This window comes from Nyctibius grandis, chromosome 11 (assembly GCF_013368605.1).
Source record: "Nyctibius grandis isolate bNycGra1 chromosome 11, bNycGra1.pri, whole genome shotgun sequence".
Classification (NCBI taxonomy): domain Eukaryota; kingdom Metazoa; phylum Chordata; class Aves; order Nyctibiiformes; family Nyctibiidae; genus Nyctibius; species Nyctibius grandis.
In genome coordinates this window covers 3866664-3922057 of record NC_090668.1, presented here as the reverse complement: position 1 = coordinate 3922057, position 55394 = coordinate 3866664, and the positions used below count along the sequence as shown (strand labels likewise).

Genomic DNA, 55394 nt, shown 5'->3' with positions numbered 1-55394 from the left:
GCTACTATGACACTACCTTGAGCCTCTGTTTTAACAGGCCTAAGAAGCCCAGGTCTCTCAGCCTTTCCATACATGGCCCCCAACCCCATCTTGGCAGATGTCCTCTGGACCATCTCCAATTCCTCCCCACTCCTCCTGAATGAGGAGCCCCACACCAGGACACACTACTTTGGACGTAGCCACACTACTGCTGAGTCAAGGGGAATTATAACTCCCCTTGTCTGGGTGGCCACACTCCTCCCAGTGCAGCCCAATAGGCACGTGGCCATATTCACATTTAGCAGCACTGACTCGTATGGCATCCCTCGTAATGCTCATTGAAGCATGGTCCTTGAGGTTGCTCCTCATCCAGTGAGGTCTGAGTCTGCCTTGATATATGGGGTTGTTCTGCACCCTAGTGCAGAACATCAGAAAATCCTTTCTCCTTGGAAAACATCTAGAGGTTTCTATTAACCAAATAAATTTCTCAAGGTCTGCTTGGACTGAAGTGCCATTGCATCAGTTGTTAACATGTAGGTGAAGATGGAGATGCTAGTTAAATGAAATTGCTGGCCAAGGTAGTAGGTATTACCATGGTGACCATCCCAGAAACACCAAACGAAGGTACAATGCAAGCAAAACCAGGGTCAATGAGGAAAGGATAAGCAGAGGTGTGCTGATTGTACAGGAGGGCACGAGGATGAGCAAAGGGAAGAACTTGGGAGGGGCAAAACACGAAAATACAAGGTGAAGCCAAGGATATGATCAAGGCTGTTCTGGAGTACCTGCCAAGCAGCCCTTCACCAGAGAAAGACTGACTGGAGTGGGACAAGAAAGCTGCACTTGATCTGAGCATACTTACACCTGGCTTACTTCCATGGTCAAGAAGACTCTGAGTGCTTTGCATACCAGCATCAAGGGAAGATCCATAGTGGATGGAAGCACAGAGTTGTTTGGGCTGGAAGTGATCTCAGGAGGTCTCTAGTCCAACCTCCTGCTCACAGCAGGGTCAGTTATCAGGTCACAGCAGTTTTCATAGGACTTTATTAATTTTGGGCCTGAAAACCTCCAAAGACAGACATGGCACCAACTCTGGGAAACCTTCTCACTGCACATTGGCCCTCGTCCCCCAGTCATGTACAGCAGTGAAGAGCATAACTCTTCCTGGTCACCTCCTGGTAGGTGTGGGAAGGCTGTTATATGGCCTCCCCAAAGTTTTCTTTTCTCCTAAATGAAAAAACTTAGCATTTTCAGCCTCCCATAGTAAGAAAGTCAACCTTACAAATGCATGCCTGAGGTGTTTAAGGCTCTTCCAGTCCTGCTGTATTCTCTCGGATGTGCAAAGGATTCTAGGGTTGTTAGAATATCATCACCCTCCTGCTATGGTGTTCTGCAAGCGTCACTTTCAGTTGTCAACATGATGTAATGCATATGTGTTATAGGCTACAAGGAGGGCAGAATCTGAACAAGCAGTCATTCAGAATTAAACTTTGTCCTTAAAATATTTAAGGCCCAAGAGGCAATATCACATCACTAGGAGAGGACTGCTCAGGGGGATTCCATCCTTGGTGCTAACCCACATGCAGAAGAGGAATTCATGACTCCAAGAATTGCAGTAGCTGTCACTAGAGGTGGCAGCATCACTGAAACATTCAGGTCAGAAGGGACCTTGGGATGTCTCCAGTCCAACCTCCCACTCATATCAGGTTGAACCCCGAATTACTACCAAGTTACTCAGAGCTTTGTCCAATAGTGTCCTGAAAATGTTTTCTGGGAACTTTGTCTAAGATCATTTGTGGACTCTTGGGAATCCTCCCAGGAAGCTGAGCGTGTCTTTTGCTGCCAGGTAAGGCCAGCCACAGGATTCCTTGACTCCCAGCAAGATGCTAGCAACCTCTAGCAGCTCCTAATGAACTCTGTTCACTGTCCTTGATCAAAAGGTGCATTGTTGAGAGGCTGCTGAAGCTTTTCAGGCCCTTGGACTCTTTGCTGCTTTTCCATGTAGGCATCAATGATACAGCCAAACCAGGAAAGTATAGAGTATAACTAAATGACTCTGGAGGTGATGGTCAAGGGTGTGGAGACCTAGGTGGTGGTGTTCTTGATCTTGCTGCTGAGGAGGTTTGTGCACTGGACAGCTCCTGTGGGTGAACAATGGATTGAGCAGCTGGTATAAGCAACAGAATTTTAGTTTCTATGACCATAAGAACCTCTTTGAGGATCAGGGACTGCTTCGAAGAGATGGGGTAAAATTACCCCCAATAAAGTGGGTAAAATTATCTTTGCTAACAGACTGGCAAACCAGTTAAGAGCTTTAAAGAGGAACTTTGGAGGAATGAGGAAGTGATGGCTGGGGTAGGCAAGCAAAGGTTTATATAAACAAAAGAAGTATAACAAGCAACGAAACAGGGCTGAAGTGGAATCACCCCAAGTGTATGCACGTAAATAAGGAAGTGCCTAAGGGACAGCATTCCGGTGAAAGCTCTCATACTTCATCATGGCTGAGCACCTCTCTGAAGTGCCAGTACACTAAATGCATGCAGCCTGGGGGAAGAAATAGGAGGAATTAGAAGTCTCTGAGCAGTTACAGAGCTATGATCCTTTTCCTTCCCTCATCATTCCCTGCAACTGAAGGGAGAGAGAAGAACACTACTTGTGCTCCTGATCCTTTAACCAGTCGACCCAAGGCCCTGAAGTCTCCTTTAATTGCCCTCTGACTTCTTGTAGTGACACCTCTGAGCTAGCCAAACCATCATCCTCATTACTGTTCTGGTCCCCTTGCAAAGCCTCATACCTATCATGCAAGGGCACCTGGGAAGGTGGGACAGTCATGGAGGAGATGCGCCTGCTGCACCAGGCAGGAACCTGTTGCCATTGCCCCTTATCACTTAAGTCACTGTGTTCAGTCAGACAGAGAGAAGACAGGGAATCCCCTTTGTTATGTGCCCTGTCTGCCTGTCAGGCCTGTCCCAGGGAAGGTAGGGTGCGATTCCCATATTCTCTCTCTCTCTCTCTCTCTCTCACTCCTTGATATTCCTCAACCTGCTCACCTCCTCCCAGAGCTCTGTCACCAAGCAGAGGAGTTCCCCTACCTGGGCACACCTCCCACAGGTGTGCTCACTGCTGCCATCTGGTGCTGGTGCAAAAGCAGGGCAGACCCTGCAGCCGGACACCTGGGTGGCAGCGTGCTCCTGCTGGAGCTCTGTCTAGGAAGCTGCATCAGTTGTGGCGGGTGCAGAGCTTAGAGAGGCCATGGCTCTCTGCTGGGTGGATATCACTTCTCCCTGGTCGAGCTGGCAGAGCTTCAGTGCCCTTCCTGCACACCCTCCCTGCGTCAACTGCTGTGCAAACTGCTGCGCCACTCCCTGGCTGATGCACCACACCCTGTTTGCCTGGCCTGTTCCCGGTAGTCCCTAAGGGCTTCTTTTATGAAGGGGGGGGGGATTCGGCTGTCATTACTCCTGGCCCCGCCCAGGTCTTGTCAGCCACTGTGGTGCGAGCTGTGGACTCCTGGTGGCTCATTGCCGGCTCATGTTGATCTTCTCATCAATGATCACCCCCAAGTCCTCCTCAATGCTGCTCTCAATCCATTCCCCACACAGCCTGTATTTGTGCTTGGGATTGCCCCCACCCACATGCAGGACATTGCACTTGGCCTTGTTGAACGTCATGCGGTTCACACAGGCCCAGCTCTCCAGACTGTCAAGGTCCCTCTGGATGGCATCCCTTCCCTCCAGTGTGTCGACCACACGGCACAGCTTGGTGTCATCTGCAAACCTGCTGAGGGTGCACTCAATCCCACTGTCCATGTAGCCAACAAAGATGTTAAACTGCACTGGTCCCAATACTGACCCCTGAGGAACGCCACTCGTCACTGGTCTCCACCCGGACATTGAAGCATTGACTGCAACTCTTTGAGTGCGACCATGCAGCCAATTCTTTATCCACCGTGTGGTCCATCCGTCAAGTCCCTGTCTCTCCAATTCAGAGACAAGGACGTCATGTGGGACACTGCCAAATGCTTTCACAAGTCCAGGTAGATGACATTGCTCGCTCTTCCCCTATCCACCAACTCTGTAACCCCGTCATAGAAGGCACAATATGCCCTTAGTGAAGCCATGCTGGCTGTCACCAGTCACCTCCTTATTTTCCATGTGCCTTAGCATAGTTTCCAGGAGGATCTGCTCCATGATCTTGTCAGGCACAGAGGTGAGACTGACTGGCCTGCAGTTCCCCAGGTCTTCCTTTTTTTTCCTTTTTAAAAATGAGGGTTACTTCACCAGACTGCCACGACTTCTCAAAAATGATGGATAGCGGCTTAGCAACCTCATCCGCCAGTTCCCTCAGGACCTGTGGATGCACCTCCTCAGGTCCCATGGACTTGTGCACCTCCAGGTTCCTTAGATGGTCTCAAACCTGATCTTCTCCTACAGTGGACAGTTCTTCATCCTCCCAGTCCCTGCCTTTGCCTTCTGTGACTTGGGTGGTAAGGCTTGAGCACTTGCCAGTGAAGACTGAGGCAAAAAAGTCATTGAGTACCTCAGCCTTCTCCATATCCCAGGTAACCAGTTCTCTCATTTCCTTCCAGAGCTGACCCACATTTTCCCTAGTCTTCCTTTTATCACTGACATACCTATAGAAGCTTTTCTTGTTGCCCTTGACATCCCTGGCCATATTTAATTCTATCATGGATTTAGCTTTCCTAACTTGGTCCCTGGCTTCTCGGACAATTTCCCTGTATTCCTCCCAGGGTACCTGCCCTTGCTTCCACCCTCTGTAGGATTCTTTCTTGTGCCTGAGTTTATCCAGGAGCTCCTTGCTCATCCATGCAGGCCTCTTGGCATTTTTGCCTGCCTTCCTCTTTATTGGGATGCATTGCTCCTTAGCTGTGCAGAGGTGATCCTTGAATACTAACCAGCTTTCTTGGGCACTTCTTCCCTCCAGGGCTTTATTCCAGGGTACTCTACCAAGTAGGTCCCTGAAGAGGCCAAAGGCTGCTCTCCTGAAGTCCAAGGTAGCGAGCTTGCTGTGTGGCCTCCTTACTGCCCTGTGGATCTTGACCTCCACCATTTCATGGTCACTGCAGCCAAGGCTGCCCTTGATCTTCACGTTCCCCAGCAGCCCCTCCTTGTTGGTGAGAACAAGGTCCAGCATGGCACCTTTCCTCATCAGCTCCTCTGTCACTGGTAAGAGGGGCCCTGGGGAGGCAAGAGAGGTCCCTGTGTTTCCTGTGCAGGCTGAGTAGTACAAAAAAGGGAATGTGGTTTCCTGTCCCCACCCAGGCCAGCAGTAACGAATGTATCCAACTCCCCACTGTATGAAGTACCTGTAACTGCAAAGGGGTTGTTCACAAAAGGCTGCAAATCTGCCTGGAGTTGCAAGGAAGTCAGAGCTTTCAGCGCTGGAAGGACAGGGCATTTCTCTGCTGACTCAAAGAGAGGAAGGTCTGAGCCCTTCTCAGCCCCACAATTTTACTTTCCTACTTCACAGTACACCATCAGGATTCCTCTGGAGAAGCCTGCAATGCTCCTCTGGATGCTGGTCATCACCTTTGCTGCAGTCCTTAAAGGTGAGAGCCCCCCCTTTCCTGGGAAGAGGACATGGACATGGGTTTTTGTGTTTTCTTCTGCTTGGGACTCGTATTGTTCCCAAAATACTTTGCCTTTTCCTGCCCTCCCATAGGATGTGTGGACGTTGGAGGACCAATAGGATGGAGATCTGACATAGCCCTGCAGAACCCCACTGACAGGCATAGAAGAAATGTTCACCAGCCCCAAGGCTGGAAGGGATGGGACCCCAAGCTGCCTTTTCCTGACCTAGGCAGATCTGAGCTCTCTCCTCCCATGGTGTCTTGACCCTTCTCTCCAGATCCCTAGAGCATTGCTCAGCCCTTCACTGTCCTGCTGTGGGTGGGAATGGGGAGAGCCAGGCTGGTTCTGGGCTTAGCTCTGGCTGGAGAAGAAGAAGCAGGGGCAGGATGGTCCTGACGGTGTCATGTCTCCTCTTGGCAGCAACTGCAGGAGGTAAGGCAGGTCCCAAGAGGGGTCCCAGGAACACAGGGCCATTTCTGTGCCCGGGTATTTCGGTGCCTTGCTGTAATGCCTATCCCATGCATTCCTGCTCTGTCACGTCTCATTCATCCACATATTGGGGTATCTAGTAAATGGATAGAGAAGGGTTGTGTGGGAAAATGAGGACAGCTTTGGAGCTTTAACTTCCCTCTCTAAAAGGGAGAGGAGTAGGTTGTAGCCCCCCAGTATTCTGTTCCCCCCCACCAAACACCATGCCCCAGCTGAATGGACAGGGGCACAACAGGTGAAAGTTATAGGGGGCCTTTGGGCACCCTGCACCTATCCTCTTGTTGCTGTGGCCATGTGTCTTGGCAGATGTGAGCCCTCAGGTGTGACTGGTGGCAGGTGGAGAGAGGCTGACAGCAGCCAGGGGCTCAATGCATCTCTCCTGACAGGCCTCTGACCTTTGGGTTTCACTTGTACCAACAGATGCCTAGTGTGGGGGTACCAAGTTTGCCTCCTACATCATCCACTTCCACATTGCAATATGGGGCTACTGTGGACAGGCAAGCCACCACTTCTAGGAGCAGCTCCCAGTGCATATCTCTGGTCTTGCACATCCTGCATCCTCAGGACCCTATCAGCTACGTCTGCATGTGGTGACTGAACACAGCCAGACAGGGACCAGGCAAAATTTTCCCTGGGTCTCTGCTCACTCTGGGACTACCAGGTCCAGTGAGCTCCTGCCTGCCCTCTACCTCCAGCCCCTCCAGTTTCCACTCCAGGGCACTGATCTTGCCTACACAAGGGCCAGTGTGAAGCACCACAGAAAAGAGGATGGAAAGAGACCTAGACACTCCTGTGGATGCAAGAGAAGGAAAAGGAGGTGTACTACTGGGGAAGAGGGAGTGGAGCAGGGGTTGCCTCTCTTTTTGCTGAGCCAGGGCTGGAAGAGCCTAGCAGGGCCCAGGAGGGTACATTTGGATCATGGTCCCACAAAGAGTGCAGGTGAGCACCAAAGATGAGCCCAGCACGCTCAGTCCACCTCTGCCCATGCAGTGTCTGGGACTGGTTTGTCCCCTAGGCTGGTGTTCTCAATGCTGCTGGTGGGTGTGTGATGGGCCCAGCAGGGTCACAGGCTCCATCTGCCCAAACCAGGTCTTGTCTCTCCCTTCTGAGAGTCAAGAGTTGGGCTCTGCTCCTCTCTGTATCCCTTTGGGGTTTAGTTTCTCTTCTCCCTGCCCCAAAACAGAGGGACATCATCCCATAGAGGATGGGTCCTTGGCTTCTGACCTTGTCCTGCACAGCACTGCTGGGAGGAGAGATCCATGAGGGAAGGGGAGAGAGACCGGGACTGAATAGGCTTAGGCTGTCCCTTCACGCTTTGGCCTGCTACTGCCCAACTCTAAATGCCACTACATAAGATGAACCCTTGCATGGAAATCATCTTCCCTTTTCAGGTAGGGTGGGATGCTGGTGCAGTGCAGACAAGGGTAGTTTTCAGAGATTTTTCTGAGCATGGAGTAAGGGGAAGATATTCCTAGACAAAGCCAATAACTGCCTCAAGGCGCTGTGCAGAGTCTCACTCTGACCAGCCTTGGGATTTTCTAGGTGCAGGCCATTTCCTGGGGAGGTTTAAGAGACCCATGCTTTTTTTTCCCTCTGAGGCTCATGTGCAACTGACAACCCAATTCCCCATGTGTCCATGCCCAGCCTGTTCTGTGCACTCTCTGTGCACAGGGGTATGGGTCCAGGCATAGCTGGTGAAGGGAGCAGGAGGACTGGGATGGGCTGAGGACTCCATGCTCTCCTTCTGCCAAGCTTCTGGATTAATATTTAAAGATATGGCAAGTTTATCAGCAGTTACACAGGTTCTCATGGGTCTCCTGCCTTTGGGCAGTACGAAGTATGGGTCTGGGCAAGCCAGTGCCTCCAGGATAACTCCTGGAACTAAAAGCCAAAATTCTGGTTTTGTGTACCCTACAACCCCAGGATGGACTACTGAACCCATGAGTTTTCTCATAGACACTCACATCTGCCATGTGTCTTTCCAGCTACCCTTTCGCCCATAAAGATGGAGGCATCTGGTCCCAAGGAGGGGAACGTCTCCGGATCACTCCCACTCACCTGTACTGTAACGGGAGCACCTCTGGATAGCCCTCATTACGACTGGAATTGTGTCCGTCAGACCCCAGGAGGGGAGCTGCAATTTGTAGGCTGGATCTATCCTTTTGGGAATAACACAGGCTATGCCCCACCCTTCCAAGGCCGAGTCACCATCTCTGCAGATAAAGACAAAAACAAGGTCTCCCTGCAGCTGCGTGCCCTTACAGCCTCAGACACAGCTACCTATTTCTGTGCCAGGCAGCACACAGTGACACCAATGGAGGGAGAGGCAGCATAAAAAGTGGGAGGACTGCTGTGGTGACAGGACCCTTTCTCAAAATGACAGTTACCTGTACTTGCTCTGGAAAATAGCAATGAGGCTTGGGATTAGTAAATGTTGGACGTCCCAATCTAGCCATGGGCAACTGAATTTGCAGTAAAATTTGACATTTATAGTGGAAGTTAGAAATAAAATTTCACGTGTGAATAAGTCCCATGGGTAGGTCAATCCCCAAACCCCTCACACAGCACAGACTTTTCACCTCCATTCACAGGCTTCCCCACAAGCTACCATCACTGTCTCTTCGTCACAGCTACCTTGGTGCTCCTTCAGTCCCAGAAGAATGGGGACAGAGGGACCACCTCCGGGCACCTCTCTGGGCAGGGATGCTGTGGAGCCAGTGTAGGGGCCACACGAGGGCACATGGCTCCTTCTCTGTGCATCTCAAGTCTGCCCCAAGCTGCCTATCCAACCCCCCTCCTGTAAAGAAGGGGGTTGTATCCTTGGAGGGTAGGTACCCTCACAGCTCTGGGCACAGGGAGGTGGATGGATGTTTTGTCACATGCTGGATGGCCTGTAGCTAGCGGCGTTCCCCAGGGGTCAGTACTGGGTCCAGTCTTGTTCAACTTATTCATCAATGACCTGAATGAAAGGAAAGAGTGTACAGTCAGCAAGTTTGCTGATGACACAAAACTGGGAGGAGTGGTTGATACACCAGAAGGCTGTGCTGCCGTTCAGCGAGACCTGGACACGCTGGAGAGTTGGGCAGAGAGGAACCTAGTGAAGTTCAACAAAGGAAAGCGTAGGGTCCTTCACCTAGGGAGGAATAACCCCATGCACCAGTACAGGCTGGGGGCTGACCTGCTGGGAAGCAGCTCTGCAGAGAAGGACCTGGGAGTTCTGGTGGACTACAAGTTCCCCATGAGCCAGCAATGTGCCCTTGTGGCCAAGAAGGCCAATGGTGTCCTAGGGTGCATGAGGAAGAGTGTGGCCAGCAGGTCGAGGGAGGTTCTCCTCCCCCTCTACACTGCCCTAGTGAGGTCACACCTGGAGTACTGTGCCCAGTTCTGGGACCCCAGTTCAGGAAAGACAAGGAACTACTGGAGAGAGACCAGTGGAGGGCTACAAAGATGATCAGAGGACTGGAGCATCTCTCTTACGAGGAGAGGCTGAGGGAGCTGGGTCTGTTTAGCCTGGAGAAGAGCAGACTGAGGGGGGATCTTATCAACACTTACAAATACCTTAGGGGTGGGTGTCAAGAGGATGGGGCCAGACTCTTCTGAGTGGTGCCCAATGACAGGACAAGGGGCAATGGGTACAATTTGAAACATGGGAAGATCCATCTGAATATGAGGAAAAATTTATTTACTTTGAGGGTGACAGAGCACTGGAACAGGCTGCCCAAAGAGGTTGTGGAGTCTCCTTCTCTGGAAATATTCAAAACCCACCTGGATGCAACCTGTGCAACATGTTCTAGGTGAACCTGCTTTGGCAGGGGGTTGGACTAGATGATCTCCAGAGGTCCCTTCCAACCCCAATCATTCTGTGCTTCTGTGCTTCTGTGGTTTCCTCTAATCTTCCCATCTTTGCTCGGCGCCCGTGTTCACAGTGATTAGATGTTAAATAGATAACCTAACACTGGTCATGTAGAGAGAGTTACTAACTGTGCTGTTGGCACTGGCTCTGTCTGCTGCTTTCCAGGCTTTGGTGCCTAGCTGGGAGTGGAATGCAAGAGTGTGCAAGTGATTTCTGGCATTTGGGAATGTGTGTTCTGTGTAAGTATTTCCAGACCGTTCCTTTTCAAAGTAAGACTGGAGCTACAATGTCCTTGGCTTCATCACCTACCTGAACTGCCCGAGGGAAGGGACTGAACTCTTTGTCTCCAACCTTCATGTCTGCCTTTGTCTTTCCAGGTACATTTTACCAGATACAGATGATGGTGTCTGCCCCCGAAAAGAAGTTCATCAGATCTCTCAGTCAATCACATCAAATCTGTTTTGCCCATAGTGACATCTGTGTTTGGCACTGGGTCCATCAGGTTCTTGAGGCACACTCAGAACTGTAGGTGGATGTGTACAAATAATTTTATAAACTCTGCCCTGTCACCCAGGCCAAGTCACCGTCTCTTCTGGCAAATCAAGAACAAGACCTTCCCGTGGATGCAATGGTGTAACAGCTTGCAGACACTTCTGTGCCACTCACACTGACATAGGGAGGATTGTATCAAATAAATAATGTTATACATTGGACTGGTTTGTTTCATTTGGAAAAGTGAGATGAAAGGGTGCATTTTAGTAAGACACTGTATTCTTCTTCAGCCAGGATGACTGGAAGGAAATAAGGTACTGGTATGTGTTGGATTTATGGACCTCTGAAAGGGAAGAATAAAGCAAGATACTGAAGAAAAAAATTAGACAGCAGTAAACAACATACGTGAGTGTCTCACCCAGCTGTGCTTTGAAAACATGGCTGTGCTATGGTCTGGTGTGAGTCTATCCATTTATCTCCTGCACTGCACTGAGACTTGGCCATGTCACATCCTTCCCAAATGAAACTGCTATCCCTGAAGAAAAATGTAGAACCCAGTCTTGTTTGTTGCTGGCATCTGCTGATGCCACCTCCTAAACCATCCTTTGCACACATTCAGTAAGTCCTAGGGCAGAAAAAGAAAAAAAGAGATGGCAAGGTTGAATTCAGTCTTATCATCACTTTCTTGAAGCTGTCACAAATCAGAAGCTGGGAAGCTCTTACAGTAAAGTGCAGAATAGGGAGATACAGTTTGAAAAGTGAGAATTTGTGACACCGATTGAAGATGTTGTTGGAAATTCAGAGGCTGTGTAGTGAAATGCATACTGTGTGCCTCTCCAGCATGACCCAACTTCTGATTGCTGTAGCTCTCCTCCCATATGAGTGAGCATCTGAGGATCCCTGCTTCCTTGTGATTTTCTGTCATGTGTGTCTCTCTTAATTTCCACAGTATAAACGTGTATTTATGAAAGTTGTGTGTTTACAAAGAAACAGACATTATTAGCTTTTTACTTTTAGTTTGTCCCAGGCGTTCATAAGTGCTTCAGTGTACAAACATTTGTTCTCTGAAGAGTTTGGGGCTTTTCTGATGTTTTTAGGGCTTTTCTATTGTTTTTTGATTTGCCCTCCTCCTCATTCTCAGATGCCTATTCCCTGTCAACTTTGTAGCATTTGTCCATGAGTGGGGGAAAGTTTCAGTCTCTCAACCCGAAGAGTGCTGTTGTTACTTCCTAAGTACAACCCTCCCTTTGTAGACTGGATACTTGCGACGCCCAGAATATGGTTTGTTTTCCCTGCTGCTAGGGCACACTGATGACTCATGTTCAGGATCTTTTCCATCAGAGCTGCTCTTAGCCAGCCAGCCCCCAGCCTCTGCTACTGCTCAGGATTATCCTGTTGCAGGTGTAGGGCTTCCTTTTCTACCTCATATGCTAGCTTTTTGTTACCAGGTGTCCTTTTCCAGCCTCAGACAAGAGCCTCTTCAGATGGAGAAAGACTCCAGATTTCCTTCCTGTCTGTATCTCTCACGGGAAGACTATCTCCAGAAATAACCATGAATGGCAACAGAACTCTCAGGCTTCAGAGAAGCAAAGAGGAAAGGCAGAGAATCTGCTGATACAACAGGAGTATTACTTTCCATACTTCAGTAACCACAAGTCTACACACTGGTGTTTGCTGAAACCTTGGAGCATATGCATGGACCTGTCTTGGCCTACTTGGGGCTGGATGCAACACGCTGCTGGGAAATACCTAAAACCTGGCTTTACTATAGCCTTTCTTTAGAGTCCAATGCAGCACTTCATCCTTTCAAAGACAAGTCATCAGCTCCGCAGATACTTCTTCTGGGAAGAACAGGGAAAAAAAAAGGGTGAGGAGGGTGAAATGTTATCAGAGTTTTCAATAGTAACATACAGAACCAGTTTCTACCCAGTCTTCCCAAGGCAAGTTTGGCTTTCCGTGAAATGGGTGAAGGGTAGCTTCATGTTCTTTAGGGAATCACACAAATAGCATAGACAGCCACAGTAAGTTGACCCCTGCTTGTTATCTCTGCTTATACCATTTAAGACAGTGAGACCATATTAGAAGCTGAACTGGAAAACAGTTTTTGCTTTGCAAAATGACTGAAAATGTCTTATCTATATTATTAGCTCTGTCTCCATATTACTATGCATGTCTGTTTACTCTAGGGGGGGTGTGTCAGCATACATTTCTATGTTTGGAAGGCCTTTTGCATGTGGGCTTTGGGCTCTGCCCACACAAAAACATAATACACACCCACTTCTTCGAGGGATATGTCATCTTCGGTTCAGATGGTGTTAACTGTTCTTACAAATGAAAACTGTGGACAAATCCAATTATTGTGGTATGAAAGGAATGGATGTGCAATGATCTAGGCTCAGGGTAGACTGCTACAGAAATATAAGTGTGGGTTAAAGTAAGAGTAGAGACTGCCTGGGGACCAAGTTCTATACTAGGGTTTTTTCCTGGAAAGAGGCAGCTGAGCCTTTCTAGTGTGGGCTCATGGTGATCAAGCAATCACGCCCAAAGAAGCCATCTACGATGTCTCCTCCAAGTCCACACTTATCCTCCTGGGATGCCATCCTGGAGGCAAAATTCCTTCATCTCCTTTTCACTTCCCTGCCCTTACTTCCCCTCCTCTCCCCTCTTCTTCCCTACCTCAGGATTGAGTTTCAGGATTCAATGTTTCCTGCAGTTCCCTTTCATCATTAACTAAAGTTATTAACTAAATTTGTAAAACTCAAATGAAAAGCAAGCTAGTTACTTTAGCAAGAGATATTCCCCAGACACACAGAGAAAATGAAGAGCAGGCATAAATAAATAAACAATCTAAAACATAGCTAGCCAGGTGGTTAAATAGTAAGGCAAACTAGATTAAAGAGAGTAAGAAAGCCATCATGAAAAGGGCTAATGACTGAAAAAAAAATCATAAAAAGAAAAGAGAAAAAACACAACAGTGGCAGTAACCGATATTAAAATCAAGGGGCATCCTTGCTGCAGTGACCATGGGATGGTGTAGTTCAGGCTTCCGAGAGGAGAGAACAAAGTAAATAGCAGGATCGCAACGCTGGACTGCTTTGGCTTGTTCAGGGTCCTTCTTGGAAGAATTCTATGTGTGACAGACAAAACAGTCCTATCTTGAAGAATTTCACTTCCTTTCATTTATTGCCCAGTAACATAAGTTTCTAATTCTGATTTAGATAGTGAGGAACAAAGAAGACATATACTATTAAGCAAATGCTTAGGGAAACACCCTTCCCCAGCTTCAAATTGATTCCAACACCTCTCCTCCCACCTTGTCATCTCAGTGTCTTTTGTTTCAGCAAGGGGCAGCTCGGGAGCTTGAGATCATGTTCCTCATAGTTTCTTTCTGCTGTGCCTTGCTTCTCGTTCATTTTCTCTACTGCTCCTCGCTTCTTACCTCTTCTGCTCTGGCATGAGTTTCTCCACAGGCCAAAGTCCTTTCAGGAGTTTTACTTGCTCTTGCATGGGAAAGTGGCTCCTCCACGGGCCACTTTCCTTTTGGGAGGGTTCCTGGTCCAGTATGTGTTCCTCCATGGGATGCACTCACTTCAAGGGTTGTACTTGCTCCAGTCATCTCCCCAACGATGTCCCCTTCCACACGTCTTTTTTTTTTTTGTCTCCACTCATGTCTTTCCTTTCCTGTCTTTTGTGTGTCCTCATGTGTGTACTCACATGTCTCTTCCTGTGTCTCCTCTCAGGTCTCTGTTGCAGGTGTATTATTAAGAGAAGTCATAATTCTGTGGTTAACTAAAGCAATTTTATTAATGATTATTTGATGATCAAATGGTAATTAAACGATGATTGAATGAAAATTAAATGGTAATCAAATGGTGATTAGACAATAATTGAATGGTAATTAAACAGTGATTTGACAATGATCATTTAAATGATAATTTAGACGGTCATTAGATGGCAGTCAAAAACTCTGCTACTTACTACACTTCTAAGAATTAACCTATAGCTGGATATATAAATGTTGCTAGGATGCAATATACTTTTAGGCCTAATGTAAAATGTTACTTACCTCGTTATAGATAGCAGATGATGGGTAAAGGTCTCTCAGCCTCGAGGAGTAACCTGGAGAGGTGTTGCTGCTCAAAGGGCAGATCACCGTCATGCATCCTGGTGCCGTACAGGAGAGCTCAATGGGCTTGGGGACTTTTTATTTATTTACAGCATAAAGTGATTGACTTGTAGTCAAGCTGTCCTTTGGTGTATGTGCAGGAGTGCAGCTGTAGCAGTTATAGTTTTGTCTAATCCCAGCTCAGGCTGATACTGTTAGCTCGTGATAAGACATGGTTTAGATGCCTTAGTTCCTGAGAAGATATGGCCTAGCACAGTTCTCACGGTTTGCACAGCAGGGTTGATTTCAGTCTGCTCTACTTGTTGGTGATGCCTGAACCAAAGTACCATTCATTCAGTCACATGAGGGCATCCACCACAGTCTCCTTTTTATGTCCTCTACCCCTAGAAGCTAGCGACTTCTCTTAAATATATTTGAGCAGAGATGCCATATGTTCTTCTGATTGGCTGAGGTTTTGACATTTGGTGGGTTGGTTTTATCTGTTTCAGTGCCACCTGGAACCAGTTGTGACAGGCACAGAGCAGTACATGGCCTCTTTCTGCAAAGGACACCCCTGCAGCAGCTTGCTAGTGAAACCCTGAAATTTATGCCGAATAAACCATGAGAGACTGTCCTGAAGAGAAGAGAGGTCCAGGAGAAGTGATTGATTTTCAAGAATCATCTCCAAGCTCAAGAACCCATGTACAGGGTTCATCCCAATGTACAGGAAGCCAAGCAAAGGTGGCAAAAGGCCTACATGAAAGAACAAGATGCTTCTGACAAAACTCAGACATAAAAAGGAAATATACAGGTACTGGAAGCAGGGCTGGGTGACCTGAACAGAACATAGAGACTCTATCAAAGCATGCAGGCATGGAGACAGGAAAGCCAAAGCCCACCTAGAGATGAATCTGGCACGGGATCAGAAAGGTAACAAGAAAATCTTCTACAGGTATGTCAGCACCAAAGGGAAGACATGGGGAAATGGTCCTGCTGCTGAATGGGAATGAGACTTGATGATGATGGGCTCAAAAAAGGTTGAAATACTTAATGCCACCTTTGTTGCATTCTTTATTAATAAGAATTACCTTCAGAAATTCCAGGCCCCTGAGGTCAGTGGGAAAGGCCAGAGCAAGGAAGACCAAGGTCTTCCTCAGCTGATGAGGATCAGGTTGAAAGAACATTTAAACAAACTAGACACACACAGGTCTTTCTGATCTGACAGGATGCACCCACAAGTGCTGAGGGAGCTGAGCAATGTCATGAGAGGCCACTCTTGATTATCATTGCAAGGTGATGGGGATCCGTGCAGATTCATGAGAACTGGAAAAAGTAAATGTCACTCTTATCTTCAAGAAGGGCAAGGAGGATATGGGGAATGACAGGCTGGTCAGCCTCACCTCAGTCCCTGAGAAGATGATGGAAAAAAGGATCCAGGGAAACATTTCAGGTGTGTGAAGGGCAAGATGATTGGGAGTAGTCAGCATGGATATAAGAAGGAGAAATTGTGTTTAACCAATATGATAGCCTTCTGCAATGAGATGACTGGCTTGGTGGAGGAGGGGAAAGCAGTGGATGTTTTTTATCTTGGTCTTAGGAAAGTTTCAATGCTGCCTCCCATGATATTCTCATAGACAAACTGATAACATATGGGCTAGATGAATGCACAATGAGTTGGACTAAAAACTGGCTGAACTGCTGGTCTCAAAGAGTTGTGGTCAGCAGCATAAAGTCCAGCTGGAGGCTATTACTACCTCAGGGATCAAGAATGGGTCTGAGGCAGTTCCACATCTTCATGAATAACCTTGATGATGGGACAGAGTGCACCCTCAGTGATCTTGCAGGTGATACAAAACTGGGAGGAGTTGGGCTATCACTCAGGAGAATCTCAACAGGTTGGAGAACTAGTCAGACAGGAACCTTATGAAGTTCAGTGAAGGGAAATGCGAAGTCCTGCACGTAGAGAGGAATAAGCCCAGGCACAATACATGCTGGGGACCAACTGACTGGAAAGCAACTTGGCAGAAGGACCTGGAGGTCCCAAGGGACAATGAGGTGAACATGAGTCAGCAGAGTGCCCATGTAGCAAAGAAGGACAAAAGCTTCCTGGACTGCATTAGAAGGAGTATTTCCGGCAGGCTGAGGGAGGTGATCTTTTTCCCCTCTGCTCAACATTGGTGAGGCCACAACTGGAGTGCTGTGTCCAGTTCTAGGCTCCCCAGTACAAGAGAGACAGGAACATACTGGAGAGAGTCCAGGGAAGGGCCACAAAGATCATTAAGGAATTGCAGCATCTGTCACAGGAAGAGAGGCTAAGACAACCAAACTGTTCAGCCTGGAGGAAAGGTGGCTCAGTGGGATCTTATCTTTATAAATACCTGATGGAGGGGAGTAAAGAGGATTAAGCCAGACTCTTTTGAGTGGTTCCCAGGGACGGGACAAGAGGAAATGGGCATAAACTGAAATATAGGAATTTCCACTTAAACATAAAAAAAGGTTTTTCACTGGAAGAGTGACTGAGCACTGGGACAGGTTGCCCGGAGAGGTTGTGGAGTCTCCATATTCAAAACTCAACTAGAAATGGTCCTTAGGGACCCACCTGAGCAGGGGGTTGGGATTTGACATTCTTCTAACATGCCGTCCATCCTCGCCCATTTTGTGATCCTGTGTTTCTGGGGCAAACATCACCACCCTCCCCTCCACCCCCCAAATTTTAGCAGATCCACACAGAAAAAGAGGTAATGATATCAAGCAAAATTAACCTCTGAGGAATTCATGCATCACAGACTCATTTTGCTAGAGCATGAAAATATTAGAGATAGATATAAATAATTTTAGGTTCAGAATAGTCCTGATATGTAAGAAAAAATTAAACTGACAGTTAAAGTGTTTGGGACGACTGCTTCTTGACATTTTTAAGAACATATCCTACCTCAAATCTCTAGAAGTTTATCAAAAATATACCTGGAATCAAGTAATTTCACTTAAAAGGGCTCCTACAATACAAATTGATCCATATTCAGTGTCGCCAAATACGGGCAATATTTCAGTAGAAGAGTTGTGTTATTACCTTAATTTACCATAAAAGTGATGCTGGCACTGCTATTTTTAATTTATGGCAATTACTGTGTGGTTTCATTATCCAGCAGTAAAAGAGCAGAGGAAGACAAAATGCAGCATTCAAAAGACATCAAAGAAGGAGTGTCACCTAACACAAAAGTTTTTGTATAAGTGTTCATCACTGTGTGGACTAGGTATCACAGTGGTTGAAGGAGACTGAACCACCCAACAGAAACTGACTTCCTGAAAAGCCTGAAGGTGCAACTTCCTCACAACGTTGTCTTCCCACAAACAACTGCATCCTGAAGAACATATTTGATGCTGATCGTGATTGAAGCTATGGGACAATCACTATATACCATGCCACTTTTTCTTGTACTTGAATATGGATGTTGGGTTCAAGACCATTTGATTTTGAACATATAATTATCAACACCAGTTCAACAGATCAGTTTTTACCTGCCACAGTTCAGAATTTTCCATCTAAGTAAGTTATTCATTGTGTCCCCTTTGTATCCATTACAGAGAAACAAGTGGTTCTAAGAGGAAATTCATCACTTCCCAAGGTATTTTAAACAGGCAAAATAGCTCAGTCAATTGCACTTGGGGCATGACTCTCTCTCCATAACATTCAGATGTCTACCTCAAATGCAGCCCCTGGAAGCTAGGTGAGAAGACTCTAACACCATGTGGCTGGAAGACAGCTCCTGTTTTCCCTGACCAGCCACACAGGTCATGACCCTACACTCTACTGAGCATCATCATGGAAATGGGCCCCTCTATCTTCATCTCAACAATGCCCCACTATCCACCACCTCAATCTAGTATTACAGTTCTCCCCCGCTTCACCGCTTTTCCACATCTGTTTCTTCTTCCGCTCAATGATTTAAAAGATCATGCATTAATTCCCTCTTGAACTGCATGATTAACATTTTTCTCCACAGCCCAGATCATGATCTCCTTGTCTTTGCCCATAACAACTGCAGTTTCTTCTCATTCATTTTCTCTTCAAGGACCACTGCAAGGAATATTTTCTGAGTTTCTGGCAATACCAACTTACCTCACTGTCATAGGAAATCTAAATTAATCCATTCATTCTTATACACCTTCATGGGCTACAGATTGCTGTGGGAGATGGGACCTCCAGTCTCCATTGCTGCTAAATTCTAAGGAGGCCTTACAGCTTGCCTGAAATCACCCAGGCAACTAATAGCTTCAGGGAAGAGAGCAGGGCCCATCCACTCTTGGGCCATTTCCAGCTGTGGCCTTTTTATGCCATGGTCAGCAGCTAGAGTTCCCTCTCTCACCCCTTTTTTTTTTGTGTATGTTTGTTAACCCTCACTGCTAACTTTCAATACCACTTTGGTAGATCATCAGACTCATGGTTTTGCACCCTTCCCCCTTGCTGTCCCTTTCACTTGGGTAGATCAATCCTATACTACCTCACAATTGCCTTATCGTCTTCCTGCACATGTAATTTTTTTCTTTTTTTTCAGGATGTTAATAAATTTCCCTTCCTTCCTGCACTCTTCCAGCTTGATGGCAGTCAGAGAGCAGTATTAAACTATATTTCCTTGGTACACTGCCTGCTCCCATCTGTACCCAGGTCTTCTTTTTTTCCCTATAAAGCTGTTAGCATGAGGTTAGCTTTGAATCCCTACTTCAGGTTAAGAGAACCACGGCATGTCCGTTTTCAAGGATTGTTCTGCTTAAACACTGTCTGTGGAGGGACAAGTACTCATACACTTACCCTAGTGGACATACAAAGTGAATAATGTTTCAATTAAAGGTAATTTGCTTGTATCGTGTGGCTGTGTTTATATCCTTGCATTACAAGGTTGTCTTTTACAGCATCTTCAATAACAGACGATATCTAGCCACCACAGCTCTGCTTCCTTAGTGATCACTGAAGAGGCAGCTGCTTTGCTGTGCAGCCTACAGATGAAGAATGCATTCAAACAAAATTTATCTTCACCTGCATATTATGCTTCACACAAGTCTTTAGGTGCAGGTGGCACTAAGGATGTGGAACTTGTCCATCATGCAGGATTTGATCAATCTGCTTTGCACCATCCAGAGCAAAATCCTTATTAAATAACTCCTCCCATGGAACAATATATCTTTACCTAATAAATAACAATAATTTCTTTTTTACTTTTAAAGGTACCAAAAGCATGATAAAGACTTCCTGAGGCACCAAATTACCCTCAGCACTTGCCCATTCAGAAAGATAACAACTCTAAAACCCCAGATTGAGTGTATTCCTCTTCTTCCTGGGCAACAAAAAATAGCTCAAAGTGAAAAAGAATTTCTGCAACTCTGAAGAGTTTCACTAATTGCTGTAGAATAATACTCAAATAACTTTTGCTTTTTCATTAGACTAAAATCTGAGCCTTCCCAGAGCACTATTATAATCCTTCATTATAATCCTACAGGTCCCAAGCAGTTCCAATCCCCTCTTTTGGCCCAGCTTCAGGACCTTATTTTAAAGTCTATGTGATTTCTTCATGTGGTATATAGGGTATATGACTACCTGTCCCATATGAAATACTGTACAGTAAAAGGGAAGGAAGAGGCAGGCACTTTTTGTAACTAAGTATATCACTGTGTTGAGAACTTGGAGTAGCACAGTGACACAAACACTGTAAGGTCTCATACAAAAACCCGAGACTGCAAAAGGAACAATACATTTTGAGGAAGAAAAGAAAAAGGAAATGTGTTGAAGAAGAGAACTGCAGAATTCCTATGAGCATTTATTCTGGAAGTATATTGCTTACTGAGCTAACAGAAGAGAAAAGGGTTTTAAAAGCTTTGGCCTCGATCAAGTTGTTTGAAATCACTCTACTATGAAATTATTGTTTTCTCCTCTCATGATTTTGGAAACAATGGTGACTTTGGAGCACTTTCATGGCAGTCCATGTATGTATCCTTTGGACAAACCACTGGCATTTTATTCCCTGATTTTATACACCTTTAGACTGTGGTGAGGAAAGCAGGGTTATTTGACTATGTGCAAACAGTGTGCTACAGACAAGCTCGTATTTGGAACTGGGATCACTTTTTCAGTTGAGCCAAGTAAGTTCCACTTGTTTTACTGATAATGTATTTCTTAAGTTTCTGGTGGGGTGGACAAAGGGATTGTGTGATGTGACAGCATAATGAGAAATTCCTGCTGCCTTGGATCTTGAAAATGCATTCTCCAAACAAGTGTTTGAGTCCTCAGCTCATATTTAGTTAACAAAGCTTTTCAGGAACAACAAAGATAGTTTCCTAGCTATGTGCATCAGCATTACTCCACAGATCTCCCATAGCTGCACAGCTGAATTTAAGACTATTGTTTATACCTAGTGGGGATGGTGTCTTAGCCCAGCTTCAGTATGAGATGAATGTAGTTACTTGCTTTCTTTTGTGTAACAACAAGGTGCATGGAAAAGGAGACGTAAAGAATTTCAGGAGAAAGTAGTTCCCATGGAAAGACAGGGCATATTATTTTTTGCAGCAACTGCTTGAAATGTGAGCAAGCCTTTTCTATTTAGAAATATCACTCTTCTGAATGTGGTCTTTATAAGGATGGACATCTACCCCAGCTTTTGTGTGACAATGTGAAAGTTGGGGCAATGGGTGAGTTTGTTGGGTTGATTTTTATTTTCCTAAAACATTCACTTGCATACCACCCCCTGAACACACACACTCCTCAGACAGGCATGGGACTCTCTTAGGTGCTAGCTCACATCTGCAAGCCCCATACAGCTATACAGCTGCCTTTAAATCTTTAGGGCATCTTACATGTCTATTTGGGGTAGATGAATTCAGCTCCAGTTCCTGTGGGAGCAGGGAATCCAAAGATACTATTTTGAAAACATCATTTGCAAAAGTAGGACAGCAAGATACTGCCAACTTCCATCAGCCCAACCTCAATCTATGCTAATATAAACACGCCAGTTATCAGTACAAAAGATATTCTACCATGAACAATCATCCAACAAAAGGTGTTGGTGGGTGAAAGTCTAAGTAATGATTTTGCCTTTTCAGATAAACACAGCAGCCCTAATATGGGGTTCAGCTTCTACACAGAAAGTATCTTGCATGCTTTTTAAAGCAAACTGGATTTCAGACCTATTATATCAGTAACTGCTGTGTCATGACTCCTGTTCTTTAGGAAAGAGGGAAAGAAAGTCTTGCCCCAAACAGTGGGCTTTAGAAACTATTGGTTCCTCCAAAGACAAGAATAGATTTTCCAGGTCTCTAGAATGCTGGTATCCTGACTCTTTTTAGTGCCTTTTTTTTTTTTTCCCCCATGGAAGATATTCAATAGGGCTTAAAACAGCTAAAACCACTGCATGTACTGGGCCTCCTGAGAATTTCCAAGCACAAAAGACATAGAAAACATCCTTTAATCACTACACAATTTTTGAGACATCTCCTCCTGAGAACTCACTAAGAGAATAGCTAAGGAATTACTTGGTTCATTCCTTGTATACTTCTCACTGGAGGAAGACAAGATCCACAAGAGGATGTAATATATAGCCAATTCTGTGATTTTGTAAGATTAAGAGGAAAAAGAAGTACAATTGTTTGCATAAGTTTATTAACTGCTTTTTGTGTGCAATACAAATACAACTGCTCCCCCCACATACCTCTCCAGTATAAAGATGCCCTAAGGATCTACAAGAGATCTGTTTTCTTTTGGAAGGGACAGTCAGAGATAAAACAGAATAAATGGTGTATTTGGGATGTCACTAAGCTCCTCTGTTAGACACCCCAGTGTTGTTCTTTAGGATGGCTCAGCATTATGCAGTGAGATGGTCTCATGACTTGGAAACCTCTCCAGAGCTCACATAACACTATTCACTTGTTAAGAGAGATTTATATGCCTAAGTCAAGTTCCATATAGAAATATTACAGAAATTTTCAAAGAACGGAACTTGGAAAGAAAACCTCCTTGGAACTGAACATTTGTTAATGAATGATTTAACCTCATGTTCCATTTTAGCAACATTATTTTGTATCTGCAAATAATCTCACTCATTGGAACAGCATTGTAGAGTGGAGTAACAAACTGTCTTCTCTCCCTGTGTGCTATGGTTAAGCCTTTTAGCCTCATCAGGTATAGGATTTTCAGGTAAAAAAAAAGGATCTTTTAATATGTATTATGTTACAAGCATATAAGGCTAGCCTTGAAGTAAACATTCTTCTTAGTATCTAAATTGTTATGAATTCAAAATTAATATGATCATTTGTGTTTTATTTTTAAATGTTCCCTTCCTCATTTCAAGGTCCCTCACTTAAAGGAATTCACTCATACATATATATATATATCTATATATATCTATCTTTCTTTCTGTGTTCTGGTAAAAGCAAGCTTAGGAGCCCTAGGGATTAGAAGCTCCAATGAAAATCCCACCCTTATACTCCGTTTCTGTCTTCGATCTGCTCTTTGGGAAACAGGAGGAAGAAATGAACACAGAAAGACACTAAGCTATTGGGGGCAGATGTGGCTGGACTGTATCTGAACTATAGATTATTTAGCTCTCAGAAAAGCATTCATAAAATAAAGTCATCCCAAAATGATGCTTCTTTTTCAGAAACTCAAGAAGAATCTGCCCCAGAAGTCATTGTGCTTAAATCAAAGAAACCTAAACAATACAACAACAAACTGAACGTGGCTTGTTTGGCAAGGACTTTCTACCCTAAGAACATCAGCCTTGATGTGCCCAAGAGCGACACTGTATATGATCTGAAGGCACCTCTTGTGACATCTGAGGGGATGTATAGTACCATGAAGGTAGTTGGAGTGGAACCAGATGCAAAGGTGACCTGCAAGGCTCTGCACAAGGGGAATGAGACTACAGTCAGCACAAATCTGTCAGGTACAGTGTTGTGGTCCAGATGCAAGGTGATTCTGGGAGATACGTCTTCCAAGATTTTTTTCTTTCCTTTGAGAATCTAGCAGGAACAAGTAAGTACAGTCAGAAAGATATTTAGGCATTTAGTTAGGTGAAGACAAGATATTCAAAACCACCTAGCATACAAGACCTTAATTCAACTGTTTAAGTACCTGGAGTTTTCTTCCCCAAAAAAGAAACAAACAAACAAAAAACCTAACACCACCCCCCGCACCCCCCCCCCCCCCCCCCTCCAAAACCCTAATATTTGTGAGTCTACCTTTATGTAAGGCAAAGTAGTTCAAGGGACATGAGAATAAATGCCTGTTAGAAGAAATGTTGAAATAACTTTTAAGAAAACACAAAATAAAAAAGGACGTGATTTTTTTTTTCCCCGAATCTTTTGGTTATTTTTTGATCACTTCTTAAATTGTTCTTTTGCTATGGTAAAGTTCATTTCAAAAGGGAGAGAAAACAAAACTCAACAATCATGGAGTTTTTTTCTGCAATCACATGTAGAAAGCTAATTTTTCTCTTCAAATTAATCTCAGAATTAATGACCTGCCATCTCATTCTCCAATACTGCTTACCTACTGCTGGGAAAACAGCTACAGGCATGTTTTGTGTAATTTTTGTTTTATATAGTTTGGATAGAATTTATAATGTCTCTTAATCGTTCAACAGAAGAGAAGACTGAAGAATTTGAAACAGTTCATGCTTGCAGCATTACAGATACCACTACAAAAGGTTAGTTGCCTAAAGGAACAATGGTTACTATATTGAGGATTCAATGGTTACTACATAAACAAGTATGGTTACTATATTGAGTATTCAATAACAATGCATGAAAATCCATTCTTTGGTACAGAAATGTCTGAATTGTAGATATTTATTAAGTAATTTAGTGGACTTTATACCAAAACATGAAAAAAAGCTTTCTCTGGTGCAGATATGTCAGAACTGGAAATACTTATTGAGAAATAACCTGCTGTTCCAGCTTAACAGACTAAATAGCTGACAAATTACTGTGGGATAAAACATCAAGGATGGGAAGCAAATTCCTCACTGGGAAGACATCTCCTATCTTCCCTGCACTTGATACATTCATCTGTCTTCTTTTCCTTTGTTCCTGCTTCCCTCATCCACCTATGACGTGGATTTTCCTTCTTTTTGGGGGGGAGTAGAGTGGGGATAATATCAAGACCACACTCTCTTCCCTCCTCTCCTTTTTAAAGCAGATGTCAAAATGGAGAAAGTGAATATGCTGTTCATGGCTGTTTTGGGTTTGAGAGTCCTGCTGGCAAAAAGCATCGCCTTCAATGTAGTCATAAGTATCAAGCTGTTTCTCTTCTGAGGTAAGAAACACATCATTCAGTCCCTGGGAACACAGGAGGCAAGTGCAAGGAGTGACCAGTTGGCTTTGCATCCTTCTGTAACCCCACAGGGAGTGACATCAGTTCAGCTGTTCCTGTTTCTGCTGGATAAGTTAATGTAACCCCCAAATTGCCTCTGCATCAGGCTAGTCCAGAGCATCTCAGGTTCTATCAGAAATCTTCTGCTGGTTGTTTCAAATGGCAGAGCACAGGTCTGGATAAGTGTCCAGATCAGCAAGAACTATAAAGGGAGAATCCCAAAAGCCAATAAACGCGAAAAGGGGGATGGAAAAAGAAGGAGGGAGAATTCTGAAGATCAGGTAGCCAACATGACAAAAAAAAAAAATTGTCCGTTCCATTCCAGATTAACAGAAACTCAGCACCACTTCATTAAATGTGAATAAGAATTTAAAACATTGTTTGCTCTTTCAGGTGCTGAGTAAGTGAGCCAGTAATGGGCTGAAGAAGAGCAGGAAATAACACACATCAGGATAATTTAAACACCACGGGTCAGCTTTGCTACCAATAAACAGCTAAAGAATCAATAAACCCCCAAGTTCCTGTAGAACTGAGTTCCTTTACTTCATCAAGGTGCTCTTCAGTTAACACCATCTGGAAGCCTTCTTAGACAGCTAATCCTGATGAACTCTTGCCTAGCTTAGTTTCATTAATTGTTAGAACAATTTTTGTTATTTCTTATTTCCATAAGAAGTTTCCCTCATCCCTCTGCTAAGCAGGAATAGGTAGCTCTCCTGCTCCTGTATCCATTGCACTGAAGCATCTAAATTGCTTAGTTTCAAAAACTTTAAATTGACCTTTATACTTACTATGCTTTAAAAATACTGTCTGTGGTTGTATTACATTATTGTCTACAGAAGTAATGTTTTTCTGCTTAGGGATCCCAGGCACAGAGGGAGCATTGTATAGTTTTAATTTTCAGAAGTTTTTACTAGTGGCAATTTTCTAGTGCAGGTAGCTAAGTCTCCACCGGACCTAAAGGAATTCTCTTCAGACTGTTATACAGTAGTATTTTCATTTCCTTCTCTCCTTTAGAACATTTTTCTCTTTTGTTAAGTATATAGTATCTGCATTTTAGGTTTCCTTAATATATACCAAAATAAAGTTTTATTATGCTTGGTTTGCATGGTGCCCTTCCTTCTGAAAGCTGGGTGGAAATTGTTGAAATTCCACTGTCCTATCCAGTGACCACTGAGAACTTGAACACCACCTATTAGAGCCTAAATTTCCTCTTTATTAAAATAGTCTTTCTTGGGCTTTCTACAGGGAAAGAGAAAGACTCCTTGGGACATTTAAGAGACTTCAAGAGGGCCATGAATTCTGCCCCTATTGGGTTTAAAGGAATTTTAATTATTCATGCCTCTTTCAAATTACTCAGGCTCAGAATTGTGGATCATAACAAAAAGATGAGTCTAAAGAGAAAACAGTTAAGGCAAGGGGCAATATGAGCATTAATGTACAGAACTCAGAAGGTGAGAGAACAGGCTGCTGATTTTCCACTCACCAATACTAGGAAGGGGCCAACAGGAAACACTGTGGGGTGTTTTGATAGATAACCTACCCAGCAGTCAAAAAAACCCAACACTGACTTTTGTCTCACAAGCTGCAAGCTGCTGCCTGCTTGAAGCAGGATACTGTGGTTAAAACACATGACTAAATCGTGCTGTGCAAGACAAATTCCCCCTTGCTTTTACAAACATGCTAACCACTTCCTGGGGAGCAGGGCCCCCATTTTTCAGATGCTGACTGAACTACTGCTGGTTCTAAAATGCTCCCCAGAAGGGTGCATGGCAAAATCTATTTAACTAACCTTGACAAGTTTAGTTGTTCAAACCCTCACTCCTGTCCAGAAGACAGTGAAACCACTGTCTCTAGGTCCTGCAGCTCTGTGGTCAGGTCCCAGGAGCACACACTTACTGTGGAAAACCATGGTGGTCATGTTTTTGTTTCCTAGGCATCTCAAGGGCCAGACAGACATGTGGAGCCAGATAGCCTATAAATGTCCCTTTAAACAGCCTCCTTCCTGTCCCAGCTAAGCAGGCCATACTCCACATGTGCAGTCTTAGTGACTCAGCCACAGAGCCAGACCAGGCTAGACTGCTCTCACAGCATCCAGCTTCTACTGTATTGCTTCCTTTCCACTCTGGCTGCTGACCCTGAGTTAATTTCCCAGTAGGTAGTGGCCAGCACTCTGGTCTTCTTCCATCCCCAAGCATGGTGCTGTCCCCAGCAGCTCTTTAACATCTTCCTGCAAGTGCAGTAGCCCCAGACCAAGCTGGTCCATGTGACATAGAGCCTGCAGAAGCAGAAAGCTGCCCTGCAGCACCCCTGGGTTGTCACTAGAACCTCAGGAACTCTACAGCAGGGTCTTTGCATGCCTCACCCCATAGGCAGCTTCTCCTCATGACCCTTTCTTACAAGGGCAAACACTGATCCTTTTTGCTTCTGTGGGGCAGGCACACACTCAGAAGGTTGTGGGCTGAAAGATGAAGCTGAAAGCATCTGCCCACAGGAGCTGCCTTTGAGCGGTAGGCAGTATTGCCAGAGGGGCACTTCCTTCCAAGCTTCTCTGTGTTGGCATTGATTTGCTTTAATAGAAAACCTTGCCTTCGGAATATGGAAGGAAGTACATGAGGTTTCAACACATCACATATACCCTCTCCTCCTGTTAGTCCAACAGGAGAACAGTCTATAGGTGCAATATGAGGAAACATAATCAGTGAGTAGCAAAATTTATACAGAGTAATACTAGCCTTTGTTCCACCCCAAAAAGATGCCTAGGCTGGAAATTCAGCTTGACCTTGACACTTACCTCCTTGCAAGACCTTCAGAAACTGGTGCATACTATAGGTACAAAACATCAAAGCTCTATGACAGCTGCCAACTTGTTTGCTTTCCTCTCAGCCTCCATGGACCAGACATTTCTCAAGAGAATGGAGGAACAGTCGAGCAGCTTCTGGGATGGGCCTGGGACTCTGGGACTAACCTGTGCCTATGGAGTGACCCTTGAGACCTGGGAGAAAAGAATGAGGTGAAGGCACTTCACAGAGGAAAAAAATGTAAACAGAGATGTAAGAGGACAGGGCTCCAATAGTACTTTGATGAAGACAGGAGTAGTTGGGCTGGGAGAAAAGGATTTGGACATATGTTGGTAGTGAGTTCTCTCTCAGGAGGGGTTACATCTATTCAATTGCTATGTGATAACATAGCCTCAGCATCTCCTGTGTTCCGGAGAGGAGGCTAGATGGGTTTCTCAGTTTGCTTGTGCATTTCCACCCAGGACTGGCAGGAAAGAACAGACTAAGCTCCAGCTAACTCCAGCTTGGAACAAGTAGCAGGAGCTGCAGGTGATCCTCCCTGCCCCAGGGGAAAACATGAGCCATCAGCAGCAAATGGCAAAGGCATACCAGGAGAGAGAACTCTAGACTTCAGGTGAGTAAAGGACTTTTTGTCGTTCCTACTGCAGCTGGAAAGGGCAGGGGGACAGTAGCGTTTATGCTGCTGTGGACACAAACTATGGCATCTGTGGGCCTGAGACCTGCTATCAGAGCAGTGTTTCTTCTTCAGCACAGAGCACATTTCTCCTGGTGTCATCCATGTGTATTGTCTGGGAAATTTTCATTCACTAAGCATTTCTGTTTTGGCCAATTCACCTTCTCTTCCAAAGACAATTCCCAGGGATGGAGAAGTGAATCCCTTCAAACTCATCCCTCACAGACAACATGCTTGCCTTATCTAGCTCTGGGTACAGCTGGACCCCTGCCCAGCCGCTCTGAGATGTCTGGCCCTGCAGGCGAGGGGAAGGTGGAGCCCATTGGGGAAGGAAAGAGGGAGGGCAGACGCAGAGTTTCCTGTCGAAAGGGAAACTCCACTTGGACACAGGTCAGAGAATTTCTGCAGCTCCCTGACCCTGCTGCTCTTTTGGAACAGACCCTTGGATCCCCATCTCCGGCTGGACCTGTTCTGTAGCACTACACGGTGAGCACCTCATGGCCAGGCACTTCAGGGCTTTGCCTACTGCCCTGTAGTGCTCTGGCTAGGGACAGTTCTGGTGGTGGTGGAAGCCCTGGGTTCATATGCTACTCCACTCCATGCTTGTGCCTTGAGGGTGTAAGCTGGGCAAGGGGGCATGGCTCTTTCCTGGCTCTCCAAGGTGCAGTAGGCTGGGGGCAGGCACTAGCAGTGTGAGATGGCCACCCTGGCCCCAGAGCTCAGCCCCAGTCCCACCGTCAGCAAGAGAGGAGCACTCCTTAGCCTGTGGGGCCAGGATATGCTGGGGGTCCTGGGCCCAGCTGGGCTCTTCCTGCATTGCACGATGTCTGAGAGTCTGCCCATCCCCTGTCCCTCTTTGTCAGAGGGGTGATTCTGAGGAGTGTCTACAGCAGCATCTCCTGTTTCACGGGACAGGTCAACCAGCGCCTCAGAAACAGCCCCTCTGAGAGATGATTGCAGGTCTTGCCTGACATGAGATGAGGCCTCAGCATGGTGATCTCTGTAGAAGAGGGTTGGGAGTCCTTCACCCAGCTCTCTGATCATGAGCACTTGGCTTCTGTTGTGTTCCTGGCTCTGTATTTCTGGCTTTCCTGCCCAGCCAGAGGGGTTAAGGAGACGCTCTTATTGTGAACACATGTTTTGGAGGAATTGAGACTGCCCTGGAGCAGGGCTGCTTGAGGGATCTATAATGTTGAGCTCAGGATGACAAGTGAGTGCTCAATCCCCTGCAAAGCTGCTCAAACTGACCGTGGTGCTTATATTTGGCTGCCATGTGGAGTAGGGGTGTGAGATTTGTTGCTGTCTGGCTGAGTCAGGATGAAAGGTTTCACTTCCAGAGACATATCTCTCTGCAGAATCAGTCACTATACATTGGTCCCAGAGTATTTTCCTGCCCATTTCTTATCTGGTTTTAGCTCTATGATGGATGAGTCAGTTTATGGAGGCTGTTGGAGTGGGTCAGGTGTCTGCTCTTTTTCTGGACACAGCATGATTTTTTCCTTCTGTTCATAAAAGGACTTCAAAAGTATATGGACTGTGAAAGGTCTTCCTTTTCTGGAGAAATGAAAGACTTGTCAGTCAGACCAAAAGCCTTGAGAGCCAGCATGGAGGGACACAAAGAGAAGGACTGCCCTCATGGAGGCTTCTTGCTGTTAGATCAGCTAAGGAGAAGCAGCATCCAGCCCCTGTGCTCTGGGTCAGACTTGTAAATTGCTTACTTGTTTCCTGGCCCTGTGTATGACAACAGAAATGCTCTGCTCAGTGGTGTGACTGGGGAGAGAGAGGACAGAGAACTTCCTCATCTCTCAGGAAGTTGAAGCTGTGCTGGAGAGAGTGGTGTTAGCAACAGTTCCTCTTTAGAAAGATAGTGTCCTTCCTTCTGCTCCTAGCAACACTAATATTTGTTCCAAATATTAGCTCTTCAAACATCAAATACAGGCTTTCTGAGATGCCAGCAGAGGACTGCAGAGGAGGGCAAAAGGTGGCACTTGGTGTGGCATATAGAATTTTGAGGATGTTGGCCTTGTGGTGAGATAACGTATCAGAATCTTACTTTCTTTTATTTGAAGCAAACATAGAGGCCCTGTGAAACTACATGTAAGGCTTCTGATCTGCTTGACAGGCAAAGGAGTTGTAAAATAATCTTAAAAATCTCCCCTCCCCATTTTTCTCAGGTCCATTCAAGTTCTTTCAGTAGAAACTTCAAATAAACTCCTTCAGTTATGCTGTTTTATTTTGTAGACATGCCTTAGTAGGCATGTCTACTTTGACTAAAGAAAAGCTCAAATACAAACACGTTTTCTCCTCATCAATTCTGCAAACTCCAAAGGGCATTTTGCAGAATATTCAGTCATCTTAACGATTTCTTTGGACCCATTCCCCAAATTATGAGCTTTTGAGTTTTGTGTTGTGTTTTTTTTTTTTATTTTCCCTTTATTTAGGCACCCACCTCAAGTTTTGCTCACAACTTCCTTTAGACTTTTTCTGCATGGGATGTTTCTGCTTCATACATATAAGGAATTGAGCCTCTCTCCCATCCTCAGCCCACCCACCCTTCCCAAGAGGCAGATCTTCTTTTTCCTCCTCTTGTAATTGCTGAATAGTTTTGAAGAACCTCGGACAAGCTTGTCACAAGCCAAAACCATATTTCTGTATCCTAAAGAATGTCCCTTCGTACACTTTCCCTATCATCCATTTAATCTCATAAAAGCTGCTTGCATTTTCGGTTTTGAAAGAATAAAAACCGGTGAAAGTATACTTGTGAATACTTGCAAGATTTCAGGAACAGTGAAGAAAGTAATTGCACAATATAGTCATAAGTGAAAAAAAGCAGTAGGGTTTTAAAATAGACAGTCCTCAGAGTGAAAATTAAGCCATCAGTAATATTATCAGAACAGACCCAATGGATGCTTCAAGGGCTGTATGACATTTTTTTAACAGACTTGGACTGTACAGGACTGGGTTTAGCCATACTTATCACACAGAATATGTCCAGCCAACAGAAAGTAACTCCAAAACCAGTGTAAGTGGAGGGTGAAGAGTAGTGTATACAGAAACGATGGTGGAGATGACCTCTTTTTCTCCAGTATAACACCATATCATCACTCACAATGTTTGGTTGACATGTTTGCTATGCAGGTGTGGGACTACATCTTCATGTTCAACCTTTCCCTAGTGAATCCTGGAGCCTTCGCGGTTTGCCATTGAAATGAAGCCATACACAAGAAGGGGTGAAGAAATGTCCCCTTTGGAAAGCATGTTTGTGGCCAATGCACAGGCCATATTCCACTTTTCGATAAGCCCCTTTCTGGCTGCATGTGGAAACTCCTCCCAGAGTTTTGGCAACCATTCAAACAGGAATGGCTGAGGAATCCACTTTATCCGTATACTAGCACGTCACTTGGGGAAAGCCCCATCCGCCACCCTGCTCTAGAAGCACTTCACCTTCCTGCACCTGCAGCCAAGAAACTGCAGAGCTGGAAGCAGGGAAGCACTGTGGGTAAAATGAGAGGTGTAGTGATCCAGGCTCTGTGGACTAACAGCTTCCTGGAAGAATTGACACAGGAGACCTAGCAGTGCTTCTGGTGACATGGGGATTTGCTCCAGAAGCATACAGACTGCAGCCACTGCCCTGTAACAGTCAGTGAGTCTCTTCCCAGGGTTTGCCTTGTGGCTCTCAGGAAACAATTTGTTGTTGAATCTCTGCTGTTTTCCAGGGTATCTTTAGCATACTACGATGGCAAGAGAGAATACCAAGGACTTCCTTTTGGAAGCACTGGAGGACCTTACGCTGGATATGTTTGAGAGGTTCAAGTATAAATTGTCATATATTGATTATGATGAGATGGCCAACCTCTCCAAGTATTTGCTCAAGAAAGCCAATGATCCAGTTAAACTTGCAAACTACATGTGTGACCACTACGGAGCCAACCTTGCTGTGGATGTAACTATCTATGTTCTTGAACGGATCAACCAAAGAGACACTGCAGCTAAACTCAAACAGGAGAAAGGAAAAGGTAAAGGAGCTTTAGTTACTGGCACTTTGTATCCTACTTTTTGATTGTTCCTAGAAAATATGTAGTAGAATCTTCATGAAATAGAGAGACAGCAGATTTGAAGCCCCTGTGGAAGTCTGAAAACCCAAAGGACCCCAGGGTGCTGCCTCCTTATGCCTGGAATTGTGTGATTCTCCCCTTGCCATTGGTCTTCCTGCTCATTTAGGTGACTGCTGCCACAATCTCTGCACACTCTACAGGATCACCTGCTCCTGGCCTATGATGTAAGGATACTAGAATCTCCAGGGGTACTTGCTCTGCTGTCTTGTCTGCTCTGACTTGCCCATGGTATTTTAGGAGAGTTTCTAAAGGCAGAGACACCAAGAGGACTGTTCTGCTCCCCACCTGACACACATCACTGACAGTCTCTGTAGTACTACTCCACTAACAGCTACATATAATTTCTCTTTCAGCCCTGAGGTCCAGTCCACCCCCTGCTTCATTAGTCCAAGGTATGTGTCATTGGGATAGATGTGTTTGGGTTTTACCTCCTACACGCCCCACCTACTAGTTGAAAGTGTATGATCATAGCCGTAGTCCTGGAGCCCCAGCAGGGTCAGAAGGAAAATACACAAGTAGCTGGTATATGCCTGTGGGTAAAAAAAAAAGTCTACTGCTATACAGATCAGTCGTAGAAATTGGTCCTTAGCACTATTTTCAAGTTCAACTGAGGCGTGATTGCATTTCAGTGATGGGTGATGGGCATTTCAGACTTTTTCTGATCTCATCATCGATAATAGAATTGGAAGAACAAGGCCTATTGAATGATCCAGAGATCCTTTAAAATGAAAGAGATGAGGTAAACTCAAGGTACAATAATTCTGCAGATGAAATGTTTTAATTTTAGCAGAGGAATGAACATTGACTTTAATTTCAAATTCTTTTATTGCATATCCTTGATTTAGATTACAAGATGAAGTACAGAGAACATGTACAGAAGAATTACCACTGGATAAAAGACATGAATGCTCGTATTGGTGAGACGGTGACTCTGAACTCCAGATATACAAGGCTGGTTCTTGTTAGTGAACATCGCCATGAAAAAAAGAAAGAACATGAAATCATGGCTGTGGGACGGAGACAGGCAGAAATCATGCAGGAACAAGTGAATTCTTCCATTGCTATAAGTGATCTTTTTAAACCTGACAGGGATAGACAGACACCAAAGACTGTCGTGATACTGGGAGCTGCAGGAATTGGGAAGACAATGACAGTAAGAAAGATTATGCTGGACTGGACATCAGAGGGACTCTATAGACAGTTTGACTATGTTTTCTACATACATTGCCGGGATGGTAATCTTCTTACAGCTCAGGGGAGTATGGCTGACATGATCTCCAAACGCTGTCCAAGTGATAATCCACCTCTTGTAGAGATCTTGAGAAGACCAGAAAAACTCCTGTTCGTCATCGATGGCTTTGATGAACTGAGGTTTTCTTTGGACCAACCACAAAATGACCTGTGCTCTGATCCCTGGGAGATGAAGCCAGTGGAAATCATTCTGAGCAGTTTATTTAGGAAAATCCTTCTCCCTGAATGCTCCCTGTTGATCACAACAAGACCAGCTGCCCTGCAGAAGCTGGAACAGTGCTTAGTGTGTGAACGCTCGGTTGAAATACTGGGATTTTCAGCAGCTGATAGGGAGGAATATTTTCACAAGTTTTTTGAAAATAAGGAAGAGGGAAGGAAGGCCTTTCAGTTTGTTAAAGGAAATGAAATGGTCTTCACCATGTGCCTTGTCCCCATCATGTGCTGGATTGTCTGTACTGTTATGAAACAACAGCTTGAAAGTGGTGAAGATCTTGCACAAAGTGCCAAGACAACTACAGGAATATATATCCTTTATGTTTCCAGCTTACTAAAATCTCTGAGCAGCAAGTTGAAACAGAACTTGCATGTTATCCTGAAAAGACTTTGTTGCCTGGCTGCTGATGGGATATGGAAGAAAAGAGTCCTCTTTGAGGAGAAGGCAATCAATGAATTCTTGTTAAATCAGAGAGACACTCTCCCACTTTTTTTGAATGAGAGCACTTTTCAGAAGGGCATTGTTTGTGGGAGTGCCTACAGTTTCATTCATCTGAGTGTCCAAGAGTTTTTTGCATCTCTATTCTATGTACTAGAAGATGATGGTGAAGGAAGAGATAAGCAAGAAGATCCTAAGAGGGATGTGAAAAAATTGTTAGAAAACTATGGAAACTCAAGACATGATTTCATGTTAACTGTGCGGTTCCTATTTGGTCTCTTAAATAAGGAACGAATAAATGCTTTGGAAAAAGAAACAGGGTGCAAAATTTCTCCTGGAATTAAGGAAGAATTACTAATGTGGCTTCAAACTAGCCAAAAAACTGCTTTAGCTGTTAATGCAGAGAAAAGAGCAGTGATTCATGATTTGGAGGCTTGCCACTGTTTGTATGAAATCCAAGATGAAAGTTTTGTGAAAACTGCATTGGGTTATTTCACAGGAATATATCTACGAGACATCAATTTCACCCAATTAGATCAAATAGTTCTTTCATTCAGTATAACAAAGTGGCCTAAACTGGAGTCACTTGATGTGGGCTATTGCTCCTTTATCTCAGAAGACCATGAAGAACATTTAGACCAAAAGCTAGCAAAGCTGTCATATCTGTAAGTAAAATCCTAGGTCTCTAGCTTGCAAATTCTCTTAGCAACTGAAAGAGTTTCAGTAACCAAGAAATGACTGGCTTACTAATCAAAAAATTAAGGCTAAACTTTTCATAAAGCAAAGGTGCGATGACAGAAGCTGCTTTGTGATGAGCCTAATGGGATGTTTCACTAGTAGTTACTGGTGATGTGAGTCAGTTCAGTTACTGGTGATGTGAGTCAGTTCAAGGGTAAGCATGTAAATGTAAGAGCGCATGTCAGCTGTCTAAATTCCCATTGTAATCAAAGAAGACCAGAGTCCAAGTCATCTAACATTCAGATAGTCACCGGCTGGCTGGTCAAGTGACATCACTCTGTAGTCACCACTGACTGAACTTATGAGCAAACTATTGACTGTGGTGAAACTACTGAACTGTCTGGCTTCCTTGTACACACTGACTTAGGATGCATTAGTCTCAAATACAATCCCATACAAATGCAAACCCATGCAGGGTTTCCTTTCCGCTTGCCCTCCTATCAATTGTTGGTGTTCTTAAAATCAAAGGCCTGAAAGGAAGAAGTTTTCACTGTGTCAACAGGCTTCAAAAGCAGGGAGAGGACAGCCCATTCAGCTCTGCAGTGACCCTTAGAAGTCCCTGAGAACAGAGCCCCTTCCTATGCCTTATCCTGATCCCACTTCAGTTAAGGTGGGCAAAACAACAACTTTGCTGAGGCTTTCTGTTTACCAAATGCTGGATCCTGAGAGGACAGGAGATGGTACCTAGACCCAGTGAAAGCCCCGTAGGCAGTACAAATATAGGCCTTTGCCCTTTGTGCACAGCAAAACATAGCATACTGTTGATTTTGGTTTATGGGTACAAACCTGCTTTCCATGTTTAAGGGGAATGCTCTGAGTGTTTAAAGCTCAACTACCATGTGCAATACGTTATATCAATTTGCTTTTCCTGTTCTTTTCCTCAATGTATATCTGTACCACATGATGCTATAAGGTAGGGAATTAACTCAGCTTGCCCAGGTATCAGGAGCAATCCAGCTACAATGAGATGGAGTTCTGCCCAAGCACATTTGTCCTTAGAGCTATGTGATACCCATGAAGTGCCCAACCAGGTGCTTTTTATGGAGGCAGCAGAACTCTGAGAATCGTTGTTACAGAAGGGGCAGAGAGTGCCAGCAGCCCAGACTAACTCTGAGGGCACTTCCCAGCTATCTGGGAACAGACCCAAAATCTGCACAGGTGTGTTTTGCTGTGTAGGCAGGACTACACACAAAGTTACTGTAATAATCCAAGGATCATTGTTTCCTGAGCTTCTCTAACTCTATGGCTTTCTGTGCTGTAGCGTGCCAACATAAAGAAATTTTACTTAGTCCTCCTGTTACTACAAATCGAAGACTCCTACCTGTATGGGGCAGCTCCTTCTATTTTAAAGTGCAAGCACATGAACAATTGTTGTGCTGTGTATAATGTACCCTTAACCAAATAGTATTTGCTTGAACTTGTGAATTTCAGAGCACAGAACATTTCCTTGAGACATGTCACAAACAAAGGTACCATGAGTAAACAGAATTCATCCACATAGTTCCCTTTAGTACATACAGTGCACAGGTCCAAGCAGCTGTGACTCAGACCCTAGTGGGGTATTATATGTGTTTACCAAAGTGATTTGCTTTGAACTGTGGCTGTAGAATATTCTGCCATTTAACATCACATCTGGGAGGACGCTATTTTAATTTTTGTGAAGCATAAATGCAAACTATAGCCAGAGAAACATATTAAATTCATCTCTGCTTTATTTTTTTTTCAGGGACAAGCAATCACCTATTTACTTGAAACAATCACCTATTTACATGCTTTGTGAATCCCTGAAGAATCCAAACTGTACATTAAAGATCTTAAGGTAAAAAGTTTTCCTTCAAAAAACAAAAGAAGACAAGAAAACACTAACCTTTGTATTTTTCCTCCCTGCCACACTCTCTGACAGAACAACTCTCTTTATCGATGCTCCTATGACAGCACTAATGCTTTTCAAGAGGTTTTGGAAATGCTGAATTGTCCTCAAATTCAGTGAGACGGTTTTGGTACAAGTCAATGATACTGGTAACAAATTGTGGGAGATTGATACGACAAAGTAGTTATGGGAAACTATTGGAGTACAGAAAAGATTTAGGAATGAGAGTATTTTGAAGATACCTTTCCCTATGTAAACTCAATCACATTTGAGTTAAATGTATAAAAATATCATAATTAGATCAACTTTCTCCCTGGCTCCAAGTTAAGATTTGGGACAAAAGAAGGAAACGGAGATATTTCCCTCTCTTTGTCTTTAGCTGGCTGTTTATTGATGTTTTGCTTGAGATGTTAAATAAAAAGTGACAGAGAATGGAAGGTATAGGCCTGGTGGATGTTTTCCTCTCTTCACTGGCAACAGCACTGGGCTGTGTTCAGTATCAACTCAGAATGTCAGCAAGGCACAAAACTATGATAGCCCTAGACAGCGTCCCTCTTGCGTAGCCACCTGTTTATCTGAGCAGCTTGGATTTGAATGTAGATCTTAAAAATGCTTGTGAATGGAAAGCAAACCCAAAAAAGCATGCAAAATTTCTGGGTTGGCACATATTTTCCCAGTTTTCACCTCTCATTTCCTTCCTGTCTTTCCCCTCATTCTCCTTTCTCCACCTTTTTCCAGTCCTTTTTAGACAGAGGTAACTTGATCTTATGGGAACAAAACACCAGGGAAGGGTTGTGTCTGCCAGGCATGGGAGGAGAGAGTGCTGGGTCCACATACAGGCAGGTATACTCAATGTCATTCACCTAACTACCCAACGCATTTCATTGCACAAGTGTGTTGGAAAGGCCCGACCAAACGGGGGTTCTCTTCCCTCACTGTAAGGAGGAGCCAAATCCTTAAACTAGAGTTTCTTTTTCTTTCCTGTTGAAGGGACCATTCCCTTTTAACATGTGTATCCGGTATGACTCATCTCTCTCTTTTAAATGTGTGTGAGCTGTGTTCTCCATGAGGTGTCCTCTCCTGAGCATTCCCATGAGATATTCTCTCACTGCATCCACTCTCTCCCAGCTCTCCTGTCATCACATCTGCTTTTGGCTTCCTTCCTCTATGCCTCCCTCCTCTTTCCCTCTTCTCTCCATCACAATTCCTTGGGACTCCCTCCCAGCAGAGTTTCCATATCTCCTCAAGGTAGAGGGACTTTCTAGAGTTCAGAAAAGGCATCCAGGTAGCTCAGTATTGCTGGGATAGAGGACACAGGACTTCTGGAGGGTCAGATCTCTGCAATATGGAAAAGTGCTTCTCTCCCAGGACAGGAAGAGCTCCCAGGACTGGAAGGCTGAACAGGGTCCTCAGGAGGAGATCAAGGAGTGCAGAGTGGCAGCAGGAGTCAGATATATCTTGGCAGAGTCTTTGAGGAGCACATGGCTGCTGTTGCCTCAGATACCTCTTTAGCTGCAGCTAGCTAAGACAGGATCCCTACACCTTTAGAGAACCTACAAACATCAGCAGGGAGCTAAGGTAGACTTGGCAGGGACCCTGAATGCAAGGCAATGGGTTTTGAAGGAATCTTCATACACCAAAACATCAGAGGTCCCTTTGCACCTGAACTCCCTGCCCAGACTGCCTCCATCCACACTTCCCATGTTTAGAGGGAGACAAGGGTGAGGTTGGTTGTGCAAGGTCTGGCAGGTGCCCCTGCTCAGGCCTGAGGGCAAATATCAGCCCTGTGGGGAGAGGGAGACCTGGGACACAGATAGCTGGGGGTCGCACAGGGCCCAGAAGCACATGTGGGGCTGGAGGGAAATGGGATGCTCACTTGCCTGTGGGGAGCCAGGCCCAGCTGCCGAGGCAGGGGACTGCCATGACCGCCTGCAGCCACAGCCTGCTGGGTTGGAACCCACCCCATCAATGGCCAAGCACCAGAGTGGGTGGGACAAGAGAAGCAGTGCTGGGCTTGGTCCCTGGAGAGGGGTAGTGAGCAGGCAAAGCCTCCAGCATGGTCTCTCATTGGCTGAGGGGTGGTGAGGCCCAAGTGGAGTGCAGGATTCCTGCTGTGGTCCTGGACTGACCAGGTCTGTTCCCCACCAGTGCTGAGACCATCCCTTGCTCTTCTTTGTGCATCTCCCCAACAGGCTAGAGTGGTGCAAACTCACAGCTGCCTGCTGTGGAGTTCTGGCTGCAGTGCTCAGCACCAGCCAGTGCCTGACAGAGCTGAGACTGCGTGGAAATGCTCTGGGAGACCCAGGAGTGCGGCTGCTGTGTGAAGGGCTGAAACATCCCACCTGCCGGCTGCAGAGATTGGGGTGAGGAACAGCGAACAGGCTGCCCAGGGAATTGCCCAGTCTGGGACCTTGACGGGGCTTGTAGTTGGGCCTGAGCTGCAGCGATGGCTGAATGATGCGTCTCTCTCGTGGTCTTTCACTGCTCACCCCATGCTCCCAGCCTGCCCTGCTAAGACTGTGTGAATAAAGTGTAAAGGAGGTGCCCCTCCATGCACCCGTCTCTGCAGCATGGAACCTGCTAATTCCGGTATGCATAGGCAGGCCCAAAGGAGCATGTGTTGAAGCTAAACAGACATACAATCTGTCCATGTGCAAAAAAAACCCTCTTCCTGGAAGGATTCATCATTCTAGAGTGAGACTCTTCCTCCCTGTTGAGTGAATCTTCCTCTGAATCTTTTTGTTAAATAGACGCTTTCTGAACAACCACCTTACGCTCAGGGATTTTCTTTTCAATAGCCTCCCCAGTGCTGACCTGGAAGTTGAGTCCTTTCACTCTAGTTACGTACAAAGTCTGCATTAGCCCACTGCAGCTGTGATGATGTGTTGATATGTGGTGAGTCACACAGTTCCTTTTCTAGACAGTTACTTTGCGCATGCAGTCCAGGGCCTCCAGCAAACGCTTTCAGAGGGTTAGGGCTTTTGTGTAAGGCCTGTGCAATCCCTTTCAGATACCCACACCAGGGTATCTGAGTTACCCTGATGCACATAGCACTGGACACTCCTTCTTAGGCCGTGGAATCCAGCCCTGTGCCTCTGGTGACATCAATGGAAGCACCAGTAGAGAGCGACACATGGCTCATGCTCTCACAAAATACCTGTCACCAGAATTTCCTACTGGTTTTATCTTCTCTTTAGAGGATCCATAGGGAAGACCAAAGACAGAAAAGACTGGAAATCAGATCAGATTTCCCGGGCAGGGAATAGACAGCATGTCCAGCGCTGGTCCATCATTGGCCACTTCTGGGCAGGGTTTCTGGCCATTCTCAGTGATGACTGGCCAGGAGAGGGGCTGGTGGTTGGGACTAGCAAAGCAGACATGATCTGAAAGCCCGGGCCCTCTCTGTGTTTCTTCCCTACAGGTTGTGGGGTTGCAGTCTCACAGATGCCTGTTGTGGGGATCTGGCCACTGTGCTCAGCACCAACCAGACCCTGCTGGAGCTGGGACTGAGCGCTAATGCCCTGGGAGATGCTGGAGTGCACCTGCTATGTGAGGGGCTGAAACATCCTGCCTGCCAGCTGCAGGTACTGGGGTAAGGTCATTTCCCAGACTGTCCCATGGGGGAGCTTGAGAAAGTGTGTGTTTAGGGCCAAAGAGCTTCACCTGCGACACTGAAGAAAGACCGAGTGATGTGTGTCTCCAGCGCTGAGCCACCACTTACCCAGTGCTCCCAGCCTGCCTTGCCACTGTATAGAATGGGCAATGGCCAGAGCCCTCTAGGCACTTTATTTCCTTGACACTGGTCTCTTCATCTCTGAGCTTCTGAAAGCCCAGATGAAGTAATGCTGGAAGACTGTGTGTGACCTAATGAAAGAAGCTTCCTAGCTCATCTGAGGTGATTTATCCTGGTGTAAAACTCTCCTTTCCTGCTGGGTACAAGAGTTCTCTGAAGGTTACTTTCTCTCTTCTTGCAATGTAGATGACCCCTGGATGGCTTGTTTAAGGGTAGGAATTCTTTGGGACAGCCAGAATAGGACTAAGATGGAGATTCAGACTTCTATCTCTTGGAGTCTTCAAGGTCTTCCTTAGTCCACTGTCACTATGGTTATCTGTTGATATGTGGCCTGGGTCATGCATCTCCCTTTTGCAGTCAGATCTTCTACCCACACACCCCTCCTGGCCTCCAGTTTCCATTCCAGAAGAGCAGAAGTCCTGTGTAAGTATTATGTTATCTCTGTCAGCTCCAGGTGAATTTCTGAGTTAGTCTGGAGCACTTCCAATGACACTGGATGCCTCTGTTTAAGCAACAGAATCCAGCCTTACATTTTCTGTTACTTTTATGGAAGCACAGGCAACCAGCTTCTTAGCAAGTACCCGCTTTATACCCCTCAGTGTAGGGATGCAAACAGGGTTCTACTCTTGAGGGCAATTAATCATTCTAGTGAACACTGGGGCAATGGAAAAATCCCAACAGTGATCCACTCCTGGTAGCTGCAAGTGGAGATCCACTAAAACAGTAAAAAACATTCTCTCCAGGCAAATTGAACAGCTTGACAGAGTTGTGGGCACAGAGATCCCTTGTGCCAGCTGAAAGTCCTTTCTTTATCTTCCTGGCCTCCCAATTTAGCCCAGAACCACACAGGTAGACATGCTTTTTACTGTAGCAAAGTTTCAGGAAGCTCTTGGGCCTAACAGCAGACAATAGAACTGGAAGACAAGAAGAACTCAGAAACACAGAAATTCAGAAATCTTACATCATTCAGCAATGGAAGTTTTACTTAGCTTTTCCTGCCTGGTGTCACAGTAAGAGAGGACAGCAATACTGTGAATGCTCTGAAGATTTATGAAATGATCTGTTGAACCAGTTCAAGAGGAAATGGACCCTGAAAGCAGTGCAAGGAGGCTTGGCAATTAAAATGGCCGTGCTAGTCCACCAGAGCAAGAAGAGAGCAGCTTGACAGCAGAAAAATATAAAGACTGTAAAGGAGTTTTTAGGACATTCTTTCTTGAGAAGCTTTGAAATGCTGCCATGAATACACAGGGCCTGCACTTGATATTAGATTGGCAAAATAAGAGTTTCTGGAAAATGGCTCCATTAGAGTATTGTGTCTTTGGGAAATATCCCAAGCATAGGAGATGTCTAATAGAAGGCAAGAACATTCCAGCAGACCTGTTTGCCAGAATATCCCTGCCCCTGCAAAGGTGCGTACACTGTCCGCTATGATTACTTGGATTGAGCTTGCTGTCTTGCTCTCTCCTTCACTGCCCTTTCTTCTCACAGGCACTCATGTCTTTGATGGTGTATTCATGTTGGAACCCCTGCTCTCAGCACCATGCACCAACTCTGCATTTCATAGCTGTATTGTCTTTTCGAAGAGGAATTTCACTGAGAGTGTTTCTGCCTTTCATCCTCCTTCAATATTTCATCTCTGTTCAAAAAGTAGAGCAGAGATGAAATAACGTGACTCTTCCTTTTCAAACGTGTCCAAATCTGTCTTTAAGCAAGAACCCAGTGTTCCCTTTCTCTTTTTTTCTTCTTCCAGACCTCTCTACTCATCTGTTTCCCTTCTTGTTCTCACTCCTCGAGAGATTCCCTCTGTCCATACCCCTCATCCATGAGTTATCCTATGGGTCCTTCTCATTTTGATTACCAAAGTAACTCTTTTCGCATTGTGCTCAGGCTGGGGCTGTGCTTTCCTCTGGATTTAACTCTGAAATTTGCAGGCTTCATTCCTCATCACTAATCAATTATTTTTTTCCTGTTCAAATGAGGAAATTGTGCATTACAAAGTTTATTGTTTTAGCCAGAGGGAAGCTTCTTCCGTCTTATATACTCTCCTTTCATTTTCTGAACTCTCCCTCATCCAGGAAGATTGATCCTGCTTTTTAAACCTCAGCTCCCTGCAAAATATGGTAAAATACGAAGCCTTTCAGTGGAAAAAGCCTGTCTTAAAGAAACATCTCACACTGGAAGAGAGCCTGCTGAGAAGAGGACTTCCAGGTCATGGCTAACGGAAGTGTGTCTCTGGGCATGATTTCTGGATATTCATCTCAAGGAGGCGCTGACTTTCACCAAGCAGTACTTGCAAAGTCTCTGTGAAAGACCAAAGCACTTAATAGTGCCCAGCATGAAAAAAAGGTCATTGCTACTTTCAGCTGCAGTTATGCAGTTACCGACTGAGTGCATGGGCCCTGGATGAGACACCATCATGCCTTGAACTGACTCTGTTGGAGATCTGCTTTCTGCAGATCTCTTCCCACAGTTCTCTCAGGCTTCTTTCCCTTGCATAAGTCTAGCAGCGGGCACCAAGACTGTTGGAGGCTGGAACACAAGCATTATGAGAAGAGCCTGAAGAGCCTGGTCTGACCCCATAGCCAAACTTACTTTGAGCAGTAGATTGGACTAGAGACCTCCTGAGTTTCACAGAATCACAGAATCAACCAGGTTGGAAGAGACCTCTGGGATCATCGAGTCCAACCGTTGCCCTGGCACCACCCTGTCAACTAGATCATGGCACTAAGTGCCATGTCCAGGCTTTTCTTAAACATCTCCAGAGATGGTGACTCCACCACCTCCCTGGGCAGCCCGTTCCAACGGCTAATGACCCTTTCTGAGAAGAAATGCTTCCTGATATCCAACCTGAACCTCCCCTGGCAAAGTTTGAGGCTGTGTCCTCTTGTCCTATCGCTAGTTGCCCAGGAGAAGAGGCCGACTCCCACTTCACTACAACCTCCCTTCAGGTAGTTGTAGACTGCAGTAAGGTCACCCCTGAGCCTCCTCTTCTCCAGGCTAAACAACCCCAGTTCCCTCAGCCATTCCTCGTAGGTCAGATCCTCCAGACGCTTCATCAGCTTGGCCGCCCTCCTCTGGACTCGCTCCAACACCTCAACATCTTTCTTGAAGTGCGGGGCCCAGAACTGGACACAGGATTCAAGGTGCGGCCTCACCAGTGCCGAGTACAGAGGGACGATCACTTCCCTAGACTGGCTGGCTACACTATTCCTAACAGAGGCCAGGATGCCATTGGCCTTCTTGGCCACCTGGGCACACTGCTGGCTCATGTTTAGCCAGCTGTCGATCAGCACCCCCAGGTCTCTTTTCTGCCAGGCCGCTTTCTAACCACTCTTCCCCCAGCCTGTAGCGCTGCATGGGGTTGTTGTGGCCCAAGTGTAAGACCCGGCACTTGTTCGTGTTGAACCTCATGCCGTTGGTCTCGGCCCACCTATCTAACCTGTCCAGATCCCTCTGTAGGGCCTTCCTACCCTCCAGCAGATCGACACTCCCACACAGCTTGGTGTCATCTGCAAATTTCCTGAGGGTGCACTCAATCCCTACGTCTAGATCATCTATAAAGAGTTTCCTTCTATGCTGAGCTGTCCGGTTGCTCTGTTGAGGGTCTGTGTCATGCCCAGATGGGGCTGGGATTGGTGTTCAAAGAGGGATAGGGGGGAGCTCAAAGATCCCTCCCCTAGCTGCAGATTGGCCAGGGCAGAGGTACAAGGCCCAAGCCCTGTTTGGGTCATTCTCACAAGCTGATTGGCTGAGGGGAGGTAATGGCACTGGGCAGACAGTGTCCAGCACTGGTCCACCATTGGCCACTTCTGGGCAGGGTTTCTGGCCATTCTCAGTGTTGACTGGCCAGGAGAGGGTCTAGTGGTTGGGACTAGCAAAGCAGACATGATCTGAAAGCCCGGGCTCTCTCTGTGTTTCTTCCCTACAGGTTGTGGGGTTGCAGTCTCACAGATGCCTGTTGTGGGGATCTGGCCACTGTGCTCAGCACCAACCAGACCCTGCTGGAGCTGGGACTGGGTGCTAATGCCCTGGGAGATGCTGGAGTGCACCTGCTATGTGAGAAGCTTAAGCACCCTGCCTGCCACCTTAAAGAATTGCGGTAAGGGACTTCAAGGTTGTTCTGGGCATTTCCCAGTATGCCCATGGGGAAAGTTTCAGAACTTGAGAATCTCATGAGGCTGGTGCTGGGGAGATGCTCCTTCATGGATGGAGACAGGCCAAGAGTAAATAAGCTGTGATGTTGCTTATAGTTTGCATCTAGACTTTACCTTCTGAATAGCATTAATAAAGAGGGTACACCAGGCACTTTCTCCCGTAGCACTACTAAGAAGGAGTGAAACTCAAGAGTGTGCTGAGTAGAATTACCCGTCTTTGATTTTGGCTAACAGCAGGGCAGCGTGGAAAGGAAACCAAATGGAGGCAACCCTGTTTTGCTAATTTTTTTCTGATCCTATGGGAGTGCACTCTGTTCCGTGAGGAGCACAGCCTGTGCTCTGTTTACCTTTGGCCTCCAGCTCTTTCCATCATGGGGGACCCCTGTTCCTGCATCTTCCTAACAGATACAAGCAAGCTAAAAGGTTTCGGAACAGTGTTGAAGAAAAATTTATTTGCACAGATTACAGAACACCTCATAAGGGGGTGCACTTTGCTGCATTTGTAATTTACAAGTAAGGAAGAACTCTCTCATGCTGATCCCCTACAATTTTCAACAGCAGTCTATCCAGAAGCCAGTAACTAGTGATGCACCACAGGGATCCATACTAGGGTCAGTATTTATCTTCATGAATAACCTGGACAATGGGACAGAGTGCACCCTCACACATTTTGCTGCTGACACAACACTGGGAAGTGTGACTGATAAACCAGAGAGTCATGCTGCCGTCCAGGGGGACCTCCAGATGCTGGAGAAATGGGCCAACAGGAATCTCATGAAGTTCAACGAGAAGTGCAAAGTCCTGCACCTAGGGAGGAACAACCCCAGGCATCAGTACATGGTGGGCACTGAAGAGCTGGAAAGCAGCTTTGCTGCAAAGTATATGGGGGTCTCGGTGGATAGCAAGCTGAACAAGAGCTAGAAATGTGTCCTTGCAACAAAGAAGGCAAATGGTATCCTGGGCTGCATTAGGCAAAGTGTTGCCAGCAGGTTGAGGGAGGGGATCTTTCCCCTCTGCTCTGTGCTAGTGAGACCACAACTGGAGAGCTGTGTGTGGTTCTGGGCTCCGCAGTACAAGAGAGACATGGACATACTCTGGTCCATGCGAAAGGCAACAAAGGAGATTAAGGGACTACAGCATCTCTCCTGTGAGGAAAGACAGAGAGAGCTCGGAATGTTTGGCCTGGAGAAGAGAAGGATCAGGGGAGATCTTATAGAATAGAAATAGAAATAGAAATAGAATAGAATAGAATAGAATAGAATAGAATAGAATAGAATAGAATAGAATAGAATAGAATAGAATAGTTCAGTTTGAAGGGACCTACAACAATCATCTAGTACAACTGCCTGATCAATTCAGGGCTGACCAAAAGTTAAAGCATATTATTAATGGCATTGTCTAAATGCCTCTTAAACACTGACAGGCATGGGGCATCGACCACCTCTCTAGGAAGCCTGTTCCAGGGTTCAACGATCCTCTCAGTAGAGAAATATTTCCCAGAGTCAAGTCCAAACCTCCTCAATGGAGCTTTGAGCCCTTCTCAGATGTCCTGGCACTGTATACTAGGGAGAAGAGATCAGCACCTCCCTCTCTACTTCCCCTCCTCAAGGAGCTGTAGAGAGCACTGAGGCCACCCCTCAGTCTCCTTTTCTCCAAGCTAGACAAAGACAGTGTCCTCAGCAGCTCCCCATAGGACATAATTTCCAGCCCTTTCATCAGTTTTGTTGCTCTCCTCTGGATGCATCCAATTACCTTAGCATCCTTTTTTTAATTGTGGGGTCCAGAACTGCAAACAATACTCAAGATGAGGCTGCACCAATGCTAAATACAGCAGGATAGTCACCTCTTCTGATCACCTCTGTCAACCTGCACCCCCAGATCCCTTTCTGCAGGGCTGCTCTCCAGCCATTCCTCTCCCAATTTATAATTGTGTCTGGCATTACTCCATCCCAGGTGCAGAATCTGGCATTTGTTCTTGTTAAACGTCATGCCATTTCTGATTGTCCAATGCTCCAATCTATCCAGATCCTTCTACAAGGCCTCTTGTCCCTCAAGAGAGTCAACAGCACCTCCCAGTTTAGTATCATCAGCAAACTTACTTATGGTACATTTAACATCTGCATCCAGATTATTGATAAATACTTTGAACCGAACTGGCCTAGAATTGAGCCTGAAGAATGCCACTAGTGGCTGGCCACCAGCCATATGTAGCCCCATTCACCACAACCCTTTGAGCTTTGCTATTCAGCCAGGTCTTTACCCAGCGCACCGTGTACCTGCTTATCTCAGTTGGACTACTTGTCCAGAAGGATGCTGTGAGGGACAGTACCAAAAGCCTTTCTAAAATCCAGAAAAATACATCTACAGCCTTCCCTTCATCCACTAGGCGGGTGACCTTATTGTAGAAGGATATCAAATTAGTTAGGACTTTCCCTTTGCGAACCCTTGTTCACAATATTCATTATATCAATGTATAGAAATACGTGAAGGGAGGCTACAAAGAAGAGGAAGCCAGCCTCTTTTCAGTGGTGCCTGCTGACAGGAAGAGAGGCAATGGGCACAAACTGAAACACAGGAGGCTCAGTCTGAGCATAAGGAAACACTTTTTTACTGTGAGGGTGACTGAGCACTGGCACAGGTGTCCCAGGAAGGTTGTGAAGTCTCAGTCTTTGGAGAAGTTCCAAAGTCATGTGGACATGTTTGTGGGCAACTGGCTCCTGTTCTTCATCAGGAGGGTTGAACCAGAAGACCTCCAGAGATCCCTTCCAACCTCAACCATTTTGTGGTTCTGTGGTTCTGTGAATGACTTCTCTAAGTACATAGGCAGCATAAGGAAAACTAAATATTGTTCCAGTGTTGAATGAACTGGGGAACCTAGTAACAAAGGCCAAGTTACTCAGTGCCAAAGGTGAGATCTATCCTCAGGTCTCCTAGACCCCTGACTATGCTGGCAAGGCATGTGGAAATGTGATATTTCCCACCAGAGAGAAAGATACAGTTAGGCATACTTTAACCCTTTCATCATATGGGACCGTGGAACCACATGTAATGTATCTGAGGGTACTGAGCTGACTGGTCAATGTCACTATGAGGTCACACTATCATCTTGGAAAGGACATGGTGATCATGGGATGTTCCTGGTGACTGAAGAAAGAGAAACATCACACCCATCTTCAAGAAATAGAATGTGGTTCTGTTGAAGGATCTAGAGGTCTTGGCAGACCTCAAGGAAGGACAAGAAGCTCTGCAGAAAATGACCTTGGAGTCTTGGTAACACACAAGCTGAACAGAAGTCAGAGTGTGCCTATGCAACAAAGAAGGCTAACAGCACAGTGCACCATATTTAAAAGGAGCAAAGGAAGGAGATTGAGTGAAGTGATTATCCCCTTTTACTCAGTGCTCAAAGTGCATCTAGAATACTGTGTCCAGCTTTGGGCACCTCAGTACAAGAAAGACCTTGACAAACTGAAGTGGGTTCATTGGAAGGCTATGAAGATGGTCTCAGGGGGCTGGAGAAGCCAGCTATCCTACGAGGAGAGACTGAAGGAACTGGGCTTGTTCAGTCTGGAGAAGAGAAGACTTTGTGGCAACCTGCTAGCATTTTAGGTCCCCTACTAGTAGCAGGAGGTTATTGACTGGATGAAGTCAGGTATAGTGGTGCCTGGTTGGAGAATGAGAGATCATGACGATAGGTGGAAACAAGACAAGTTTAGACTATATATGAAGAACAACTTTCCCGCAATTGAGGACTGTCAAACATTGGAACAGTTCATCTGCAGAATTTGTGAAATCCACATCCTTGGAAGGTTTCAAGATGTGACTGAGCAACTTGGTTTGACCTCATAGTTTACACTGCTTTGAGCAGGAATTTGAATTAGATGAACTTCTGAGGTTCCTTCCAACCTGAATTATTCTATAATCCTATGATCCTAAGGAGACTTTAGAAAACTGCAAGCCAGTCAGCCTGACCTCAGTCCCTAGGAAGGCTATGGAGCAAATCAGACTGAAAACCATGTCCCAGAGCATGAAGAAGGTGATTAGGAATGGTCAGCATGACAGCAAATCTCACATGACAAACTTCATTACCTTCTATAATGGGGTGACTGGCTCAATGAACAAGGGGAGAGCAGTGGATGTTGTTTGCCTTGATTTTAGCAAGGCCTTTGGAACAGTCTTCCAAAATACCATTGTAGCAAAATTGCTGAGATAGAGCTTGGTAAGTGGATGGTAAGATGGACAGAAAACTGGCTAGAGTAGTAGGCTCAAAGGCTGTTGATAAGCAATGTGAAATCCCACTAACAGAAGACTAAGGCGGCACCCTCAGGGATTAGTACTGGAGCCAATACTGTTTAAAGTCTTTTTTAACAGTTTATTGATGGAACAGAATGTGTTCTCAGCAAGCGTGAAGATTGTTAGGAAGTGATTGACAGAATGCAGATGCTGTCATGCCTGAACTACATACTCGCATGGCAACTCCAAAATGCTCAATCTGTCTGTCCTGAGTGTTCCTTGCTGGCCAGGTAAAGCACTGCCTCCCCTTAGTCTCCCATCCCTTACGTCCCCATTCTTCTCTGGTCCTTCTGATGCTTGTGGTATCTCCTGAACAACAGGCTTTGGTTATTTTCCTGATTTAGGCTGTTGTGATCAAGTGCAGGGCTGAGCAAAAGGCACCTCCAGACAGCACCAGTCATATGACTTACACATCTTATTAACGCTTTTGCCATTTCTTCACCCTCTCACTGCCATTGTTCCTCTCTTTTCCCGTTCAACTCCCAATTCCTAATTACTTTTTCCCATCAGTCTCTGTTTTGCTACATGCATCTCCAAACTCAGTATTTCTGACACTAATGTAATTTCAGCCTTAAATGTTATCACTGATATGAGTACCTAAATGCTGTTGGCTTTGCAAGACTACTCCCCAATAGGTCCCCAAAGTTCCTTTCCAGTTATCTGTGAAGTTCAGCTATTTCTCACATTTCTCAGCTATTTCTGACATGATCATTTAGTCTTATATGAAATCCCGCCATCTGAGTCATGAACATATATTTTTCCAACTGCTCACACTGTTATCTATCATGTCTGAAATTTCTATTGTCACATCCAGTAGCTCATCCTGCTCAGTCAGATAAACCTCTGGCCTGGGCCTATTCAACAGCTATTTGCCTGCAGCACTAACATGAATGGTATCAGATCAGGAAGCAGCCAACACACTGCTATGTAGGGTTGCCATTCAGAGAAATCTCATCAAGCCTGAAAACTGAGCAGATAGGAAGCTCAAGAAGCTCAGTCAAAGCAAGTTCAAAGTTCTTCCCCTGAAATGAAAACAACCCCCAAAAAAACAAAACAAAAAACTCCATACATTGGGACTGGCTGAGGACTGCCTGGCTAGAAAGGAACTCTGCAGAAAAGGACATGGAGGCAGCTGCTCAACAACAAGTCAAGAGGAATCAACAGTATGCCCTAGCAGCAAAGAAAGCCAGACACGTACTGTGCTGTATTAGCAGGAATGTAGCCAGCAAGGGAAATGATTCTTCCCCTCTGTTCAGCAATTGTGAGACTTCATTTTGAGTAGTGTGTCCAGTCTGGGCTCCACAGGACCAGAAAGACATTGACACACTGGAGAAGGTCCAGAAGAAGCCACCAAGATTTTCAGGGTGCTGGAGCATGTGGCCTATGTGAGAACTTGGTATGTTCAGTCTGAAGGAAAAAAAGGTGAAGGGTGGATCTCACCACTGCACTAAAATAGTACAAGGGGAAATGACCATAGGTTGCAAGAAGGGAATTTCCATTTAGATGCAAGGATATATATTTGTTTACTTACTGGTATCATGAAGGTGGTAAAAGACTATAACAGGGATACAGAGATGTTGTGACATCTCAGTTCTTGGAAATATATCCTGAAAGCCCATGGCTCTTACAAATCCTGCTCTAAATTGGCCCTGTTTGGAGCGTGGGATTGGACTAGATGACCACCAGAGATTCCTTCCCTCCTATATCACTCAATGACTCTGTAGTTCCCTCTATGGGACAGAGCACTGCACTGACAGGTGTAATTGACACCTGCTTAAGTCCAGAAATGTTTTAGTGGCTTTGTCACTCCCCTTCCCAGACAGCTACATCCCATTCATAAAACTATCACTCAACATCAGCCTCCTCTTAAGATCCGTGTTAATGTAAGGATATGAACTATTAAGATTTAGATCTTTGCTTTTGCATGGAATAAGACCTGAGACTGGAGGCAGAAAGCTCTTTTACTTCCTGCCTCCCAGGATAGAATTAATTTCTTAAAACCATGGAAGGCTTAGTGTGAACTTTGGTGGTTTATGTCTCCTTGCAGTGGAGAGAATGCTCTACAAAGAAGTCTCTCATGCTGAAGAGGGCCATTTGTAGGCAAGGATTAATGGGTCAAGGATCATTCCTAGAGCTACTGAGATCCTTTCTTCAAAAAGACAGTCTTGCACTGTGCTCTGTGGCTGAGAAGGTGATTATAGCAGAAGCCTCACTTTTTTCCCCCTGAGGTACAGTCCACTCAGCTCTACGTACTCAGCTTATCCTGGTGGAGCATTGTACGTGTCATTAGTACAGAAAAATCTCTTTTTGTGTGCATGTGCAAGGGGTTTTAGGTGGGTGGAAAGGCTCAAACTGTTTCCAGCCTTTCTCTTCCCACTGCCCTCCTCTGAGATGGGGCAGTGTTGAGTGAGAGCAACAGGCAGGGAGCAGGGAAAGTTAGTTTAAAAATACATGATCCATAGAATCACAGAATCACAGAATGGTGTTGGAAGTGACCTCTGTAGATCATCTACTCCAACTCTCTGCCAAAGCAGGGTCACCTAGAGCAGGTTGCCCAGGGTCACATCCAGGTGAGTTTTGAATATCTCCAGTGAAGGAGACTCCCCACCCTCCCTGGGCAGCCTGTTCCAGTGCTCTGTCACCCTCAAAGTAAAGAAGTTTTTCCTCATATTCAGATGGAACTTCGTGTGTTTCTGTTGTGCCCATTGCCCCTTGTCCTGTCACTGGGCACCACTGAGAAGAGTCTGGCCCCACCCTCTTGACACCTGCCCCTAAGGTATTTGTAAGTATTGATAATATCCCCTCTCAGTCTTCTCTTCTCCAGGCTGAACAGACCCAGCTTTCTCAGCCTTTCCTTGTAAGAGAGATGCTCCAGTCCTCTGATTATTTCCGTACCCCTCCGCTGGACTCTCCCCAGTAGTTCCTTGTTTTTCTTGAACTGGGGAGCCCAAAAATGGACACAGTACTCCAGGTATGGCCTCACTAGGGCAGTGTAGAGGGGGAGGAGAACCTCCCTCGACCTGCTGGCCACACTCTTCCTAATGCACCCCAGGATACCATTGGCCTTCCTGGCCACAAGGGCACATTGTTGGCTCATGGGGAACTTGGTGTCCAGCAGAACTCCCAGATCCTTCTCCACAGAGCTGCTTTCCAGCAGGTCAACCCCCCAGCCTGTATTGGTGCACAGGGTTATTCCTGCCTAGGTACAGGACCCTGAACTTGCCTTTGTTGAACTTCATGATGTTCCTCTCTGCCCATCTCTCCAGCCTGTCCAGGTCTCACTGAATGGCAGCACAGCCTTCTGGTGTATTGGCCACTCCTCCCAGTTTTCTATCAGCAAACTTGCTGAGGGTACACTCTGTCCCTTCATTCAGGTCATTGATGAACAAGTTGAACAAGACTGGACCCAGTACTGACCCCTGCGGAATCCCACTAGCTACAGGCCTCCAATTAGACTCAGCGCAGCTGATCACAACCCTCTGAGCTCTGGCATTCAGCCAGTTCTCGATCCACCTCATGGATATCCTTATATCCTTATCCATCTTATGAGGATATCTGGTTAATGGATCTTTCTCAGGAGGAGGATTGGGCCTACAGTGTTAATCATGTTTATGTGTTTGCTACTGGTGTTTATGTGAGTAAAGGCACTGCCTTCTAAGTGTTGGTGTCTCTGGCTGGCCATGTGTGTACTCTGTGTGTGTGTGGGGGGGTGCCGAAGGTGGCAGGTTTCAGCCTTTTTTAACAGAGAAGATAAGATTCTTCTTCTTTCCTTCTTCTCTTCAAAGGTTCAGCAAATATGGACTCAGTGAAGAAACTTATCGGGAACTGGCTCACCTAAAAAAGATCAAGCCCAGCCTGAAAATAGGGTAGAACTTTTAAACAGGACTTTTTGCAGCCTAGGTGTCAGGCCTCATGTCTCTGCCACTAGTGTAGCACATGAGTTAAAAATTAAGAAGGAGCCAAATAAATGTTTGTTCCATTTTAAGGATTCTCCTTTAATGCCAAAACAATGCTGAGCATGTGGGGCCTTGACTGGCCACACAGTCTCAGGACAAATCATTGTCAGGACAGTAAGATCTGAATTTTATCCAAGTGCCGTTCAAATAGATCCTCCTTCACGATCACATCTGAGTGGGGAAGGAATCAGACAGAAGGAAATGGGACAGAGATGCAACAAGCAATGAGGATATGGATGAGTCCAGGAACTTTCTTCTTTCATACTCCAGTGATTTGGGGTTCAGTGGACTTGCATCAGATGCCAAGAGAGGTATTTTTTCACTTTCCATGGCTCCTTCATAAGGATTTGTATACTCATGGCGTTTTCTGTAAGTATGTCTGATTTCACAGTTCTCAAGAGCATAATTTCTGTCTCCATTTTGACTATATATTTGTAAAGGATGATGTTTGTATCACTATTACTGAATTCAAATATAGTTCCTTTTGCACTGTGACATCATTCCTTCCTGTAGTCAGTGTTAATCTCAGATTATTGTCCAGCGATCAGGACCAGGACAGTTGCCAAGGATAGTTCTTTTGGCTGAGCTAGGAAGACTTTTCCCCCCTTCTGTGGACCCTCTGGGCTTTCTCAAGAAAATTATGTAGGGGGCCACATAGGTCCCTGAATGCCCACAGAAAAGTGGACCCCCAATGTCCAGAACAGGACTGTGAGAGATAGTGGAAGGATTAAACCATTTCCACATGAATTGGAAGCTTTTCTTTTTCTGCCATGCTATTGCTTTGCGTGTTGTGGGGTTACATTTGAGAAGTATTCCTAAAACAAGAAATGCAGGTGCATGGCATGCAGAGAAGAACATTTGCACCCATTAGAGTGTAGAGAACTTTGGGCCAACTAGCTGTGCCAAAAGATTTACTTGGGAGGCATCAAACCAAACAAAGAAATCAGCATCCAGAAAGAAGCTGAAGAGGAAGGAAAAATGGTGAGCAATGTGTAGGAACCACCTACAAATTGTGTGAGGAGGGACAAGTTCTTGAAAAGTCTTCTGTAAGCTGAGTGAAAGTGCTGAGCTCTAGGCAGTTGTCCACTCTTCCAAAAGGTGAAAAAGCAAAATGTATGTACAAAGCTGCTGGTTAGAGGAGGATGGAAGCCAGGAGCAGAGTATGGAGAGGATCATGACATAGCTGAAGAGTGGGAAGGAGTGGGAAACTAGGTGAGGAGGAAATACTAACAGAATTATGAGCAGCACAAAGCACAGAAGAGCAAGGTGCAAGGAGAGAAAAATGGGACATAGCTAGCAGAGGTAATTCATGGAGTCAAGTAGCTCCGAAAAATCAGTCACAGCAATTAGGTTAGGTCTGCTTCACTGGGCCTTGATCTCAGCAAATCTTAACATCTTAACCTACCAGTCAACACAGGAGGGGAAAACCAGCCAGCTGTCCCACCATGCAGGAGGCAGTACATCAAGAAGGATTGTAACAGCTGAAGAGGTTCCTGCAATCTCCAGGCAGCCTCTTCCTACATGCCTTCTCAATCAGAAAATGAGTAATTATGACAACCTTGCATCTGCTGGTTTGGGGCACATGGGAGCACCACTACTGGTCTTAGAGTGACCAAATGATCGATGCCTGTCTGGAGGGTTGTCTACGAGAGGAATAGTGGGACTTGACTTTCCTCCAGAACCTTATTTATATGGATAAAATATAACCAAAAAGAAGTCCTCAGCCCTTGTGGTGTGTTGACCCTGGTCAGCTGCCAGACACCCAGCCACTCTCTCACTCCCTCTCCTCAACAGGACAGGGGGAGAAAATAAGATGAAAAAGCCTGTGGGTCAACATAAAGACAGGGAGATCACTTACCAATTACCATCATGGGCAGAACAGACTTGACTTGGGAAAAAATAATTTAATTAATTTCCAATTAAAATAGAGTTCGATGGGGTGAAACAAAGACAAAATTAAGACAACACCTTTGCCTATTTCTCCCTTTTCCCCAGGCTGAACTTCACTTCTTCATTCCCAACTCCTCTACCTCTCCCCCAGCCTCCAAATGGTGTAGGGGGGGAGGGGGGATGGGGCAGGAGCTATAGTACAGACTGGGGAGTTGGGATGAATCCATGACTGTTCCTCTCAACTGCTCCTTCCTCCTCACAATTTTCCCCTGCTCCAGTGTGGGACCTCTCTATGGTCCACAATTCCTGTCAGGAGAAACCTGCTCCAATGTGGGCTCTCCACAGGCC

The 55394-nt window shown here is 45.5% G+C and overlaps 2 protein-coding genes across 2 annotated transcripts; both read left to right on the top strand.

Moving 5' to 3' along the window:
- The first annotated feature begins 5502 nt into the window (after positions 1-5502).
- On the top strand, positions 5503-25074 carry LOC137668863 (immunoglobulin alpha-2 heavy chain-like). The gene is made up of 7 exons (XM_068410679.1): positions 5503-5548; positions 8045-8364; positions 20563-20644; positions 23155-23439; positions 24139-24201; positions 24693-24804; positions 24969-25074. Exons 1-7 carry the CDS (start codon positions 5503-5505, stop codon positions 25072-25074), a joined length of 1014 nt encoding a protein of 337 aa, XP_068266780.1.
- Positions 25075-32073: 6999 nt separating this feature from the next.
- LOC137668911 (NACHT, LRR and PYD domains-containing protein 3-like) lies at positions 32074-53070 on the top strand. Its single transcript, XM_068410725.1, has 7 exons — positions 32074-32353; positions 32806-32844; positions 33298-35020; positions 39156-39326; positions 40385-40555; positions 44685-44855; positions 52986-53070. The coding sequence occupies exons 1-7, from the start codon at positions 32074-32076 to the stop codon at positions 53068-53070; spliced, it is 2640 nt and encodes an 879-aa protein (XP_068266826.1).
- Positions 53071-55394: the final 2324 nt, after the last annotated feature.

Bases quoted from the DNA above. Each gene is read 5' to 3' on its own strand.
- LOC137668911 (XM_068410725.1), top strand. From the start codon at position 32,074: ATGGCAAGAGAGAATACCAAGGACTTCCTTTTGGAAGCACTGGAGGAC. The intron at 32,354-32,805 runs GTAAAGGAGCTT...TTTCTCTTTCAG, and splicing joins CAAACAGGAGAAAGGAAAAG to CCCTGAGGTCCAGTCCACCC. The intron at 39,327-40,384 runs GTGAGGAACAGC...TCTTCCCTACAG, and splicing joins TGCCGGCTGCAGAGATTGGG to GTTGTGGGGTTGCAGTCTCA.
- LOC137668863 (XM_068410679.1), top strand. From the start codon at position 5,503: ATGCTCCTCTGGATGCTGGTCATCACCTTTGCTGCAGTCCTTAAAG. The intron at 24,202-24,692 runs GTTAGTTGCCTA...TTTTTAAAGCAG, and splicing joins TACAGATACCACTACAAAAG to ATGTCAAAATGGAGAAAGTG. The intron at 24,805-24,968 runs CTGAGGTAAGAA...ATTGCCTCTGCA, and splicing joins AGTATCAAGCTGTTTCTCTT to TCAGGCTAGTCCAGAGCATC.